Source organism: Acomys minous (genome assembly GCF_964271855.1).
Source record: "Acomys minous genome assembly, chromosome: 5".
In the NCBI taxonomy this organism is placed as follows: Eukaryota; Metazoa; Chordata; class Mammalia; order Rodentia; family Muridae; genus Acomys; species Acomys minous.
In genome coordinates, this window is record NC_140494.1 from 58992685 (window position 1) to 59053632 (window position 60948).

General features: G+C 41.7%; 1 protein-coding gene across 2 annotated transcripts; it reads right to left on the reverse strand.

Moving 5' to 3' along the window:
- Window positions 1–21194: 21194 nt before the first annotated feature.
- Window positions 21195–60420, reverse strand: AGXT2 (alanine--glyoxylate aminotransferase 2). Of its 2 annotated transcripts, none has more exons than XM_084783765.1 (14): window positions 60118–60420; window positions 52596–52681; window positions 50906–51090; window positions 48246–48369; window positions 46939–47033; window positions 45719–45812; window positions 44813–44906; window positions 41499–41599; window positions 40888–40980; window positions 37961–38093; window positions 35830–35921; window positions 27179–27328; window positions 25804–25902; window positions 21195–21889 (listed from the first exon to the last, which is right to left on the reverse strand). In XM_084783765.1, exons 1-14 carry the CDS (start codon window positions 60200–60202, stop codon window positions 21782–21784), a joined length of 1539 nt encoding a protein of 512 aa, XP_084639891.1. In that variant the 5' UTR covers window positions 60203–60420; the 3' UTR covers window positions 21195–21781. The 2 variants fall into 2 exon arrangements, with proteins under 2 accessions (XP_084639891.1, XP_084639890.1); XM_084783764.1 differs by having other exon boundaries at window positions 52596–52684.
- Between the last annotated feature and the right edge of the window lie 528 nt (window positions 60421–60948).

Sequence of the window (60948 nt, forward strand, 5' to 3'; positions counted from 1 at the left end):
TTTCCTCTTTCTTCTCATGAGAGTTGGGTGCAGCCTATTCTGCCAAATCTTCTCTGATTGGTCACCTTTTCTGCCATGCAATTAAGCATCACTTTCAATCATGGGTGCTTCCTTCTACAGTCTAACTTTACCCTCATTGTTTGGGATTAAAGGCATGTAGCACCATACCTGGACCTAAGCTTTTCTTTACCTGAAACTTGCTCTATGCCAGGCTGGCCTTGAACTCAGATCTGATTGCCTCTGTCTCCTGGATTAAAGTCATGTTTATATTCCAGCTGGATCACACTGACTTATAAGGTCTTTGGATCTGATCTCTTGCACAAGCAGCCATGTTCCGAATTAAAATCCCTCTACACTCCATAACCCCTTCCAGACCCACTCTTGCCTCCAGAGCTCTCACCCAACTTCCACCTTAACAAGCAAACAAAACCAAGACAAACCCCTCGGCTCTGGCTTGTGTTGCCCTTATATTCTTATGTGTGAAGGCATCCACTGGCGTGCAGCTGGCGTGCCAGGAGCCACATCCCTAAAGAGAACTGACTCACTCTTGTCTAGAAGCCACGAAGTGTCCAGAGTTCCTTAGTGAAGGGTAAGGTTGAACTTATTTCTAAGTAATAGCATTTTTGATTCATCCTTCTGAATGTTGGAGTTATACTCTTGAAACACCATGCTGAAGGATGTCATTGAATTCTTCATTAAAAATTACCCTAAATTATAAGTGTTATCCATCGCATATAACCAATAATGCAGCAGTAGAGGGCTCTCAGATGGCTCGTTTGGTGGTCTGGTAGCCTGCCATCATGGGCTGAAGTTGACTCTCCCATCAGTATCAGTGTCAGTATATTGGCTCTTCACTGACTTGTCCCATCACAATATTAAAACTGTTGCCTTGGTTATGAGTCAGAAATGAACTATAATTTATTTATTTATTTATTTTTAAAGATTTATTTATTTTATTTATTGCATATGAGTGCTTTATCTGCAGAAGAGGGTATCCAATTACATTATAGATGCTTGAGAGCCACCATGCAGTTGCTGGGAATTGAACTCAGGACCTCTGGAAGAGCAGGCGGTGCTCTTAACCACTGAGCCATCTCTTCAGCCCCTGAACTATAATTTAAAAGGAGACAAATCACCCACACTCACACTGCGTATTCGTTTTTATGTGCTCCTTGACACAAATGTCTGTGTTTCCTTCCCATCCATCGGTTCCCCAATGCTTCGGACAGAGCTGTGTGTCCTCCATTTCAATCACGATAGTGGTTATCAGGAGTTTACACATACCTCACAGGTTAAGAGCACAGTCCCACATGACTGCTTCCTACTAAGACACAAGTTGCAAGTAATCCATCTCCAGGGCACCCACTTTTTTGTTTGATTTAACTGAGGATTGAAAGTTCACACAACTACTTCTTAAAGCTTGACACTTAGCTCTAATGACTGAGTGCTCTCAGAAGGACACTGCATTGGTTTATTGGTTTACTTTTAAAGGCTAGTCTAAGGGGTATGCATTGACAGCCAGAACAAGAGGCACATAAGATTTAGTGTAGAATCCCCTCCCTCCCCAAGCCCAGTAGGTCATCTTCAGGGCAAAACATAAGCTCTTCTAACCTGTCATTTGAGAACTTTTACAGTGGCTTTAGTCACATAAGCAAGACCACTAACTCTGTCTTCAGCTTCTCCTGCCTTTCCTGCAGACAGAAGCCAGGGCCTTTCTGAAAACACCCAAGCCAACCAAGAAATGTTTCATGAGCACTTAAGTATGCTACTTATCACCCAAGTAACCTCAACGAACTGGGGTGCCAGGAACTGGAGAGCAAGGACAAATGTCAGAACACGAGAAGCCACTTAGTGCCCCATCCCTTAGGAAGAAAACTCGATACCAGCCGCTGAGGATGAAGGACATATGTGTCCTATTATAGCACAACACCTTAGTCATTTCTTCTTTAAAAACAGAAACTTCATATGAAGGTGGGTGGAAAATCTTTTCCAGAAGCTTCCCACGCCACCTCCAGCAGTTCTCCCCTTTTTTCTTTTTGGCCAGGGACTTATGAGACTACCACAGAGGCTACGAATTCCCCTCTGAGGCTGGGCAGAAAGTCGCATCGCCTTACAGCAATGGGAGCGGGACCCTCTTTCCACACCTGAATGGAAACGAGAGCCGCAGGAGCACAAGGGTGCTGGTCACTGTCATGGTTTAGTAATAAAATAGCCACAGGCTCACGGAACACAGGTGCTTGCCTCTGAGCTGCTGCTATTACCTTGGGAAGTTCAAGAAGGGAAGAAGCAGATCGCTGTGGATCACTGTGACTTTAAAAATGATGTGTGGTCCCTCCTCTCCTCCACTTTGTTTTCTGTCCCCCATGAGCTAATAAGCCTCCTTTGCCACATGTCCCCACTCCCATAATGCTCTAGCAACCAGGGACTGGACCCTCTGAAACACTGAGCAGAGATAAATCTTTCCTTGGGATAGGTTGTTTTCCCAGGTATTTTGGTCACAGATATGCAAAAGTAAGTAATAAGAGCCAGGCAACCACCAGCATCTGCTACAGTGCTTAACACTGGGATCCGGTGGTGATGCAGAAGGGACCCAAGACAGAGAGTGAAGAGCTGTAAAATAGGAAAAGCAAGAGCATGGAAGCCAGAACAGGGAGAACTAAGAACAAAAATGAAATAAATCGTTGATAAGGGCTATAGAGAAAGACTGATGTGGACCCACTAGACTGGGCAAGTCAAAAGTTCCTAGGTGTGTCTGGGCACTGACACCTGTGAAATGAAGTGGCCAAGCAGAAACTAAATTATAATAGGATGAAGAATAAGCAGCAGGACGGTCCATTATAACAGAATGTGGTGCTGAGATTCCTGACGGTAGACAAGGCAAGGATATCAGGAAAAAGTAAAGCTGCCATGACAAAATGATCAGTGATTGCCAGGCTTGTGGCCGGGGAGACATTGCTTACAAACTGGTTATAAGCACTGTGGGGGCTGGGCATCTGACTGTGATATGAGCATAGTCACATGCAGAATGTGTCAGTTACAGGGTGAATTTAACTGGATACAGCACCACATTTTAATTTAAAAAAAAGAACAAACAGAACATGATCCCCTCGGACCCCCATCAGCAGGGCCTAGGGGACCCTTCTATGGAGGGGTGAGTAAACTGGATGAACACCACCCAGACTAGGTGGTCACTATTGCCACATCCTGCCTAGACCAGCAACCTAGAGACAGACACCCCAGGGTCAGTCCTGAGAACCTGCTCCAGAAACCCCTCAGCAGTGGAGGGCAAGGGGGCAAATGTGAAATAGTGTTTTCAGAATCTCTGGTTGGCTCTCAAGGATCTATTTTTACATAAAAGTTGGCGTTGTTGGATCTAAGTCTCGTCTTGCTTAAAATTAAACTGACCTCAAGTTTAATTCTTCATCTTAATTCTCTTTGTCATGTTATCAGAATAAACAAGTCTTGGGGAAAATGAGGCAATGTTCCACCCTCCTCCTGAAATGATCAACTTTTGAGAATGCTCCTAAAGATAGCCCTGCACATATTTTTCATGAGTCTATTTTGAAATTTTAGAAACTGACTGGTAATGGTGTGTGTGTATGTGTGTGTGTGTGTGTGTGTGTGTGTGTGTGTGTGTGTGTGTGTGTGTGTGTGTTAACTGGTATATGAATACATATGTGTGGGGATAACATATGGGGTATGTGTGTGTATGGTGACTGTGGTATACGTACACATGTGTGTATGGATAACAGCGTGTGTGTGTGTGTGTGTGTGTGTGTGTGTGTGTTATACATATATATGTAGGGGGTAACTAACATGGTGTGTATGTACATATGTGCATGCAGGTAACATAGTGTGTATGTGTGTAGTGAGTGTAGTGTATGTGCACATGCGTGTGCAGATAACACATGCATGTGTGTCCACCTGGTCAGGGCAGAGAAAGATATAAGGCACCTTGCTCTTCATATTATTGTTTCAAGACAGAGTCTTTCACTAAGTCTCGATCTAATCTACTAGTCAACAAGCCCCAGCAATCCTTTTGTCTCTAGACACCACAGATCTGTGGCTACAGTCACATGCATGGCCATGCTGGACTTTTTAATGTGGGCACTAGGACTTAAACCCAGGTCCTCAAATACTTTTGATTACTGAGCCTCCTCTTCAGCCCTGATTGCTGTTGATTTCTACCCATGACTTGGTGGAGAATAAAATTTCACTGTTTCTTTTGAGACAGGGTCTTAGGTAACTCCTGTGGGTCTAGGATGAGCTTGAACACCAGATCCTTGTACCTCCACCTTCTGAGTGCTGGATTACAGGCGTGCATGACTACGCACTGCTTAACATTGCAAGAGTCATTTACAAATACATGGTAGGCTCACCGAGCAAAAACATCCGTTCATCTTAATGATTTACTTTCAGTGCTTGACACATTCCCTGTGAGCCATAAGTGCTTCCTTACAGGATGGAGATTATATAAACTAAGAGAAGACTGCCTGGTAGGGTGGTGAGAGACATGGGAAGACTGTAGCTATTTATTGAAGCTTGCTCTGTGCACATCCTATGCTTGGTGCAATGGAGCATCCAAAAAGTACCAAGCATGAGGACCACTTTTATATTTCCCATGTTGTCAACTGAATTATGGGATCCTCACAGCCTTACTTGGGCCTTGGTACTCAACAAGTCTGCAGTGCCCTGTAGTCTGTGGGTAAGACACACTGGTAACTCAGGCAGTTCAGGGCCTTTCAGGAAATACTGAGGTCCTCTTCCTGCCAAGAGTAGAAATACTAGACTGGGTATAGATCATTGCTTATCTATCTAGTTCAACCTGATCATTTTACAGATGAGAACTTGCTCTAGCAAAAGGCATCTCTACTGGCTCACTGAATAGCAATTACCAACTCAGTGGTGACACACACACACACACACACACACACACACACACACACACACACACACACATGTACGCACACAATAATGCCTTTCTTTGTTCCAAGAAAGATCTAGAACCAAGCATCTGTAGAGAGAATATTCTGTGTATTGGATGGATTCATTGCCTGTCAATTAAATAACCTATGGCCTATAATAAGTGAGTAGAATACAGTAGAATAAAAGGAGGGATATCTGGCAGGTAGAAATGATTCTGGATACAGCCAGATGCTGGAGATTCTTTGGGAAGATATGATGAGGACAGACCTATGGTACCTGAACACAGATAAGCAGCCATGTGGCAGAATGTAGATTATTACAAATGGGTTATTTTAAGTTATGAGGTAGTCAGAGAAGAGCCTAGCTATATGGGCCTAGGTATTTGTAAATATATTTTGAATTTCATGAGTCATTATTCTTGGAGCTTAGAGTTGGGAGGAAAAAAACCACAACAAGCATCTGCTCTGAACACAAAACAACAAAAAACTCCTACATATGAAGGAGATGGATGACTTTCCCTGTGACACTGAACAATTTTTTTTTTTTTTTTGCGCTTAGATATGAAATAGAACCCACTTTACTTAAATCAATTGTTTTTCTCATTCTCCTCATTTACATATCTGGAGCAATGGTTTCCCTCCACTCTTACAGAAAGACATGCTCTTGGGACATATACTTTACAAGCTTTAAAAAATTGTTACAAAATGTTCCATGGTAGTTGCTTTTTAAGGATTGAGTTCATCATGCTAGACAGTTATTGACCACTACTGTCAGCTTTAGAATGTCATCGTTTTCAGCAGAAGCTACTCATTCAACTATGATTTTTTGTGTCCCTCAGCCCATGACAGTAACAGCTGCACATGCTGCCTCATTGTGACTAATCCACTTGTCTCTTGTGAGGGGAACGTATGCTCTGTGCTGAATTATTCATTTGGCATTTTTGTTTTAAGACTTGTCTATGTTATAATGTGTGCCAGAAAGTCTTCCCTTTTAAAAATTGAAAAAAAAACCCAATAATATATCTAATACATTGGATATATTTAATAATAATATATTCATTGTTTATACATGCCACATTTTATTTAACCATTTGTCTGTTGATGGATAGTTGGATTGTTCAACCTCTTAGTTATTGTGAACTGTGATTTTTTAGCAACATGAGTGTATAAACATCTGAGTCTTGGCTTCTAATTCTTTTGGACATATCTTCAGAAGTGTAGTTATTGGGTGAAATAGCAAACTTTACATTTAGCTCTCTGAGGAACCCTAATATTAGTCTTCACATCAAAATGTTATTAGGAGACACACGCAAGTACTCTGAGTTCACATTTCATTTAGCAACTCCTATTTCCTGCTTACAAAAAAACCTTAAAAACTAATGAGTGTGAGGTAGTAGCCCATGCTTACTGTTTTGTTTATCTTTGTGTGTGTATGTGTGTGTGTGTGTGTGTGTGTGTGTGTGTGTGTGTGTGAGAGAGAGAGAGAGAGAGAGAGAGAGAGAGAGAGAGAGAAAGAGAGAGAGAGAGAGAGAGGGAGGGAGGGAGGAGAGGAGAGAGATTCCATAGTGCCCTTGTGGACATCAGAAAACATTGGATTTCAGTCCTTGCCTTTCGTCTCGAGACAGCGTTTCTTCTAGTTTACTGTTGCATCCTCCAGGTTAGCTGGGCCAAGGAAGTTCTCACCTCCTGCTTAACCATGGCAACATTGGGACTACAAGTGATTCTGTTGTGTCCTGTTTTATGCAGGTTCTGATGATCTAAACTTAGGCCATCTTGACTATATGGCAAGAACATTAGCCACCGCGTCATCTCCCTACCCACGTTATTTTGATTTTCATTTTTCTAACACTAAACAGTGCAGAGATTGTTTTCTTGTGCTTATTAGCCATATGCATACTTCCTTTGCCTATTTTTATTATTTCTATTATTTTTTGAGATTATAATATAATTACTTAATTTCCCTGGCTGTTGTGGAACTCGCTCTGTAGTCCAGGCTTGCCTTGAGCTCAGAGTTCCACCTGCCTCTGCCCAGGGTGCACCATAACCGCCCAACTTCCCTCTTACACTACTTTAGAGGCCGCTTTGAATGATTTGAGAAGCTTTTTATATACCCTGGAAATAACCATTATTGAATACCTCACTTGAGTTATTTCTTCTCTTCTGTGTGCTTCTTTCCCCCTCTTTTCTCCCAACATTATCCTGTTTTGCTCACTGCAGACTTTACAGCAGGTTGTGAAATCATGAATACAAGTCTCTGAATTGGGTTCTTTAAAAAATACACTTTTAAAACCAATTGTGCATTCGGAAACCATGCATTTCTGAAAGGTATATCCAAGAAGGCAAGATCTGAATCTTCAAATATTAATACAGAAAAATGTGTTCTTTTCTTTCTTTACTACACTGAAAAAAAACAAAGAAAGAAAGAAATGATGGCACAATCTGCTTCTTTCTTCCAAAAACCTGCCCAGAGGAAGTTATTATGGGTACCAAGATTCTGTTGGGAGAAATATGAGAAAAGGCAGAGAGGAGGGGAAGGTAATGTTACTGGGCCGAAGAGCTGCCTGCTAAGATGGATGGTGGAGTATTGATAGAGGAAAGGACAGAGTTTATTGGACAGGGCTCCCGCAGTCTAGGAGTTGACTCAAGGGACGGTGACAAGGGTAAAGAAGACTGGCCCTTCTGTCTTGTTTTGTACCTGGCACTGAACACCCAAGAAACACAGATCTGGCCCTCTTTGCTGGGTATTCATGGGTGGGGTCCCTCATGGTGGTAGCTAGAACACTCTACAGCTGGGACAGAGATGACTAACAACATCCCTAGTAGGATTAACTTATATTTACCGTCCCTCCACAGGCCATCTTATAAGGAAAAATTCACAAAACACATTTCATTTCTGGCATAATTTCCACTATCCTTCAAGTTCCTTTTTTTTTTTTAATTTTTCTGTTTTTAAATTTTTACTTCAAGTAGCAATCAGTGATGCTGCCAGTCGGAGTTTTCACTGGAACAGGAGAAGAATTAGAGAAAGAACCAGCTGAGCTCTCAGCTCTTGTACCAGATGATGAAGTAATTGCTGGCTGCCAGTCTGGACAGTGTGACAAGGAAGGGAACAAATAGAGCATCAAGTAGAACAAAGAAGGTCCGCAGTGTCCCAAACACCAGCCAAGAACTCCTTAGTCGGTCACAACAGCCATGATGTCTGGGGCAGTTGGACAAAGCAGTTGACCTGTGATCAGCAGGTAAACAGGCAGCAAGCCTGATGGCGAAAAGAGGAGTTAGAATCCGAAGTGTGGCTAAGGCTGACAATGACAAACACACACACACACACACACACACACACACACACACACCCCACACACAGCAAGCAGGCAGTGGAGCAGTTAATGTTTTCCTCAGCCGGGATTGTGTGTGTCCTTCAGGGCGGAGGCAGATAATGCGACAGACAGTGGAAAATACACAAGCAGATGACTGTTGACAATGGGAACACATGAGCGCGAGAGGAGGTTGCCCTGGAGATGTGCTCTGCATTCTCAGCATCTGCATGGGAAAGTTGCCCTGGATAATGGCTGAGTGTTCCGGTTAAGAAACAGGTTAGGGGAAAGTCGAGGTGTACACAAGCAGTAAGAAGCAAATGAAGAAAAAAACCCAACATGTGAGAGGAAAAGACCTTGAGGGGTGGGGGTGGGGGTGGGGAGGGAGGAACAGTTTTCCCCCCTTTATTGATTCTTTTCTCACACAATGCATCCAGACTACAGTTTTTCTTCCCTCTACTCTTCGCAGTTCCTCCTTATCCCTCCTCCCATCCAGATCGCTTTCTGTCTCTCATTAGGAAAGAACAGGCTTCTAAGAGATAATGGAACCTAACAAGACAGACTCTAATAAGATAAAACAAAACCAAATGCATCAAAATTGGACATGACCAACAAACAGAAGGAAAAAAGCACCCAAGAGAAGGCACGAGAATCAGATGTCCACTTGTTCACACACTCAGGAATCCCATAAGAACGGTAGCTAAAGCGAAAGCCATGGTATATGTGCCGAGACATTGGTGCAGACCCGTGCAGGCCCTGTGCGTGCTGTGCGTGCTGTGCGTGCTGTGCGTGCTGTGCGTGCTGTGCGTGCTGCCTCAGCATCTGTGCCCTCAATATGAGCTTTGCTCATGTTGATTTAGAGAGGCTTGTTTTCTTGGTGGCCTCCATCCACTCTGGCTCTTAACACTCTTTCTGCCTCCTCTCATACAGGGTTCCCTGAACCCTGACAGGAGGGAATAGACGGAGACATCCCATTTAAGGTTGAGTGTTCGAAGACTTTTGGGTCTCTATATTCATTCCAATCTGTTGTAAGAGGAAGCTTCTTTGATGATGACTACGCAAGGCAGTGATCTATGAGTATATCAGAATATTATTATTGTGTTTTGTTTGTTTTTTATTTATTTTTATTTTTTCATTTTTTTGGTTTTTCAAGATAGGGTTTCTCTGTGTAATCCCTGCCTGTCCTAGACTCACTTTGTACAACAGGCCTGCCTCTGTCTCCTGAGTGCTTAGATTAAGTGCATGAACCACCACTGTGGCTTATTTGTTGTTGTTGTTTTTTTTAAGACCAGTAGTATTTGGTTTTAACCTAGATTTCTGGGCTATCTAGTATCTGTTCTTGTTCATGCAATGCATGTTGGGTATTGGCTTCATCCTGTGGAGTGGGCCTATCAAATCAGATAGCAGCTGTGGTTACTCCCACAAGCTGTGTGCCACCATTGCCCTAGGGCAGTAGTTCTCAACCTTCCTAATGCCGCTACCCTTTAATACAGTTTCTCATCTTGTGGTGACCCCTAGCCATAGTATTATTTCATTGCTACTCCACAACTGTAATTTTGCTACTGTTAGGAGTCATAATGTATATATCTAATACGTGATCCTCAAATAGTCACAACCCACAGGTTGAGAACTACTGACCTGAGACATCTTACAGTCAGGATACCACTGTTAGATGAAGGGGTTTGTGGCTGGCTTGGTGATTATGTCTCTCTTTGGTAGCGTGCAGAGGACCTTCCTGTACCAAAGATGCTAGAACGTAAGGGTGAAGCTTCTGTGTAGACAGCAGCTCAAGGTTCCCATGTTTAATGAGTTGTGTAGGTGTGGCCTTCAGCAATGGGACCTTGGGAAGATCAACCGATTGTCTTGGCAACAACCTGTGTTGTTTGGGATTCCCATAGGACTCCTTTGGCCAACAGCTCAATTAGATGCAACCCAACCCCAGTACTGGAAGTTTCATTTCCTGACAAGAGATGCTCAGTTGGGGCTCTGTCTCCCTCATTATTTGGCAATTTTATTTAGACTGCCTTCATATATGTATATTTTAGCGATTTTCTACTGTATTAGGTTTCCATAACAACCCTCAAATGTCCCTTATGTTTTAGCTGTATTCCATTCGTCAATTCCGTTTTCTTTCCTCCTCCTCCCCAATTTATCCTCACATTCCAGTCCTTCATCCATCCATAATTATCTATTGTATTTCTGTTTCCTGACAAGATCTATCTATACCCCTGGTCCCTTAATCTATATTTGTCCTTAGTGGTTCTGGAGATTATAACTTGGTTACCTTATCCACATGTAAGTGAGTACATACCATATTTGTCTTTCTGGGTCTGGGTTACCTCATTCAGGATGTTTTTTTCTAGTTCCATCCATTTGCCTGCAAATTTCATGATGCTATTTTTTTTTTAAACCAGCTGAGTATTCTCCATTATGTAAATGTACCACATTTTGTTTACCCATTTTTCTGTTGAGTGACATCTAGGTTTCTTTTCCAGTTTCTGGGTATTGCATTACTGTTTTGAGTGAGGGCAAAGGCGTTTTGTGGTGGGGCACACCTGTAACCCAAGCACAGGAGAGGTCGAGGAAGGAGAAATGCGAAGAACTTGAGGCTAGCCTAGGATATATGGTAAGGTCCATGCCAGCCTGGGCTACAACCTAAAATCTTGTGTCAAAAATAAAAAAGAATAAGAAAGAAAGGAATAAGTGGAGGAAAAGAGAATTTCTAGAAGCCTGTGACCAACAGTCTCAAAGGCCACAGAGATGTTAAATTAGCATAGGGGTGGGGGGCTAAGTTTCTCCTGTTCCTCTAAATTAATGAGAAAAAAGTCTTTGACAACTATACTTCAAATTAGGGTCTAATATGTGGAATAAAGACCAGGAAGAGCTGAACTTTATAAAAACAAAACTGCCAATGAATCACAGAATGACATACAGTTTTTAAATAGATACAAATGGCCAATAAATATTTATTAAGTGTTCGAAACCCTCAGTCATTAGTTCCATGCAAATTAGCATTGCTTTGAGATTGCATCCCAACCCAGTCAGAATGGCCATCATCAAGAAAGAGAATGACAGCCAGGAGTGGTGGCACACGCAACAAGCAGCTCAAAGCACTATGAGTCAAACGCAGTCTGTGAAAAGGCAGGGACTCTGGGCTTGAGCCTTGCAATGCACTCAGATGTAGGATCACTCGAGTGCAGAAAAATAAATACTAGGACCAAAAAAAACAAAACAAAACAAAACAAAAACAAAAACAAAAAAACAAAAAAAAAAAACCAAAGAAACAAACATAAGAGACAGCAAACCCTATGTAGAGTTACCCAGCCACGTATTTTCGTAGTCAACTTCTTTCAGGCTTTCATGGAGTTATAATTTTCATTTTGGGACAGGAGAAAGTTACAGCTAAGAGATGTTAATTTGCTCACATGTCTATGCTGTTTTATCTAATTAAATTGCTTTCGTTTCAGTCTTTGCAGTTCTTGAGATCTCTGTTAGGGCTGCTTTCCATGCTGGATTTTTCCCCCAGTTCATTCAGAGCTACCCAACAATCTGTATCTGCCACCAACCCAGCCTAGAAGCATCTCTTTTATCCTCCTTAAACCCAAAGGGATTATAATCATTAAGCCTTTGTTTTTCTGACTCCTCTCAATTTAATTCAGTGGACCTTCCTTCTGTTAAATCTCATTTGTTTTCAAGTTGTACAAGACACATGTCCTCCTCCTCATTGTTGAACTCTTGTCCGTTGGAGACGAGACACCAGGTAGCAGTAATATTTTCATGTTTTCCCTGGCAACTTGATGACAGAGACAGTAATATCATTATTTATTTATGTGCAGCGCAGAGTTCCTGTTCGCTGAAGTCTCAAGGTTTCAACCAACTTCTTACATGAGCATATTAAAGTGTTTGAACATTTCTATATGTCAGAACCTTAACTGTGAGATTGTGAAAAAGGAATCTTTTTTTAAAAATTGTGTCTCAGGCCCCCTTTTGAGGATTTTCTGCATCCTGCTATGCCATCCAGCATGAAAGACCAAATTGTGGCATGTGAGAGATGCCACTGCTAGCAGAAGGAGATAGCTGCTGGATCTTGGCTTTGCCCCACAGGCAGCCTCACAAGTCCTATCAATCTAAACTTTTGTAAGTTCTATTTCCCAACCCTTGCTGCTAATGGCAACTGGACAAATGGAGCCGTATTTACTGATTGGGCCTTCACTTTAAGTGTATAGCAGTAAACTGTGCAGGACCCAGCTGTCTTTCAATGCTACCTGCAAATGATGCTTGTGATGCTTCTCTGGTAACATGTTGATGACGAAGAGGCAGATGCTTTCTGTCATCTTTTGTTGCTCATTGCAGAAAAGGTGAGCTCTGAGTGTGATTTCAGGATGCCTGAGAAATCGAGCCCTCCTAAAGTTCAGAGATGTCTTCTAAGGGTAATGCGAATTAGAGTCGTCTTTCTGGGTCCTGAGGTTCCTCATTTAAGGATTCAGCCAACTGTTGACTAAACGCATCTGAAAAATTTGTATGTGAAGTGGGCATTGTAGGCTTAGAGAGAGTAACAGGACTCTCTCTAAATGTATTATATATGGTAAATCCCACATATATAATATATGCCATGTATATGGGCATATATGGGATTTAATTAGAATGACTTACAGGAAGTGGTCCAGCTATGAACAGAAGGTCCAAAAACCCAGTTGTTTAGTCCTCAAGGCTGGATGTCTCAGCTGGTGTGTGCTGGACTCCTGAAGAAGTAGGCTCTACTGCTCGCGAGGCCAAGAACAAGCAAGGAAAAGGAGAATCTTCCTTCTTCCATGTTCTTTATATAGGCCATCAGCTGAAGGTGTGGCCCTAACTAGAGGAGGTTCGCCACACCCCCAAAAAATCTGCATTAAAGATGTGTGTGTGTGTGTGTGTGTGTGTGTGTGTTGTGTGTGTGTGTGTATGTTTCAGATTAGAAGTAGATCTTCCCACTTCAAATGATCCAACTAAGCAAAACTCCCTCACAGGTGTGCCCAGCCATTTTTGGGTCTTAGTTAATGCCAGATGGCGTCAAGTTGACAACCAAAATAGCCATCCCAGACATGTACAGATCTGTTTTGTATTTATTCCATACACAGTGATAAGTTTATATTATATTATGTATTATAAATAATATAGTTATGATTTAAGGGGCATGTTTGAAGGCTATATGCAAAATTTCCATCTGCCTATTAAAGGATTCAAACCTCATAATAAACATTTTACTGGTAAGTTGTCATGTTGCTTAGGTGCATCAAAAGCAGACTCTGGCAGCAAGGAGGCCCTCCTTTGTCTCAGACTCACACATGTTTAACCCATGTCTTCTGTAAGCTTTCTGCCCTGGGTCAGGCTTGCCCCTGCTTCTGTAATGTCGAGAGGAAAAAAAAAAGACCAGCCAGCAGCTAAGGTGTTAAAAACACTGTTCTATTGCTGTGCCAGTACTATGCAGTTTTAATTACTATTGCTCTATAGTACAGCTTGAGATTGGGTATGAAGATTCCTCCTGAAGATCTTTTATTGTATAAGATTGTTTTAGGCATTCTGGGGTTTTGTTTTTTCATATGAAGTTGAGAATTGATCTTTCAAGGTCTTTAAAAACTTGTGTAGGTATTTTGATAGGGATTGCATTGAATCTGTAAATTGCTTTTGGTAAGACGGCCATTTTTACTATGTTAATTCTCCTGATCCATGAACAAGGGAGATCCTTCCATCTTCTGATGTCATCTTCAATCTCTTTCTTCAGAGATTTAAGGTTTTTTTCAAACAAATCCTTCACTTGCTTGGAGTTACTCCTAGATATTTTATATTGCTTGTGGCTATCTTGAAGGGTGTAGTTTTCCTAATTTCTTCCTCTGCATTATTGTCATTTGTATATAGGAAGGCCACTGATTTTTTTGAGTTAATTTTGTATCCAACCAATTTGCTGAAGATGTTTATCAGCTGTAGGATTGGGGGTCACTTATGTACACTATCATATCATCTGCAAATATGGATAATTTGACTTCCTCCTTTCCCATTTGGGTCCATCCCTTGATCTCCTTTTGTTGTCTTATTGCTTTGGCTAGAACTTCAAGAACTATATTGAAGAGACATGGGGAAAGTGGGCAGCCTTGTCTGGTCCCTGGTTTTAGAGGAATTTCCTTGAGTATCTCTTCATTTAATTTGATGTTGGCTATTGGCTTGCTGTATATAGCCTTTATTATGTTTAGGTATGTGCCTTGTATTCCCAATCTCTCCAAAACTTTAAACATGAATGGATGTTGGATTTTGTCAAATGCTTTTTCTGCAACTAAGAAGATTATCATGTGTTTTTTTTTCCTTTCAGTTTGTTTATATGGTAGATTACATTGATGGATTTCTATATGTTAAACCATCCCTGCATGCCTGGTATGAAGCCTACCTAGTCATGGTGAATGATATCTTTGATATGTCCTTGTATTCATTTTGCGAGTATTTTATTGAGTATTTTTGCATCAATGTTCATAAGAGAATTTGGTCTGAAATTCTCTTTTTTTTTTTTTTGGGCCTTTGTGGGGTTTAAGTATCAACTTGACTATGGCCTCATAGAATGAATTTGGTAATGTTCAATCCATTTCTATCTTTTGGAGTAGCTTGAAGACTATCGGTATTAGTCTGGTAGAATTCTGCCCTGAAACCATCTGGCCCTGGGCTTTTTTTTGGCTGGGGACTATCAATGATTGCTTCTATTTCTATTGGAGGAGAATGACTATTCAGTTTGTTTATCCCATCTTGATTCAACTTTGGCAAGTGGAATCGATCAAGAAAATTGTCCATTTTCCAGGTTGATCAATTGAATCAAATCAAAGACCCAGAAATGAATCCACACACATATAGTCATTTGATTTTTGACAAAGAAGCCAAATCTATTCAATGGAAAAAGGGTAGCATCTTCAACAAGATGGTTGAAGTGCTGGTCTAATTGGATGTCTACATGTAGAAAAATGCAATTAGACCCATATTTGTCACCATGGACAAAACTCAAGTCCAAGTGGATTAAAGATATCAACATAAAACCAGAGACACTAAAGCTGTTAGAAGAAAAAGTGGGGAAGAACCTGGAACACATTGGCACAGGAAACAACTTCCTGAACAGAACACCAACAGCCCAGGCCTTATGGTCAACAATTAATAAATGGGACCTCATGAGGCTGAGAAGTTTCTGTAAGGCAGGAGACACTATCAAGAGAACAAAGCAACAGCCTACAGACTAAGAAAAGATCTTCACCAACCCTTCATCTGACAAAGGTCTAATATCCAAAATATATGAAGAACTCAAGAAATTAAACATCATAAAACCAGATAACCCAATTGAGAAATGGGCTCAAAATTAAACAGAGAATTCTCAACAGAGGAATATCAAATGGCTGAGAAACATTTAAAGAAGTGCTCAATGTCTTTAGTCATCAGAGAAATGCAAATCAAAACAACTCTGAGATTCCATCTTACACCCATCAGAATGGCTAAGATCAAAAATTCAAGTGACACCACATGCTGGCTAGGATGTGGAGAGAGAGGAACACTCCTTCATTGCTGGTGGGAATGCAAACTAGTACAACCACTTTGGAAATCTACCTGGCGCTATCTCAGAAAACTGGGAATAGAGCTTCCTCAAGACCCAGCTATTCCACTCCTTGGAATATACCCAGAAAAATGCTCCACCACACAACAAGGACATATGCTCAACCATGTTCATAGCAGCCTTATTCATAATAGCCAGAACATGGAAACAGCCTAAATGTCCCTCAGTTGAAAAATGGATAAAGAAACTGTGGTACATTTACACTATGGAATACTGCTCAGCTATTAAAAACAAGGAAATCCAGAAATTTGTGGACAAATGGATGGAGCTAGAAATGATCATACTGAGTTAACCCAGAAGCAGAAAGACTCACATGGCATATACTCACTTATAAGTGGGCACTAGCCCAAAAGGCATGTCCTATGAAAGTCTTCACTTACCAGGAGATTGGGATAGATATGAGGACATCCCACTGGGACTCTAGGTAAGAAAAATATAGAAGATGGGGAAATAGAAGGACTCAGAGGGTCCTAAAAATCTACAAGAAGAACATCATGACAGATGGATCAGGGACCAGGGGTGTCTGCTCAAATTATTGCACTAACCAAGTACAATGCATGTAGTAAACATCAAACCCCTACTCTGATCTAGTCAATGGTCAGGACATTCTCCACAGTTATGTGGAGAGCGGGGACTCACTCTGACATGAACTCTGGTGCCCCATATTTGACCACCTCCTCTGGGTGGGGAGGCCTGAGGGCACTCAAAGAAAGAATAAGCAGGCTACCAAGATGAGACTTGATAGCCTATGGCCATATAGAGCAGGAGGAGGTCCCCCTTGGTCATAGACCTAGGTGAGGGTAATAGGGTGGGAGGGTAGGAGGAACAGAAGAAGACAAGTGATGGGATAACAATTGAGTTATAATCTGAATAAGTTAATGAAATTAAAAATAAGAACATAAATACCTTTAAAAACAGCACTGTGTCCTTAAGATCAGCTAGAAGGTAAATTATTGCCAACACAGGCTACAATTCTTTATCCTATGGGTGTAACAAGTCTTGAGTTGGGAAGAAGAAGTTGGAAGCTCATCCACTGAGAGAAAACTCAGTCAGAACCCTCAGCTGACTGCCCCACCTTCCAGTCAGTTTGGCTCACTGTAAGCCCGTGCTTTGATGCTCTGCTTAAAAGGCTTTCTCTTTGAATTAGGATATTGCACTCATATCTTCTGGATGCTATGGGCATCTAATTTGCTATCTGTTTGCCATTTCTATTTATCTGCTACCTGTTATTAGTTTTTTAATTTTACTTGCTGTACACTTAATAGATCAAGCACCCCCAGGCTGTTGGAAACAATCCCCTAAGAATACCAGTACAAAAGTACTGGAAAGTTAAAACACAAACGGAATCTTAAAGATATAAACAGGAGTGTAGTTTATTATTTTGTCACTTGTTTGTACATGTTGCTTCACAATAATTCAGATCATTAATCTTAACCTAAGCTCTGTGTGATTTTAAGAACTTACTCCTTTTTGAGTGGATTGGTATCCAAAATATTTTAAAACAGTAGCTAACATTTTACCACTGTATTCTAATCACATGGTTAACTATCAATATGTTCCATGTGTGGAAAGAAGTTTGAGTTAAGATTCATTATCTTCACTTGAGGCTATTTTAGCAGGAAAGGGGAAAAAATTGGCAAGAATGCAGACTCCTAGTCTTATGCAAGCTGGCTTATATCCCACCTCCTGTGGGTAGAGCAGAAAATGGAAGGGAGAGAAATGGTGGTGCTAAACTTCTGCCCACGACTCCAAATGGAACAGAGAAGGATGCCTTCCTGTTTGGAAGCCAGGAAGAGGAACGACTGGCCATCCATGTTCTCAGGCACCGTGTCTTTCCTGCTCCAGGACTGTGATGTGTGTTCATCTTCATCTTCTTTCAAGAAAGAGCTACAGCCTCTCCTTGTCATCGGGGAGTTGAGTTAGAGCCACGCACCCTGTAAACCCCGGAGATGGAGCCGAGCACCTGGCTACCTCTTGGATGTGCTTTTGGTCAGGATTGGGCTTTTGTCGAGATTTGAATGTTTTGTCTTCAGTGAGGCAGATGTTGTTGGGTCATGAGAGGGCAACCTACATGAATAGATAACTGCTTTTCTCTTGGGAGTCCATTTTCTTGCCAGGCTGGAATAGTTACTGCCATAGCCATTTGTGATAAAGCAAGTTCACCTCTTCTGTTTTCTCTTCTGTACCCGCCACTTGTCTCTTTGCTCTCTACTGTGATTTGAAAGCATCTTTATCACATATGCTGCCTGACCTTGTGTCCTCCCTCTAGTACCAGGAACTCAAATCAACCTCTTTTTTCTTTACAAAGGAGCCAGTTCCAAGTGCTCTATTCCAACAAAACAAGACAACAAAAGCAGAACAAAACCCAATAAAATGAGGGGTAATATAAGACGACTCCTTGTAAGTGGAGGTGGGAGACTAACAGAGTCTACTGTGAGGTAGATACATGATTCTTTCTGCAGGATTCAGAAAATCACAGGGAATGCATTCCATAATGTTAATAGAACAACTAGATGCCTCAGCTCCCTTCCCAGAAAATAGAAGAGAGAAATATTATGTATATTGTATATTATTGTGCAACCCATAAGGACCACAGCCTGAGTAAAAAGCAGACCTTTGGGTTTTGTTTTTATTCTGGGCCTTAAGTTGAATCTTATTGTTTCATCTTCATATTCTACTAAATATCTAAATGGCCACCATACATTGTATTTGCAATGGTATCCTCTTTTCATTTGGCAAAGCAGTGTCAGGAACAGGAAGGTTTTGAAGAGCCAGTGAGAAGCATGCTTTCTCGTCTGAACTCTCTGACACCACATTTTCCACTGAGAAAAGAAGAGAGGAAGAGCTTTCAAGTGAACACAGACGCCAAGCCCAGGTTCATGGTGCAGTAAGAATGATGGAAATAAAGCAACAAGATAGCTTTGCAAAAAGTGTGTGAAAAGCCATGTAGTAGGAGATTAAACTTTATTCCATGAACAATAGGGAATACTCAAAGCTTCTAGGAACACGAGACTTGGTGAGACTTGGATTATTTATCAAGTGAATGAATGTCTTTGATTTTCGTATGAAGAATGGACAGGAACGGGCTTTGAAGCTTCAGCTCATCTTTCTAGCCCAGAACTTCATCTCAGATGTCACCAATGATGCTCTACAGCATTGAAAGATGAAGGGCATGGACTCTGGCAGCTCCCAGAGGAAGAGCAAGGACTGCAAGTCCACCAAAATCAGGTGTACCAGTTAAGAGGTAAATTAAGTTGTTTAGCAAATATGATTGTCCGAATTAAGGCAGTTTTGATATAAATGGGTCATGTTGAAAAGTTCTACTAAAAAAAAGTATTAATGAAATTTAGATAAATGAAGAGCTAAAGGACAACTTGGAGAGAGAGAGAGAGAGAGAGAGAGAGAGAGAGAGAGAGAGAGAGAGAGAGAGAGAGAGAGAGAGAAGAAAGATTTAGAACTTTAAATGTTCTGTGGCTTCCAAGCAGAAGCATCTGGAAAACTGTAATCCTGGAGATGGAGCTCAGAGAATTCTTGGGATTTAAAGTCATTGGCATAGTTAAAGTAGATCAGTGTTTCAAATGTGGCTATGTTGATTACAGGCAGAGAACGCAGCATGGTGGGAGAGACAACTCAGGATGTAATTAATCATCAAGTTGAGATCTTTCTAGCAAAGTGCCTGAGAAAGAGCCGCCTGCGGTGGAAGAAGCACACTTCAGAAGCCAAGAAAGATACTGTGCAAGAAGTTGCTTAGGATAAACAACCTGCAAAGTAGACACAATTGGCCTAAAAGAAGCCATCTGTGTGATCTTTGGACAAAGCTCTTTCCAAGGAATGAGTGACAGGAAGGAGACCGTGGTGGCTGGGTTTAGCTTGGAGGCAAGGAAGCAGATATGGAACATAGAAACTCTTCCTGGGGGAAATGTTAGTTGTGGAGGAAAGAAAGAAAACATAGTTTGAGAGAGGGAATTTCCATTTACAGGGTTCGTCGATTTTTCAGAGTTTTATATCCACTGACTCACTTGACTCCTGAGACAACTCCAGGAAGTAACAATGGCAAGCTAATACATTTAGGAAGAAACCGGGGCTAAGAAAGGTTAAAAGGCTTGTTTAAGGTCATTTATAGCAAATTAAGTAGAAGAACCAAGCGGAGAAGGCAAGTCCTTTGCTCTCTTAATGCAGTGACCTTTCCATGGTGCCAAACTGAACATTTGTGGTATTTGCTCTTCTTGGATCCTGATGGGCATAGGATTCCATTCTAAGGGAATGTGACATTGTCTGAATGACCCTGGGAAGAAGACGGATCCTAGAGAGTGTGGGGTCCACGCTAAGGGAATGTGACTTTGTCTGAGGGACACTGAGGAGAAGGTGGGAGGCTTTGTACTAGGGAATGCTATGTTTAAGTCAATGCCGGATGGAAACAAAGCTGCTAGCAACATGTAGGATGTGTTAGAAGAGACGTCACAGAAGGCTAAGACAATTGGGAGATGGCTTCAAACTGGGACATCTTTTTAAATATATATCCGAATCACATGCTGATTAAGTTAGCTCTTCAGATGCTTTTGTTTAGGAGAAGGTCTTGGTCAGGTTGCTAGCATAATTTTTAACAGGCTTCTAACATTCTCTTAAAATAGTCCTTAGGCTGAGAACATTGGTGAACTGTATCTCCTTGGAACAGGATCTTAAAATTACTAATTTGGGTGGGTGTGTACAAGTGAGTATGGAGGTTAGAGGTCAAGCTGGGGTGTTGTCATTCCTCAGGGCTAGGCAACTTGTTTTTTTGAGACAGGGCTCTCACTGTTCTGGAACTGTCTGGCTGGAGAATGAGTTCTGGGGATTTTCCTATCTCAGTCTACCCAGTGCTGGAATACAAGTGTCCACTACCATATGTGGGCGATCCAACAGAGGTCCCTGTATTTGTGAGGCAAACACTTTATGGATGTTCCTCAGCCTTGTTTGCTGTTTTCATGGTTACTTCATAAATGGTTATGTTTTCTCATTTGTGGTAATTATATGAAGTTTACTGCTAAATACATTCCAGAGAGTATGTTAAATTTTTTAAAAAAGTATTGCTGGTTCTATAACACAGGTCAGATAACACCCATAGGAAAGAATATTTATGGCTGTATATACTAGTCACTAGAGTTCAGGAGATTATGTGTACATTGACATAAGGCTTTGGATGAATATGAGATGATGGCAGGAATAACAAAGAAGAGAAATGGGCTCTGATAGGTATTTTCAGGGAGTTAAAGGTTAGGAGTACATCTATTTCCCTAAGGTCTTTTCTGCATTGTTTCCCAAGATGCTCTGGGCCACAATAATGAAAAATGTTAAAACTCATAAGTAGCACAATGGATTTATTATTTCATAAATCAAGACACCCTGAGATAGGGTGGACTCATGGACATTACTAATCACTCAGCTTCCAACCACTTTCCAGACATAGCATAGTGACCAGGTTTCATGGCTGCTTCATGACTTCCAGATGCGTGCTGGGAACTGAGAAACCCCATCATGAGATGCCGTGTTTCCAGGGCAACAAGAGACATCTGAGTTGAAGCATGAAGGATGGAGAAATGTTTCCCCAGAGGCGTTAGCATGAAAAGGGTTTCCTTCATGACTCATATGCCATGTGTTCAGTTACAAATCAGTTAATGCAATGGAAAAAACATTAACCAAGGCTAATCTACACAAACTAGTATTTATTCTTTGAGCAAGTCATAGATTCTTTGCTTAAAGGATGGAATTGCAAGGAGAATGGGGGCTCCACTGACGAATATGGCCAGTAGATAGTCAACCATGTCTTTTACAATTACTATGGAGAGCTACAGTTTTTCATCTAATACTGTGCCTTCAACACTCCTCAACAAATTCATCTCTGCACATAGTTGAAAAGTTCTTGAGACTTGTTCTCATCGGTAGAGGTCTTACTTAGCTCTTCTTGCTGTGTGTTGAATTAAGGCAGTGTGAAATACATCAAATGCAAAATCCACTTCCAGCTTAGTGACACACATAGGGGGCGCGATGCGGAAAGTCTGAGGAGCAGAGGAAAACAGAGCTTGAATCATCAGAGAATCAGATGGCACTTCCAGAAAATGGATTAAACCAAGAATCCCAAACCAGGAATATTTTCACCCTATCTGATATTTCTCTCACTAGGTTGAATGCCTCCCCCTCCCTCCTGGGCTCTTTCAGGTCTTTACACGGATCCTTATATCATTTTGTTTTCATTTTTTCTTTGTGACATCTGCTTACCTGCGTGTCCTTCTACCACCTTCCCTGACATCTTACCTCACCACCTCCCTCATGCTCAGTTTTCACCATCACAAAACATCACCTTTTCTACATCTACACATGTTCAAGTTTGATGCCCGAATAAGCCAACTGCTGTTTCCTACTGTGCCCATTATTTTTTGTAAGAACTTTAGGCAGCTCATTCCTTCATTGTCTTCTGATCAGATCCCTCTGCTCAGGTTTCTCCCTTCTGTCGTCTCACAGCTTGGAGAACAAAGCCAAAGGAACAGCTTGCTCTTCTCTCTCTCTCTCTCTCTCTCTCTCTCTCTCTCTCTCTCTCTCTCTTTCTCTCTCTCTCACCCCTTGTTTTGCACACATTTCTAGCCCGGTGTTGCTTCACTCATATGGCCATGCCTCAGTGCCAATTAAAGTAAATGCACGGCTGAGACATATGTGGCAATCACACAGCAGACCCTAGTGACACTACCAGATGTTTGCAGTCTCCAACATTCTGTTGGTTCCTGAGGCTATTCTCTTCCTCTACCAGCTCCCTATCATTTCCTTCTAAACTTTTAGTTTTCTTCTTAGCATCTTTTAACCAACTTCTATGCTTCCCACTTCATTTCATAAGATATCATGGTTCCTATTTCCTTTAAGGAAATCGAGCCTCTCAGACCAAATCTCTCTCTCTCTCTCTCTCTCTCTCTCTCTCTCTCTCTCTCTCTCTCTGATTTTATTTATTTATTACATATACACCCCAGAAGATGGCACCAGATCTCATTATAGATGGTTGTGAGCCACCATGTGATTGCTGGGAATTGAACTCAGGACCTCTGGAAGAACAGACAGTGCTCTTAACCTCTGAGCCATCTCTCCAGCCCCCTCCCCCAAGTCTTTCTTTAAAGCAGTTTGTTCCCACATGTATTCTTTTATCTTTCCCAAAGGCTCAGAGAATGACATGTCTTGACTCTTCAGTTCTAAATGATCCATCTCAGCTCTTGACCCTGGATTATCACTTTCATTCCAGGAAACATCCCCATGTTCTCTCACGTCTTTGACCTTCCTTCAACATCCTCTCAGCCAGTATCAGAAAGATGCTTGAATCTTACATAATCCTGATTCAGACATACCAAGCATAAGTCTGAGGTGACTCTCAGTCCCTCCCAGGTGAAATGCATATTCTTTCTTCTAGTTTTCACTCCATCTTATTTAAAAGACTTGCTGATAGCTGCTGGCTGTTATTCTTCACACCATTGTTCCCCTAGTCATATCCCAACTCACTGAAGCATGGGTTCTGTCTTATTACCTTTCTGATACCACTGCACTAAAGATACCTGCAAGGCTTAAGATCCACTGGGCATTTCCCAGGCCAAGTCCTTCCCTGATTATCTCTGTTTTGCTTCACACTTGGGCAAGCCCCTTTCCCATCTCCCTTGTCTTCTGCTTCCGTAATCCCATAGTCCTCTTAACTCTTGGCACACCATCAATTCCTTCATGTTTCCACCTTCCCCACTTCCCTTGTGTCTACTAAAAGGAGTTCTTCCTTAAGCTCACTTAGCTTCTCAGTGGGATTTCCCTAGTCATCCTCATCTTACCTTTTGCATGCAGATGACCCCTAACTGTAATCTTTACCTCAGTCTTTACCACTTAACCACATATTCAAGTACCAAATCGGGTGCCCATAAATGCCTCAAATGGAGCATGTTCAATGATGGATGGATTCATGCCCAAATTAAGCCAAGTCAGACATGGAAGGTTCATCCCTGACTCTTGCTCATCCTTTAGATTCAAATCTTATGCAGTTCCCTCCAAAACTATCACCAGAATATACTTTCTATTTTTAAAGCCACAGTTGAGGCACAGACAGTGTCCTCAGTCCCCGTCAGACTCCCTAACTCCAGTCTTGTTTTAGAGAACATTCTCAGAGATGCATTTACTAATTAGATGACCTGGGTAATTTACTTTACTTGTAGGTACCTCATCTATTTATCTATACAGTAAGGGTGATAGTAGCACTTTGACTTATTGTGGACATCCAACATATCTAGAAGAGCGACAAGGTGACAGAACTTCTAGCTGCTCTTAGCTATCAACTGAAGCTGATGCTCCAGCCACACTGGTGTGTGGATAGCACTCTGCACTCTGTTGTGCTTTCCCTCAAACTTTGGCTATTTGTATAGTGAGGTACGGCTCTGCTAGGCAGAATGACTGGCCTAGCCGTCTTCTCTCTCTCCTTCCACAGCATCACATTTTAAATCTGCAGAAGAGATTTATGTATTATATGGCAGTTTTGTGTTTGTATGCTTTTTCCATCCTATAAGCTCAATGAAAAAATGGGATCAGAACACATTTATCCTTGTAGTGTTGGTTCCTGGCATACTACCAGCAGCTTAATATGAATTTGAAAGAAAAGCTAAACAAATGGACAATTATATCAGATCTTTATCACTGAGAATTTTATTAATTAAGCCACATTATTTGATATGAACCATTCCTAGTGTTTCCTTGGGGATCTTATATGATAACTGCAATTTCTTCTGACAAGTATAAGGCAAGAAGTGGGCCTTTCAGTATCCATTGTCTCAGCCAGGAAGGGAGCAAGACAATGGGAAGAACAAGAAATCTTTAAACTGGGTAGAAATATTAATTTATAAGAAGCCTGGTGTTCTATTGCTCACTGGAGTGAGTAAAAGTGCAGCAATGCCGTGCATATTTCAAAGTTTGGAAGAAACTGTTTTGAATATTCCTATCACAAAGCAATGGTATGAGAGGAAACAGATAAACATCATCTCTTGAACATTATAACATACACATGTCAAAATATTACATAGTACTTCCTCAATATGTGCAATGATCCTATTTCATAAAAGAAAGCGTTTTGAAATGGGAAAAGAGATTAAAAAATATTTGCAAGGAGCAGAAGTCACTCTCATTCTTGAATCTCTCCCATGGAGCCTATCCTGGTGAGTGACCTGAGGTTTTGGGATTTAGAGGCAGGTCATGTTGGTGGTCGTCGTCCTCCTCCTCCTCCTCCTCCTCCTCCTCCTCCTCATCATCATCATCGTCTCATTCTTGTAACGCAAGGTCAGAAAAGGGTCCTGATAGTAGAGTGGCCATAACTTCCAGGAAGTGGGGAGGGTAAGTCCTGTGTTGGATTATTCCAGATGAGGGCGAAGGACATTGTGAGGGGCTGATGTTGAGTTCTGCATCAGGGACCATGTTTAGGATAGTCTTTCTGGGATTACATATGGATCTTAGATTGCTGTCTGCTGCAAAGGCCACTAAAGCTGAGCAAGTTCACAAAGTCAGACTTTAGGGCTGAGTTAGGAATGCCTATGTTTGTTTTTCCAGGGGTTAGAACTAATTAATATACAATACAATACAATACAATACAATACAATACAATACATATGTATGTAATATGTATATGTTTCATGAGTATTATGCTTCTATTATCACCCATGCTGTGACTTATCTGGTTAGTTTGCATGGCCTTTCTATGCCTCTCTTTAGCCTACAAAAAAAAAAAAAAAAAAAAAAATGGATAACGGAATCACTTTACCACATCACCCTCTAGTGGCCAGAAGCTGTCTCTTGTCCATTTCTTCTAACTACACCCAAGCATTATCATAATGTGGAGGAAGTACAACTGGGCACCAGTTACCAGAGTGTAACACCAGGGAGACCCTACCTGACTGGCAAGCCATTCTCTTACCTGAGAGAAAATGCCACCTCTGCCCACTAGGAGACCCATGTCTTTGCAGTCCTCATGGATTTGATTGACTTCTGTTTTAGGAAGAGGTTGGCGGCTCATCTGTGAATACATTAAAAAACATAACAAAACAACAACAACAACAACAACAAAACAACAACAAAACATTTTTTATTTGGCGTTTGAACGGTTAGAAGATGTATTTTCCAAGGCAGAGGGCCCAGGGGAAAACTCCAACAAAAGGAAACTCAAGTAGTCAGTGCCTCCCTAATTAAACAAAGCTGTTAAATGTTTGCTGACTCAGAGTTTATTGGGGGTGGGGTGGGGCACATTAAAAGTATTTGCTTATTTGCTTTTATTCTACTTCATGCAAAAATCCCCAAAGACAAAGTGAAATTCCATGCACTGGCAAGTGAATCCTGGCTCTGCTAATGGCTATCTGCAGAGGGGTTGGGAGGGTTGACCCTTTAAAAGCTGAATTTGGGATCTGCTCTGTTGGTGTTGGAATCATCTTCAACTCTTTACAATGCTCAGCTGAGCCAGATTTCATTCCAAAGTCCAGAAAGTGGCTCAGAAGCTGCACAAGGGCACATGCAACTAAACAGCACGACCATGGATCTGGTATGGAGCCATTCATCTTCCATGTTTGTGGAATTTGCTCTTCCCTCAAGACTCCACCCTTCAGAGTCAGGAAAAGAAAGTGATTAGGAGCCAAGGGGCTGTGTCAGATCCCTAGGCACTGAGTTTGGTGGTCCCTTACTTGGGGCTCAGGCATGCTACTTCAACTTTAGTGACATTGGGCTGGAGCTTGCATCATTTGTGTATGTCCCCTCATTCTCAGCCTATGAACATAAATATTTCCTTCTAGTGTATTCTTTTCATTCCTGAATGTACATACATTACCTGGGTCCCTTCACACTACAAAAACATGGGCCTTATAGTAGGACAAATTAGTCTTTTTTTTTTTTTTTTTTTTTTTTTTTTTTTTTTGGAAAAGGCTTAGCATCTGTAGTTGTAAAATGATATATAGGCAACTGTCTTGGGAACACTTCCAGTCTTCCTTAACAGCAAGTCTTAGGTGCCTTTACTCCCCCTGGTCTCCCCAATTTCCTTCACAGAGCAGTCATATGGAGCAGCATCACCAGGTCTGGCTTCCTAGATTCAGATCCCGCTCGTGAATCAGTCTCAGGGGTAGATACGGGCTCTTTTCAGTGCACTGAGGGCTTCCTACCTTTCCTGTAGACCTCGGTAATATATTATGTACAATAACTAATAACTATTCATGGTTTGAATAATCTGTCTGCATCCCACCCTGTTAGTTTCCTACATTACCCACTATTGGCCCCAGGCAGCCACCCAGCCAGCTGCACATCGTTACCTTGTCTTGAACCATCTCTATCCCCACCATAAGGCCTTTGCCACGGACATCCCCAACGATGTCAAATTCATCCCGCAGCTTAGCAAACTTCAGTAGCATGTAGGTTCCAACTTCTTGACTGTTTTTCTGTAGGTTTTCTTCTTTGATCACCTGTTGAGAGACATCCCTAAATAATCTTACACAGCAAAAGTTGGAGGTTTGATCGAGAAGCACAGAGAGATAAATGCCCAGGATCCTCTTTCCAGGAACTTAGCTAGATAAAAGAGATCTAGAACAAAGCCTGGTGTCAACATACCATGGACCTCATGGAAATCTGCTGTGAGGAATAAAAGGATCCTGGTAAAGGGAATTCCCTGAACCTGCCCACCTGTAGAGGCAAGCAAGACTTTAAGAAATGTACGAACATATATTCCATTATGTGGAAGTTCAGTTTTCAGGTTTTGCTGAGAACTGGCATAGGTGATGAAAACAAATAAATGAACCAAGAAAGCAATCTCACTGGTACTTTTCCCATAGGAGACAGTGACCTCCCTGGGCCATACTTTGGCCAGTGTGGAGCCCTGCTCCTTTTAGCTGAGCCTCATGTGCAGTCACAGCTAGGGAACCTGAGATTGTCACCTAGCTTACAATGGACACCTGTGATTGGTTTAAACATTTTTTAAAATTAGCATTTTGTTTGTTCTGTGCTCATGTGTTGGGGTGTATGTGGAGGACAGAGGATGGCGTTTGGGAGTCAGTTTTCTCCCTCAGAGTGTGGATGCTAGAGATTCAACTGAGACGCTGAGGGTTCACAGCAGATGCCTGGACCCGGAGAACCATCTCATCCACCATAGGCATTTATGTTTCTTGACAAGACACACGAGCATTAATCTATATTTAGCTAATAATAATTGTGTGATTTCAGGCTGATCTTGATAATTTGAAGAGGAATCCATTCACCCAAACCCTCTTTCTCATCTGAATTTGTTGGAATGACCTAATGCTGGAAAAAAAAAAAAAAGATGGACTCAGGCAGGACAAGCAGGTTGAGTAAATACAGATCTTCAGCTCCTTCTCCTACAAATCCAACCCCCCTGGCTCATCCCCAGCTCTGTAGAAGACCATTTGCTGTAGCACTCCCCTCCCATCCTCAGTGGATCACACAGATCTTCCCATCCAAGCTTTCCTACCTCCAACTCATTGCTTTTTCCCAGCCCCCAGCTCCAGCAGGCACTCTCTGGGGACCCTATAGCCAAGCCTGCCAGAGACATAAGCAGGCCAATGACAATGAAGCAGATAGACTAGCTACTGATCTTCGCTCTCCCTCCTCTCCTCCAAACCCAGCCCTCCAGGCTCATCTCCAGCTCGGTAGCAGACTACCTGTTGTGGCCCCTCCTCACTCTGGCCCCGTTCCCAGTGGACTAAGAAGATTCTGCTAGGACCCCCTGCTTCTCTCCCTCCTGTGGACCCCCATTCCCTCTCTTAGTGCATCCCTACTCCTAAGGAGGTTAACCACACCAAAGAAAGCACAAGGAATAAATAATCCCAGACTGGCTAATCAAAAGAGGACACACCACCACCACCACCACCACCACCACCACCACCACCACCATCACCACCATCACTACCACCACCACCACTACCACCACCACCATCACCATCACCACCATCACTACCACTACCACCATCACCACCACCACCATCACCATCACCACCACCACCAGCAACAACAACAACAACAACAACAACAACAACATAACAGGAGTCAGCACACAATGCTCATTGATATCTCTCAACATCAATCAATGGTCTCAACCCTGTCCCCCAAAGACAAACTAAAAGAATGGGAAAAAAACCCCAGTATCTTTTCTTCTACTCTATCAAGAAACACATCTTAACATTAAAGGATAGATATCACCTCAGGGTAAAAGAGTGGAAAAAGATATTCCAAGTAAATGGACATAAAGATCAAGCTGGTATAGACATTTTAATATCTGATAAAATAGACTTCAAGCCAGAACTAACCAGAAGTGATAGGGAAGGACATTACATATCCATCAAAAGAAAAATCCACCAAGAGGATTTTTGTTCTTAGTATCTATGCACCAAACACAAAGTACCCTCATTAATAAAAGAGCCACTACTACAGCTTAAATCACACATTGACCCTCCTACACTGATAGTGGATGTTATCATTAAAAATGAGATGGCATACAACAGATATGAATGTGGAGAGATTTATCTGGGGAGAACGGAAGGGGAGAAGATTTAGGGCCCGAAAGAGCCTTAAGGGTAGAGAAACAGACAGATGGGGGCACCCTTAGAGAAAGTGCAAGAGAGAAGTGCAAGAGAGAGAGAGACGGTGGTAGGTTGGCCCCTTTTATATCCTGGACCTCTGGCACACCTAGTAACCAGCAGGTGATGACGTCATAGAGTGCTCGGCAGACTGGAGGCAGGTTTGTGATGCTGCTTATATGCTAACAGTTGGATACTTCAATAACCAAATCTTACCAATAGACAGGTCATTGAGACAAAAACTAAATAGAAACTTTGAAGTTAACAGACATTGTAAACCAAATGGACCTAAGAGATTCATAGAACATTCCACTTGAACACAAAGGAATATACTTCTCAGCACCTCATGGGACTTTTTCCAAAATTGACCATGTACTCAGACACAAAGCAAGTCTCACAGATACAGGAAATTTGAAATAATCTCCTGCATCATATCTGACCACCACTAAGGAAAGGTGGCTATTAACAACAACAGAAATAACAAAAAGCTTACACACTCATGGGAATTGTACAACTCATTACTGAATGAAAAAAATGGGTCAAGAAAGAAATTAAAGACTTCCTAGAATTCAATGAAAATGAATCCACAAAATACCCAAACTTATGGGGCACAATGAATGTTCACAGAACTGAATCAACATAAAAATATTGAGGAGACCTCATACTAGTAACTTAACAGCAGGCCTGAAAGCTCTAGAACAAAAGGAACAAATTGCACCCAAAAGGGTAGAGAGCAACAAATAATCAAGCTCAAACTAAACCAAACCAAACCAACCAACCAAACAAACAAAGAATCAATGAAACAAAGAGTAAGATCAACAAACCCTTATCCAAATTAACTAAAAGGCAGAGAGAATAAGATACAAATTAGAGATGAAAAGGGAGGCAAAACTACAGACACTGAGGAAATCCAGACAAGTATTTAAGAATATACTCTAAAAACTGGTATTCAACCAAATTGGAAAAATCTAAGAGAAACATATAATTTTCTCAATACATACCACTTACCAAAGTTAAATCAAGATCATATAAGCAATTTGAACAGACCAATAACCCCCAATGACATCGAAGCAGTCATTAAAAGCCTCCCAACCAAAATAAGCGCAAGTCCAAATGGCTTTAGTGCAGAATTTTAATAGACTTTCAAGAAGTTAACACTAATAGTGCCTAAATTATCCCATAAAATAGAAACAGAAGGAACATTGCCCAAACTGTTTTATGAGGCCACATTACTCTGATACTCAAACCACATAAAGATTCAACAAGAAAAAAGAATTACAAACCAATTTACTTTATGAACATAGATGTAAAAATTCTCAGTGAAATATTTGCACACTAAATCAAAGAACACATCTTAAGCATCATTCACCTGACCACGTAGGTATTATCTCAGAGATGCAGGGATAATTCAATATATAAAAAATTGATTGATACAATCAAGTATATAAGCAATCAGAAAGAAAAAAAAACCACATGATCATCTAATAAATGTAGAAAAAGCATTTGACAAAATCTAACACCCCTTCATGATGAAAGTCCTGGAGAGATTAGAGATACAAGGGACATAACATAATAAAGGCAATTTATAGCAAGCCTATAGCCAACATCAATTTAAATGGAGAAAACTCAAAGCAATTCCAAGACAAGGTTGTCCATTTTCTCCATACTTATTTAACACAGTATTTTTCCTAGCTAGAGCAATAAGACTACTGAAGGAGATCAAGAGGTTACAGATTCAAAAGGAAGAGGTAAAAGTATCTTTATTTGCAGACAATACAATAGTATATATAAGTGATCCTAAAAATTCTACTAGGAAACTTCTACAGTTGATAAACACTTTCAGCAAATTAATTGGATACAACATTAACTGATAAAAATCAGTAGCCCTCCTATATATAAATGACAAAGGGACTGAGGAAGAAATCAGGCAAACAACATCTTTCACCATGGCCTCAAATAATACAAAATATCTTGGGAGTAACTCTAACTAAGCAAGTAAAACTTTGTATGATTAAAAACTTCAAATCTTTAAAGAAAGAAATTGAAGATGTTAGGAGCTGGAAAAACCTCTCATGCTCATGTCTCAATAGGATAAGCATAGTAAACACAGCCATCCTACCAAAAGCAATCTACAGATTCAGTGCAATTCCTATCAAAATTCCAACAAAAGTCTTTGCAGATTTTGAAAGGACAATTATCAATTTTATATGGATAATAAAAAAAACCCAGCTAAAACAATCCTGAACAATAAAAGAGCTCCTGGAGGTATCACCAGTCCTGATTTCAGGAGGTATAGTAATAAAAAAAGAACCACATGGTATTTGCATAGAAACAAACAGATTGATCAATGGAATTGAATAGAAGATCTAGACATAAATTCAACACATACTGAAACCTGATTTTTGATAATGAAGCCAGAAATACACACTGGGTAAAAGAAAGCATCTTCAACAAATGCTGATGGTCTATAGATGTCTACATGTAAAATACAAATAGATCCATGTTTATCACACTGTACAAATTTCAAATCCAAGGGATCAAAGACGTCAACATAAAACCAGATATATTGAACTTGATAAAAGAGAAAAGTGGGGAATAGTCTTGAATGCATTGGCACAGGAGGTGACATTCTGAACAGAACACCAATAATAGATGCACTAAGTTTGACAATAAATAGAACCTCACAAAGGTGAAAAGCTTCTGTAAGTCAAAGGACATGTCAACAAGACAAAGAAGCAGCCTACAGAATGGGAAAATGATCTTTACCAACTGTGCATCTGATAGAGAACTGATATATAAAATATATAAAGAACTCAAGAAACCAGATATCAAAAAACAAAATAGTTCAAATAATCCACTACAGACCTATACAGAAAATTCTCAATAGAGAAAACTCAAATGGATGAAAAACACTTTAAGAAATGTTCAACATCCTTAGCCATCAGGGAAATGCATGTGAACACTTTGATATTCCATTTTACTCCCATCATAATGTCTAAGTGCAAAAACCCAAGTGATAGCTCGTGTTGGCTATGGAGCAAGGGGAATACTCCTCCATTGCTGGTGGAAGTGCAAACGTGTACAGCCACTATAGAAATCAGATGGGAACCAATCTACCCCATGATCTAGCTATATCATTCTTGGACATACACCCAAAGGATGTTCTATTCTTCCACAGAGACACTTGTGCAACCGTGTTCATTGCACTTCTATTCACTATAGCTAAAATTGGAAACAACCTAGATGTTTTTCAGGAGATGAATGGATAAAGAAAACGTGGTACATTTATATAGTGGAGTATTACTCAGTGGTTAAAACAATGACATCATGAAATTTGCAGGCAAATGAATGGAACTAGAAAAATATCCTGAGTGAGGTAACCCAGACCCAGAAAGACATGTGTGGTATGTATTCACCTATATGTGGATAATAGCTGTTAAGCCAATGATAACCCAACTACGTAATACCACAGAGGGTAGGTATATAGTAAGGGATTGGGAAGGGGGAGCAGAAAGATCTCCCTAGGAAAGGGGAATAGAATAGATAGCTCTAGATGGGGGGGTGGACTGGGATGGGAGGATGAAGTAAGAGGAGAATGAAGAAGAGGATGAAAGAGAGAATATGGGAGAGACAGCTAAAATTAAGGGCCATTTGTGGGGCAATATGGAAACCTAATAAGTAAAAGGTTCTTTCTCTCTCTCTCTCTCTCTCTCTCTCTCTCTCTCTCTCTCTCTCTCTCTCTCTGTCTCACACACACACACACACACAATTTGAATCAATCTTAATGAAATTGCCAAAATAATGTGGAGATAGCCCCAACTGGACATCTCTTGTCACCAAATATTGCTTCCAGTACTAGGATTAGCTTCCATCTAATTGCGTTATTGGCCAAAGGGATCACACGGAAGTCCCCCAAACAACCCAGGCTGTTGCTAATACAATAGGCTGCTCTGCATAAACTGACAGAAGGCCCCCATTGCTGAAGATAACACTACACAACTCAACAAACACGGAGAACTTGAGCTGGGGCCTACCTAGAGCTTTCACCCCTAGGTTCTAGAGTCTTCGGTACAGAAAGGTACTCTGTATGCTACCAATGGAATCCGTACTGACACTGCTTTGGTAATCAAGAGCCTGAGACTTGCCCAGGGATCTAGAATAAAACTATAGTGTGTGTGTGTGTGTGTGTGTGTGTGTGTGTGTGTGTGCAGCACGTATGTATGTAAGTAAGTCAGGATGGGTGTATATACACTGTGTAGCTACAAAGTGTCTTCTAATCAGAGAAGCTTCCTCCTACAGCAGATGGGAACAAATACAGAGACCCACAGACAGATAATATGCAGAAAGTAAAAGACCTAAACAGGATGTCTCCATCAAATTCCTCCTCCCAGGGCTCAGGGAACCCTTCGGAAGTGAAGGTGGAAAATACATATTCTCTATAAATGCAAATGAATAGGTCTCTGTGTTTGTACAAGGAATATGTCTATTCCTTGTGCCTTTTCTTGGGCTCTTTCCTTTCTGTTCATTTTTTGCTATCCCCATGTGCAAATTTTTGTTTTAGCTTATTCCATTTTATTTTATTATTATCCCTTATACGCCTTTCTGTTTTCTAATGAGAGACAACAAAAGGGAGGAAGCAGATGGGAAGGAATTGGGAATAAGAAAGGGAAGTGAAACCAGAACCAGGATGCTGTTATGTGAGGGAAAAAAAAACCCTATTTTCAATAAATGGGAAAAATGTTGCCAGTATCAACAAGAACAAAAAATAATTGTCACATTTCTTCTCACTCGTTCATATCTCATGACTTAATCATATATTAAAATAAGTATCCAATCAGAAATAATCACTTTAACTTCTTTATTTCTATCTAAAATACTTTTAAATTTCTTGAGCAGGTGAGTCACATTCCTAGTACAAATTACGAAGCCCAAACGTGTGAACAGTAGAATGATTTGTGCTGACCTCTGACCCTAGCCAAGCTTCTCTTCATATATATACGGAACTTTAAAAAACCCTTTGGATGTTCTTTCAGAAACATGCTGTACTTATCTAAGCAAAAGACATTATACATTTTGGTAAGGACATCTTATGAAAAAATTTTTTAACAGAATAAAAGCCTAACAAAGACAAGGATGTGGGATGCTTTATTACTAAGTCAATTTAGCACAATAATAGTAATTGGTTCTCCCTGAGGGTCTGAGAGGGACATCTCCTAACCCCAATCAAAGAAGCTTCTTTTTTGTTGTAAATGGCAATTAACACCCACAATTGGTCCAGCGCTCAATTCTAAATGGGACATCTGTATCACATCTTTTCCCTGGAAGATTCAGGGATCATTGTGGAACAGGGGGTGAAAAGGCTAGATGAGCCAGGGGGAGCAAATGTCTGCAGTGAAACAGACTTTGCTGGCCTCGACAGTGTCATTGCACTCACTCTGGCTGAGTCTGCATGTGCAAGACCTGCATGTGATGAAGCCAGTAAAAATCCCGAAGTACATGGAGGAGAAGGTCAAGAAGTCTTACTCCTATTTAAGGCACTATTGGCAACTGATGGGTGCTTGGGGGAGAGAGGGAGAGTCAGTTTTCTTCAGAAAAGTGGGCTCTGAGAGGCTACCCATGGACCAGTACCTGGTCCCACAACCATGCGCATACAGGCATCACTCAATAGACTCAGTGTATTAAAAATTTAGCACTAAAGTTGGGAGGAAAAAGCAATGGGAGGTTGTAGGGAGATAATTAAAAGGGAAGAATGAAATCAAACAATAAAATTATTCTAAACTTGGCTAGTATTAATCTAAGTGTGTGTGATAGGGCTGAGTAGTTTTTAAGAGTAGCTGGATTTCCCAGATACAATCAGCTAAAACCCAGCTAATCTATAGTTCTTTCATTTACGACAACAAAAGGAAGAAAAACATCCATATTATGTGGCAGAAATTAAAAGGGCGAATAGCTGTTAAGCCGATACATCAAATACTATCTTGAAAACAAGAGAAATTCAGTGTTCTCACCATGTAACCTCTCATTCAGAGCTTCAAGAACTCAAAGTAGTCTTCAAAAAGTGGGGACAGAGACTATTAACTGGAGACAAAATTTATTATTTTTTTATTTACCCTTTACAATTTTTTATTTTTAACTTTACACATGGATTACAGCCCCCACCCTCGCCTCCAGCCGGTCTCCACCCTCCCTCCCTCATACTCCCTTCCCCCTCCCCTAGTCCTCAGAAAGGGAGAGCCCTCTCCCTCTCCCATCCGACCTGAATTCCTGATTACATTTCTACTTAACCATTGCAATGGGATGGGGTACTGATAAAGGGCGTGGTTTAGAAATAGTTACTTAGCACACTCAGAGAAGTTAGTGTGAAGAGCAGAACAAACCTCAAGCACAGCAGATCCAATGGCGCAGGCCAGGGGGCTTCCTCCAAACGTGCTGAAGTGATGTAAGTGTTTAGCCAAAGATTTGGCAATTTCTAAGGTTGGAAAAGAAAGGTGGTTAAAATGACACGTTCTTACCCATTTCGTCTCATCGTTGCATTCACTTTCATTTTGTAAATGACATTCATTATTTTATTTTATTTTATTTTTCACTCATCTAAAAGGGATGGACTGAATAGAGTACCCTTAAAAAAATCTATGTTTCCTGGTAAGTGAAGGCTTTCGTGGGACATGCCCGTTGGGCTAATATGCAGATATAAGTGAGTATATACCATTTGAGTCTTTCTGCTTCTGGGTTAACTCACTCATTATGATCATTTCTAGCTCAATCCATTTATCCACAAATTTTGGGAATTTCTTGTTTTTAATAGCTGAATAGTATTCCATAGTGTATATGTACCACAGTTTCTTTATCCATTCTTCTAGGAAGGACAGCAGGTTACCAAGAAGAGACTTGATACCCTATGATCATATAGAGGGAGAGGTAATCCCCCTCAGGAACTGTCATAGGGGAGGGGAATAAGGGGAAAATGGGAGGGAGGGAAGAATGGGAGGATACAAGGGATGGGATAACCAATGAGATGTAACAAGAATAAATTAATAAAAAAAAATCTATGTTTAAATGCTAGGACCAAGACCGACTATGTTTGGAGGCTGAGTCTTTAAGCTGGTCACTACAATGAAGTTAATCACAAGCTGGGGCACGAATCCCACAGGACATTGTCACAATGAGAGATTCTAGAGTGCTGTCCATCTCTTTCCTGTGGGCAGACATAAGGAAGGTTCATTTAGGGAAACTGTGAGAAGGTGGCCATCTGCAAGGCCAGAAGGGAATCCTAGGCGGAACTCAGCGCTGCGAGCATGGGGATCTCGACAGCATTCTCATCTGTAGGCTTCTGCCACTTGGTCCACGGCATCTTCCTCTGTCATTCTGAGCTGACTAACACAGTGGAGATAGAAGATGGCTTATTTACTTAATGAAAAAGTGACAACACGGTCTTTAATGTGTCACGTGAATTAGAAAGAATCTTAAAACAAGGACTTGATATAAACTCCTCAATCTTTTATTTCTACTCTTGAGACCAGGAAGGGAGCACTGAGAACACCTCTATGACTGATTCAGCAGTGTAATTCTGGACTCTGCCAAGGATAGTTCTTTACACTTTACTTTCTACAATCACACGGTTTTGGTTTTAAATTAATTTAATGATTATACAAAGTAATGAATTCCATTATTGCATTTCCATGTGTAACTATGTTTCTTGTACATTTGCTTATTGAATGCAAACAGATATCAGAAGGAATTTAATTATTTAATGGCTCAGAAATGTGGCTGATTATTGGGGGGAAATATAAGTAAAATAATTTGCAATAATCAATGGTTTATTAGAAATAATACCTGTCAGAGCCTCATTACAATAGAAAAATTAAATTTTAACCTTTATTTCATAGATAAGTGGTTTTCAATCCTCCTAATATTGTGACCCTTTAATAAAGTTTCTCAATGTGTGGTGACCACCAACCATAAGATTATTTCTTCACTGCTTCATAACTGTAAGTTTGCTACTGTTATAAATTGTAATGTATATATCTGATATGTACCTCCCAAAGGAGTCAAGCCCACAGGTTGAGAATCACTGTCACAGAGTGTTCTGGATACCTGAGATTTTATTTTGGTTAACTGTTTGGCTGATGGGACACTTCCAGAGAAATCTAGACATTGTATGTTCACGTGAAGACCAAGTGACCACGGAAGAGTCTCTTTTAAGAAAAGATTCTTTTGGAAGTCTCAGGGTTTCATTCTCAAACTCATTTTCTTAACCCTCCTCAGTATGGTAGAGCCCTGACTTTAACTACTGTGATAAGAGAGGTGGTCTTCTCTATAGGAAGATAGGAATGCTGCCTCTCTTACATCTGCCCCATAGCCTGGCAGATAAACCTTTTCTTTCATTCTCTTCAACAATATATCATGAGGTTCTTGTCACTGCCTCTTGCCTACACACGTTGAAACCAGTGCCTTATGCCATTGCCCATGCACGAGGCCCAGGAGCATGGGCATGGTAGACATCCCTACCTGAAGTAGTTACAACTGCTGCCATGGGGAAACCGTTCCCAATCCCCTTAGCCATGGTGACAATGTCGGGCAGTACATCGTGCGTTTGGAAGCCCCAGAAGTGAGAGCCCAGCCTTCCAAATCCTGTCTGCACCTGGAAATAAAGTAAACACCATTGGAAGCCTTTCAGTCTCCGTTCTATTCTTTCTTTTGCCTCCCTCTCGCCTCTCCTCACCCCTTCCCTGAGCCAGTGACTTGCACTCTCTCAATCTATGTCTGAGGTTGGAGGTACCAAAAGCTATTTCCTAGCTTTGTGAGACGTTGGAACTGTTCTTTTTTTTTCTTTTGAGTCTCTGTTAATTAACCTGTCAATGAGAAATAATCCTATCAGCGTAGCTCAGCACAAGGCTGCTGGAGAGTTTATAAATAACACATGCACAAGGCATCAGGATGATTAACCCTCCTTATTACGTCTCTCCTGTGCACAAGACAGCCAGAGAGAAAAGTGGAGAAACTAGCTCAGGCCCACCCTGGAGGAAGCAAGAGTAACTGCCTGTCCAATAGGGCTGGATGCTTACCATACAATGGGAGAATGGTGTCATTGAGGAGGGCCTGGCTGAGGCCAGTGACTCCAGAACCAGCCGTACATTGAAAGGTGGCCATAGTTTTTGTTCATGCTGCCCCTACACTCACTGACTTAACTTTCAAATTTACCTTCATCACCCTAAATGCCTGTAGGCTCTATTCAAAGCACTCTTGGCATGTGGCCACCAGAGGGTCTCAATAGATTATTACCAATGTACAAATCTAAAGGCAGGGACCCCCTTTCATCACACCCTTACCTGAGCTAGGTTCTTAGTGTTTGTAGAAGGAAAGAAATCATGCCAGAAAGATGTCAGGAACATCTCCAGACCAGAGCCTTTCTTGATCTCTGTCTCTATATTGTCCTGTCTCTCTCTGCACATACATACTTGGCAAGCTAGGATGGACACCTGAAGACCAGTCTTAGATGCATCAAAGGCCAAGTTTCATTCAAAGACTTCCTTCTTGTTTAGTCTTATTCCATGTTGCTGCAACTGGGTTCCTGGTTGTTCTTAGGTGACAGTGACCAGTGTAGGAGAGAGGATCATTCCGGGAACTATTTTTAGATGACAGAGATCTGAGATGTGGGAGTCTGTCTGACAGGCCTAGCCTAGAACCTCAAGCCTTTACTTCTTAGCCATGGGCCACTGGACAAGCTGATTTAACTGGCCCAAATTAAATAATGCAGAACTTCCGTGTAGCTTTTGTTGTAGCCTGTATTGTTTCTCCTCTCCATCTCTCTAAGTGGCATAAAAAGTGGCACAAATAATGAAACAGAAGGTTTCCCAGACAATACACAAAATTGTGCAGAAAAAAAAGCATAGTCACTTGAGAACTGTGAGTTTCATAAGGTTGGATGCATAGCAGGACAGATGGATCCCTCTGCTGTGTGTAATCCCAGTGTCCCCTACATGGCAGGGGACAGCCGAGGCTGCGGCAGTGAAGGGCTGGGACATTGGAGGCCTGCTCTTTGTCTGTTACGATCTGGCTGCTAGTTATCAGCTTCATCCCTCTTAAATGTGCCTTACGTTATGTTCTTGAAAGCCATACATTGGAGGCGGTGGGAGAAAAACAAGAGAAGGTGGTCATGAAACCACGTCTCTTGGAAAATTCTAAAGTATTGATTTTCTTTGAATTCAGCCTGCCTTCCTTCTAATCAATCTAATTGTGAAAGCTTTGCTGTGTGTGGATTCTAAGGCGAAGGTTCATCCTCTTTCTTAAGGCAGCTAATTTCTAACTGATTGACTGTGCTCTTCTTCTTCTTTTTTCTTTTCTTTTGGTTAATTGCAGGTTACCACCCTTCTTTTGGGACCTTGATGAGTTTGTGAGTGTGAGGAGGAACGGAGCAGAGCAGGAAGAACTCGCTCAAGCTGGAACTACACAGCCCTTGCATCGGTACACTCTGAGCCTGATGGCTCAGCCAGTAGTGCTGGAAATGTGAGACTTCTGCCAACAGGGCAGGCCAGCATGAACTGCGAGGACATTGCCATTGAGGAAAACAGTTAATAAATGCAAGAGAGACTGGAACACATGTGAGACACACAGCTTTCTCATTTGTCCTGAGTGGATTAATCCACCTGTTTGTGTGATGAGGAAGGGCCGAGGTGAGGTGGGAGGATTTCTGTGGCTTGGGTACCACCCTCTGTCCTGGTTAGTTTTTTTTTTTAATCTCTAGTGCTATTCTAATGAGATAAAAATGTCACTTTATCTGATATACTGCAATCCAGGGTATAATTGTAAATATACCATCTGGAGCACACAATGCTGGCGAGTGTTAGTTCCTTCAGAATTGTCCCCTTGCGGCTCCAGTGTGCTTATTTCAGCTGGGCTGCCTCCACTCTGGTACTTTACAAGCTTGTGCTAAGTCTGAGTGTCTGCAGTGATGGCGATCTTCTACCTTAGAGGCCGGATTTTATTTATTCTTTAAAAACAATCTACCTGACATAAGTCTGGCAAAAAAAAAATTAAGATGAACACTAGCCTTTGTGGTTAAATTTCTTCTATGGATTGATGGGGGCCTGGGAACAACTCTGAGAACAAAGAATGATGATGATGATGATGATGACGATGATGATGATGACTATGACAATGACAAGAATAAAAGTATGCTGGGTATGAAGAACATCACCTGCACGTGCTAGCAACTTTTAAAAATGGAAACCAGTTAGGATGCTTAAGTTCTGTTATATTTGTTAATCTAACTAACTTTTGTAACAAACCAGCAGAGGGGTCTTTAGTTTGTGGTCACACTCCAGACTTCATGCACTTGCTGTCTGCCTGAAACACCAACCAGGGCTTGAAGAGGTCTACTTCTGCACCTGGCCTCCTCCCACTGCACTCAGTTACTCACTGGCGTCGCCACTCACTTCGTCTGCAATGCACACACCTCCCCTTTCTCGAACCAACGCAAAGGCTTCCTTCAGAAACCCCTTCGGGTACTGGACAACACCGTTCACACCCTACAAAAGACCAGACCAGGAAGACGTCAGTGCCAGCAAGGGGCCCTGGCTCAGCACTAGCACAAATAGGTCTTTATCTTCATCACCATGACGTCAGTGCTATCAGCCGAATGAAAGACATGTTGAACTGTTCCAACCTGGGCTTTTGTACCACGCCTCCAGAGGGAAGAGATGTGACTCTAGTCTTTCCTGAGGTTAGAAACAAGGAGGCTTGATAGTTAAAGATAGGCTCCCCTAGATGGCGTGTGTTAAACAGTTACAGATTAAAGGCTTTCTTTTCCTGAGGACTTTAGGAATTCAGTGGCTTCATCTACGTATCTGTTCTTCTGTTCAGTGCGGGAATGAAGGCAAAGTAGTTTTGAAGGTCAATGGGTAACCATTTTTGTTTTGTTTTTAAAAGGGGGGACCAAGAGAATGGATTGAATTTGGATAGGAACACAGAAATGGGCACTTAATTAACTTGGAGTAAAAACTGTGATAATGGAACATTCAGAGAGATACTCAGTTTGAATACCCACTTGAATTGGCTCTGCAAAGAATCCAGCAATCGACTTGGCCACAGAAGTGTTCAGTGTGTCTTTGAATTGTTCGATATATTGTTCTTTAGCTTGGCAGCAGTCTGCAGCAAACACATACACACATACACAAGTCATGGGATTTGGTGTGAGAATGGCTTCCAGAAGAAGCAGTGAAAACACAGAGAATGGAGAACAGTCAACTCTCTGAAAGTCCTCAGACTAGGATGAGCTGTGATCCAGAGATAGTTACCTCTAAAAGAGAGGACATTATGCAGGAAGGACTTTATAAGGACAGTCATAAAGGCATAAACAAATCACTTCAATAATTCCATTTGTGGAGGGAACACATCAAAGTGTCATCAAGCCTAGTATAGACAGCCATTTCATCTCAGGGCCATCCTCTTAAATGGGTAGATCTGACTCAGGTGTTATTGGGGTGACTGAAGATATTTAAATATAACTCTACTGTTTATTGCCACTTAGTCCGACACACACTTTCAAATTGCAAAGTGCTTTTGCATTCAGTCAGTAAACATGCTTATGTAACAATCAGAACCCATTCTAAGACAGGATGAGTTAGAGCCAGGTAAGGGCTCTCCACGGTAGCTCTTCACTCTTGCTTCTGTGTCTCTTATTTAGAGGCCTTTCTTCCTTAACTGAGGGCACATTCATTTTTTTTAGAATCTATGACTATGCGACGTGTCTGGTACACTGTAGAGGTTCTCAGCAAGTTCCTAAAGAATTAGAGGGAAATAAATGGTAGAAATTCTGACAGGTCTGTGATATGTTAAGCAATTTTATTTGACATTCTTCTCTGGACAGGGAATCAATTGCTGTTCAGGGAATGACTTTAATATGTTAACTCCCTCTTTGGCTGGGTTGAATTGGTGATAAACTTAGCCTCTGATTTTTAAATGTCAATGACACTTTATTACTAGAAGACATGCTTGTTTTTTTTTTAAAAACCTGCTTTGTTGTTTTGTAGTTTCTTAAGTACTGCATTTGTATTTGCTATTTAAATTTATATTTACTATTTCTTTAAGTTAATGAACATAGAAATTCCATTGTCTGACAATCTATTACACGAACTTTTCATGGCCCTTTTCTAGAATGTAGGGTTTGTTTCCTCGTATATTAGTTTTGACTATCGATGGCGTATTTACTTGGTATTTGTGAGTATTCTTTGAAGCCTAGAATGAGGTAGGTTCATCAGAGCACATCTCTGTTTGCAACTCCCAGGAGTACAGGGCATCCTGGCCTTTAAATCAGACTGTGGTAGTAGAGTTCAGAACGCAGCGCCACATGATGGGCAGCCTGCAGTCTAGGTTTTCAGCTGTGTTTCCTTCCTAGTCTCCTCTGCGTCCCTTCAGTGGGAGAACCCTCGCGCTGCTTCTCCTTTATTTCTAGCGGAGCCATGGAGGGGAGTGTGGCCTCTCGGGACATCAGGGGAGGTTTTCATGTCATATCCTATTTTGTGGACGAGCCCCAGAACTTGTTATTTCTCCCCTGCCCTCTGTGGAACCTTAAAACTAAAGCTCGGGGTCCCCTATTTGCCAGGTACCCTCAGGGCAAATCTGACTACAGTGCTGTCTATGTGTTCTGGGCTTCTTTTGTTGCCAGGCTGCATAGCATCTCTAAATCTATGCCCACAGAAGGGATGGGGAGGAAGCTGTGGATGGGCTGTGATGTGAAAGTATATCAGGTGTCTGCATATGGAGACAGCAACTACCATACCATCATTTGCTGGAGGCATGCATGCAGCCTGTGTACTGGAGATTAGAGACGGCAAATCCTCAGCAACTATAAAAGAAAACTATGCACAAGTATATTTATATTCCAGCTCTACTAAAGAGTAAGGAGAACGTCATGTTCTGCAGGTGCATGAGACAATTAGGAAAGCTTTATTGACATAGATACCTGATATCTTTGCAGCCAAATTCTCTATTTTTGTTAGGAAAGGATGAGACAGAGCCTTGGATAAACTCTAAAAGAGATATAAACCACGAATAAAAGCCTGATTTATAGGTTCAACAAGCTCTTTTGTAAATGTCTCTCTGTGTAGCCTTGGCTGTCCTAGACTCAATTTGTAGACCAGGCTGGCCTCGAACTCAAAGAGATGCACCTGCCTCTGCCTCCCGAGTGCTGGGACTAAAAGTGTGCGCCACAATGCCCGGCCCTGTTGTTAGTTTTACAAATGAGAAAGCCACTGAAGGCCAAGATGGAGTGGAGTCTAGATCTCTCGATTCTACTCATGTCCTCAAACATGGAAAAGAAGAAGGAAATACATTATTTTCTGCTTGGATTCACCTTTCTGGCACACTAGTGTGAATGAGGGTGGGCACAGAGCTTGAAAGCACTGGATTTGGGGTCTGAAGACTTGAGGACAAATGCTAGTTTTGTTGCTTCCTGAATGTGGACCTTGGCTTGTCTTTTTTCAAAACAGAAAGTTTGGCTTGCAGCTAAAATCTTCAGTGCGTTTTTAAGTTTTGTGACCGTGACATTTTGTCCCGTTCCAATGCTCAGTCTTTCATTCTGTGTTTCGTTATTATCCAGCATGCATTTTAAGGTGGTTGGGGATTTTTTTTTAGGCTATCCAAAGCTGAGTTTTTCAGGCTCCCATCTTTCATTCTTCCTCTCAACCTAGTGACTCACCCTGGTCTATTAGCTATCTTTCGGCTGGAGTGCTTGTTCTTTCCGCTAGAACTGCCGAGGAGCAGCTGTTCAAAAGGTTCTGTACCCTGATGACAAATCGGACTAGAAAAGAGCCGACGGCGTTTCCATTGCCCTTCTCTTTCATGTTACGAGTTCAAATAAAAATCTGACTGATAAATACAACTTCCCCTGGCGAGACCGTCTAAAACTTGCGCAACAGACAGCAGCAGCGGTGGCATTCACAAACAGCACCATGTCGGACCGATGCTGTACGGCCGGCGTTTGGGGTCCCTGGAGAATTTCTTGACTGGCGTTTTGAGATTTTCAGATATGTCCTTTTCCTTCTTCCCCTATCCTATTGGGAATGGGTGAATTATAGCACCCATTTCATAGACCTACTTACTTATCAGGTGATGTGCTGCTTATAGGCGTACATCAGAGAGTGAGAAGCTTTTTCCCACTTTGCCAGATGTCATCTGGCACGGTTCATCAGGAGTGGGTATGACAAATGCTGAGTCAATAAGGGGCCACTTAACATTTTCTAGCTTGTTTCTTTTGGCCTTTCCCTTTCCCAGTCTCCCAAATGGGATTGTTTTACCCTCCTCCAAATCCCTCACCCCACCCAACCTTCAACCCTACCCTCCCTCCGTGCCCATTTGGACCTGGAGCACAGCTGCATTTCCTAACTGTTTGCACTGGAGAATCTCGACAGTAGCTTCCTCCCCAAGGGCCACGGAAAACATCTGGGCATATCGTCTGCAAAGAACACAAAGAAGGATTTTTGGCAAAACACTAATATAAGATAGCCAATATGGGGACACATGTGTTTGCAATTAAGGCAAGTGAGCTTCTTAATTTGATATTGAGGCTCCTTCTTCATTCCTTTCTCCTTAACAATAAAACTGTAATCTTCTTTAAAGAGGTATTTTTTTTTCTTAGAAATTACTTATATGGCCACTCTTCAGAGAAAACTAATTTTGGTGCTGCCCAGAAGCAAGTTTCTCAAGTGTTTAGTGGATAAGAACATCATAAAGAATAGACTTAATTAGGTATCTGGTTCTGGTGCTGAAGAAGGTGGGATGGCATGTGAGAACACAAAGCGATGGCAGACATTACTTGATAGAAACTTTGTTTATTCAAGCTCCTAAGAGCCTTGGGTCTTCTAGATTGTACTTATGAACAAAATAAAATTTAACACGCTGTTACTAACTGTAACTCAGACTCTAAGGGTGTTTCTCCCCATCCTCTCCAGGTTTTTCGAGACAGAGTTTCTTTGTGTAGCTTTGGTTGTCCTAGACTTACTTTGTAGACCAGGCTGGCCTCGAACTCACAAAGATCTACCTGCCTCTGCTGGGATCACAGGAGTGCACCGCCATGCCTGGCTGACTCTAAGGGCATTTCTAAGAAACATTTTCTTCAACTGGACTTTGGTTTTCTAAGTCCAATTGAGGTGCTGGTTAATGGCAGGCTTTATATTAGTTTCTTATGCTAGTATCAGAAAAATCCAATCAATCATTCTATAATTCAAGCAGTCCTCAGCGAAACAAGATGAAAGCCTCAGGACTTACTGGCTGACAGCCTATCCCACCGGGGAGTCCCGTCTTGTAGATCCCTACATTTGTCAGGCCAAGTGTATAGGGACTGCATCCATGATAGGCTCCCCTGAAGAGAAAAACAAAACAAGGCAAAAGATGAGAGGATTAGGGTGCATTTATTTCTGTTTGGTAGTTCACTTGTTTCAAAAGAAAAAAAAAGTATGAAAGGCATAGGATGGACCAAAACAACACAAACATTTAAATCTGCCACATTTTTAAGAATTCATCTAAATCTACGGCATACAAATGTATTCATCGATATTTTCCACTGGTCTCATAATTGTGAAAAATAACTTTGAAGATCAGTTTGCCAAGGACTCCTAAGTTTGACCCTTAATTTTGCTACTCTAAAATAATAAGACTGATTTTTTTTTAAAGTGGCACTGCAGTGACCACATGGTCAACAAGTGCTATTCTTCAAAGTGGTTACCGTAGGAAGACAAATATTTGTTCCTGTGATGAAACTGTGGCTCAGACTCACTGGGGAGTGCTGTCCTCTTCTTGGTACTCACGTGACCTTATTTAGTGTATGAGAAACAGTTTTGATTTCCTTTGAACCTTGGACAGTCATTCTTACTATATATCATCATAATCGATTCAGAAAATCAAAATCATCCTTTAGTGGGTCCCCAATTTTACTTGTAAGATGTGAAAAACACATCAAGTTCTGGTCAACAGTAAGCGACTGCCTCAGATAGACCAATACTTATCTGGAGGTCTGTGTTCAGGAAGGCTATTTTGATAAGATAAAATCACAATGTGTTAGTTTCATATTTATTTGACAGCAAATGTTTCTTTAGGCTTATGAAAAAAATAAATGCATGCTTTATATGTAGTCTGTAGTGTTGGGTCTTTGAATTTAGACAGAAATCATCCTGAGATGGGTTTCACACAGGGCTAATGTCTTTGTTCCATCATTATTTTGGTTTACTGTGTTACTCGTGTCTTTTATATATAAATCTTGTATAAGACTCTGCAAATGTGCTAAGGCTACAAACTAGGAACACACTTTTCTGTTATTTTAAATGCTAATATATTCATCAAGAGTTTTAAAGGCCAATTGGGAAGGAATTATCTAGTCATCAAGTTAACTGGGTTGGACATGCTCCTTTTCTGTTCTACAATTTAAAGGTGCACATTTCGTGTTGGGATAAGTCAGTGCTGCTAAGCTGAATGTTATAAAGCACGGTTACCTGAAAGAAATGATGTCTGTGTGAGTCGAGTGTGCTCTGGCCATCAGCATGGCCAGGTCATTGGCTTCTGATCCACTGTTCACCAAGAAAATCACCTCACGGGGAAAGGAAGACACAGGACATGGTAATTTTAGTTCCCTGTTGCTCATTTCAGGTGACATTGCTTTTGCTAGCTTCTGCTAAAGTGGGTTCCCTTCAGGTCACCTCCTGTTTCCGGTCACTCCCCCCTTTAACTACTGCGTAAATGCTACAGCCCTTTCTTGAACAACTGTTAAGTGCTAAAAAAAAAAAGTGGCTAAGAGGTTGATCATTTGTGAAAATGGGAGCTTTCGTTAGTTTAAATGATGAGCTGCCAAGTGGGAAGATGGGAAGACTTCCTGCGAGGCTCATGGTGGTTGGCAGCAGAGAACAGCCTCTGGCTCCTGAACCTAACCCATCCTACTTACAGAGGCGGGCATGGACTGAGGCAGCCCCCCAACTGGAAGCCTCGAGGTGTTATGCTAGTTTGATGTTGCTGTGTGACTATAGAAGCAAAATGCAGCTCAGTCTGAACAAAACAGTGGGGAGAACCGAAGAGGTCCAGCTCCTCCAGACAGGCACAAGGAGGCAAGCCCTTGCGGCTCTTCTGCTAGCCTGACTACTCTGCCATGAAACCTGGATCTGAACACACGTGATGGCCATAACAAATTTCTTTTTTCTATTCTGGATAACATAGTAAATGAAGTATTGAGATGATAGAGTAAAGTAATTAAAACCATGTGATGAGCACTAATTTAGGTCTTCTACACACACACACACACACGCACGCACGCACGCACGCACGCAGGCACACATTTAATGCCTGCATTTAAATCTTGGCAAACATCTTTACATGTCAGTTCAGTGTCGACTTATTTATTTCAGATGCAGAAAATATCTCATTCAGTTAAAAGGCCTAGGTGCATTTTAGGCTAATGATCTTTATAAGGGATGGTCTCAGTTTTTAATAAAAGAAGAAATGAAGATAAACTTGCAGAAATAATGTGGAGTAGGAAAAAGGAGATGTCTTGACAACACTGAGGAGCCTCTGGAGGACTGAAATTCCCAAGAAGAGATTTCTGGAAAGATGTAAGGAGGTGACTAAGGAGAGGGGGTGGGGGCTCAGAGGGGACAGGAGTAAATGCTGGCTCGTTTGAACAGTAGCTCATAGAGCCCTTTCTTCAGCTTGAGTGCTTTTAGGTAGGGCTATCTCCTTACCATGGCAGACTTTTACCAAATCCCATGGGCTCACAGGAAACCACTCTTGTGAGCTGGGAGCACCGTCATACCTTAAGAGGCTCAGGGAGAAGTGCCGAAAGCTTCTCTGCATACTCATGCATTTGAGGGTGGAAGAAGACGGAACTGGTGTGCCACAGGCGGTCCAACTGCTTTTGTGCCACTGCAGTTACCTTCCTGGAGAAGCATAGAACCAGTCAAGCACTCAACACCAGCAGGCATGTCCTCTCCCCTGGGCCATTGAGCCAAGACCCTTGGCTACTTTGTCAAGAGTGTCAGGAGGCAGATTTCACACGTGGACTCCACTACTCTTGTTGAATCTGTGATGGGTGGCAACAACTATTTTATAATGCCGAACTCTTGTTCTTTAACCATACAGATCAGAAAGCTCAGAATGAGGGCAAATAGCAACTAAAGGCAGAGAAGGGTGCAGAGCCCAATCAGGAAGGCCTTGGGAAGGCGGCAAAAGGTGTTTGAAGTTGACCTAAAGGGTGGCTGTGCCTAGTGTTTGACTCACACTGATTCTCTGCTATTAACATCTGACACACCTAAAAATTAACTCAGTGACTGAAGAGTCTTGGGGCATACCAGGCTAAACAAATTCCTCTGCTGTGGCTTGCTAGTGCCTTTGCTTGGTATAGTGCTACTCCTAAGAAGGAGGGAGCGGAAGTTCTTAGTGTGTCCTATGCTTATCTGTCCCTGGAACAACTGATCTTTTCCAAGGGTCAATTCCTGTGATTGATAGTCTACAAACCACATTTAAGAAAATCATAAAGTGTTAGTAAATTTTTGAAAGAGATGAGACCCTTGGCAACAGCATTGCTAATGGAAATAAATCTAAGAGCCACGTGACATATAGAATGGATGGGCATGGATTACTGGTAATAAGGTGGCCAGCTACATGGGCAAGGTGGCCTCCCACTGGAGAGCAGAAGGGCTCTGAAAACCCTTGTATTAATGAGAATTGTGGGAAGAGGAAGCCTGTGGATGAGGGAGTGCCCAGCAGAGGCCTCAGGTCTGTGGCATCAGCTTGGCTGTAGGAAGTGAAAAGGAGGAAAACGCAAAGACAACTCTGACTTTCTTGCCTACAACACTGGGCAAGTTCCAGGGATGGCTGAGGGATACAGATGCCTCTCTAGCAGATGTTTCACATGTGTTTCTTGAATAAGTGGCCCTGTGAATAAAATCAGTTTTGTAGAGGATGGATTTAGTCTTAGAATATATCGGGTGGGAGATGCAGTATTGAGGAACGCAGGCATCCTGATGCCCTCTCTGAGTGTGTTCAACATATTATTTTCTTCTGGTAGGGGCCCAAGTCTGAAGGTATCATGTTGGATAGAGCAGTTAAAAATGTAGCTAACTAAACAGGGCAGGAGGGTGGCAGTGACGGGGATGGGGTACAATGGTGTGGTAAAAGGAGTAAAGAGAGAAGGAGAGACACAAAGATAAAGACAGAACCAGGATGGCCAGAGTCAGGGTCAGGTAGAGGTTAGAAGCAGTTCAAAGCCATGAGAGTGAGTGAGAACTGTCCACTGCCGGGGACACTGTCAGCATTCAGAGGACCTGGCTTACGCTGTTCTTTGCCCTCTGAAATTCAGCCTGTATGCTCATTGGCACTTGCACCTTCTGAAAACAGAACGAGGGAAGAGTAGGAAGCAAAGGAGGAGAAGGCTGAGTGTGGAGGTCTAATGACTGTGTTAACATGGACGGGGGACAAGTTCACTGGGTCCCTTCCCTAGAAGAAGAGCTATAGGTGGCCATTGACTCCTGGGAGAAGGAGAACTATCCCCTCCCAGGGATGAGGCCCCTTACTCGTTGTCCAGTGCAGAGTGGTCGGCTCTGAACTTGGAAACATATGAACAACAAAACCAAACTCAGCCGGTTGTATTCATATAGATTTGTACATGTACAAATCTACGTTACAAATATAGTAAAAAGAGGCTATTAACTTGAGAGTGGGTAGAGTGTAAGAAGGGTTTGAGGAAAGGTTGGTGGGAGAAGCTGGGGTGGAAAGGGAGAGGGAAAGTTATGAGGTTCTCTTGCAGTTAAAAATACTTTAAAAAGCATCATCATAACTGTAATACAATAGCATATTATATAAAATTATAAAAGAATGGAATGGCCACATAGAAACCCAGGTGATCAGGGAGGAGTGTGCCAAAAGTGTGGTGTGTGTGTGTGTGTGTGTGTGTGTGTGTGTGTGTGTGTGTGTGTGTGTGGTGTGTAGAGTTGGCTATGGCTTCAGACCATCTCAACTTCATTTCACACATTTCTAAGTACATTTCCATCTAGGTTGAATCTCTGGTATAATTTCCTTCCTCACCGGTCTCTCCGAGTTCACAGAGATGATCCACTGTGGACCTAGCAGATAATTCTCATGGTTATTACTTCATGCCAGTCACCTGTCTCTGTGTTTACCTGCCAGCCACCTGCCATGTGTCCTTTCCCTCAGTGTGTCCCTGCCTTTGGAAACCTTTCCCCATCACGAAACACACAGAGACAGTGACTCTCATGCTGTATGTGCCATAGGAATGACCACAGCATCCCTTAGCAAGAGAAAGAGTACAGAATCAAGTGTGTTTGTTTCCTTACACAGGAGAGCACGTCAGTACAGATTGTAACATATAACTTAAAGCCGGGTTATACAAATCAAGGGTTCAGAGTTAAATGAATGACTGTTTTCTGGGTTTTTCTGGGTTTTAAGGATACTCACGGGTGGCAGTGACCAACACTAACGGTTACGATCCCAGAGAAGAAGTCCAGGTATCTGTTTCCCTCAGAATCAAACAGCCACTCCATGTGGCCTTGGTGCAGCAGCAAAGGCTTCTGGAAATATGCTGTTTCCACAGGAGAGAGGTGCTGCTTATGAATCTCCAGGACACGGCTGTGGGCAAGGGACTGTGGGTAGACAAATTAGGATTTGTTTTTTTTTCATCTTGGGTCCTACAAGATCAAAAGCAGGTCAGTTCCAGGGCCTCGTCCTCTTTGAGACCTGAGGCCATGACTGATTCCTAGATGGGCTCACTAATGGGCACATTACCCAACATGTTCTGAGAAAACTAAAATCTTTCAAAGTAACCTGTTTAGCAGCTGACATTTCTCATTGTGTGCCTTTTTAAATGTATGATTCCTTCCTAGGGTGTACAGGAAGAAGGGAGCTGGAATTCTCACCTCTCAGTGGAAGTCATTGATTTCAAGTTGATTTTATCATGAAAATAAAAAAGGTTAGAAAGAAGTGCTCAAATTAATGTCATTTTTTGCTGCTATGTTTTTGAAAAGTGAAAAATAAAACAAAACCAAATAAATGGTTGGCCATGGTGGTATACACCTTTGATTCTAGAACTTGGGAGGCAGAGGTATGTGGATCTCTGTGAGTTCCAGGACAGCTAAGGTGACATACAAAGACCCTACCTCAAACAAAAACAAACAAACAAGCAAATAAAAAACCCTAAATCAATAAAGTGGTGTGATATTGGGCCTTGTGCATGCTAGGGCAGTGCTTTACCACTTAGTTTCAGACTAAACTTTTTTTCTCTCTCTCTGAATACATTTTGTGTGTGTGTGTGTGTGTGTGTGTGTGTGTGTGTGTGTGTGTGTGCGCGCGCGCGCGCACACGTGCACTCACACATGCATGTGTATACATAGGCAGGTGTAGTGTGTGCACAAGTAATGTGTGCGTGTGGCGGGCAGTAGTCAATATTGATAATCTTCTTCAGTTGTTCCTCACAGTGTTTTTTGGGGACAGGAGCTCTCACTGAACCCGGAACTCACTGATTCTGCCTGCACGGCTAGATAGAAGGCCCCAGTCTCTGTTCTTCCAGTGCCACTGGGGTGCCCATTTGTGTTGCCAGGCCCAGTGTTTTATGTGGTAGCTGGGGATCTGAACTCAGGTCTTTATACTTCCTAGCCAACATTCTCTCCCTGAGCTGACTCCCTAACCCAACATGTTATAATTGCTCCCAACACCTTAGAGGTTTTATTTTATCATTATAGTGACAGAGAAATCTTTATTAATCTGACAACAGGAGGATATACTTTTTGGTAGGAGAAAAGTAAGCAGATCATGTGCTGTATTGCTGTGCATAAACTAAGATAACAATATTGTAAAAAAAAAAAAGTGATTTCACACTGACATGAGTGTATTCCTGGGGTGTGTGTGTGTGTGTGTGTGGTTTTGTAATAGTACTTTCTGTCTCTCAGTCTTACATATGCTCATTAGCTCATATACAGCTAATAAATAGTGTAAGAAGGCTTAATTCTGTAAGACCTAAAGGATAGGCCATCATAAGACTGCTAACTGACACAGCAGGGCAGTGTGTGTTTCTTCTTGGGGAACAACTGTGGAGTTCTTGAGCTCTCCCAAGGGGGACCTCTTTTTTCTTTTCTGAACCTGTGGGTCTTACCTGGTATCGCTCAGGGGAGAAGTCACATGGTGGCATGTTGTGCTTTGTACGAAGAGTGAGCTTGGGTATAGATCGCCAGGAAGCACCTACTGAAACGAAGGGAGTTAGGGTCTTCAAGCAAGCATGCTGCGTACTTACGGTAACCACCTATCATTACCTGAGCCAATTAGGCAAATTTGTCTCTCATGTTAATAAAAGTCACTTTAGTTTTGACTTTAATACGTATATATCTGATTTTAATATATATATCTTAATATTGTATTTTCCCATGGAAACATGATTGAATCTAGTACAAAAAGATAAGAAAGATAAGGAAGTAGCGATCCTTTTCCACATAGCCCCCTCACCAGCTTAGAGAACTCAGCTCAAGCAATCCCATTGGTTGCTTTTTTTAACTTTATGATCAGGTAGCAGAGCAATGTGCCCTGGATACACATCCACTTTGTTATTGTATGTGTTTTCTAAGCTGCAGGTTGCTTGGTGCCTGAACTCTATTGTAGAGTTCCCTGCCTGATACCTGGTTGGCTCTCCATACATGACACTGCTGTTGGCTCTTCTGATATGGAGCAAGGAGAAATGGGTGTTAGGTGACAGGCTGTCTCAGTACCTGCAAGCAGGTCTAGAAGACACCATCCTCTCCTTAGGAAAGGGCCACCAACCTAACACTGTTGGAAAGGAAGAAAAGTTGAAAAGGAAGGAATCATTAAATGCTTAGAGCTGGGACTGACACTTAGATAGGGGAAAGGATTGCAATTCTTATTTATGTACAAGCTAAATCTGTTGTGTTAATGTGCTCAAGTACACCATGATAGTTAGAAGGAACAAGAAAGAAAGTAAAAGGCATGCACTCCAAGCCCGGGGTTCTTTTGCTCACTTTTTCTTGACCCTGACTTCTCATATAACTGGGAAGGTACAATGCAGTTAGACTGTCAGAGCAGATTTCTAGAGCCTTTATAAGCAGTCTCAGAAGAGAATGGTCCTAATTTAGAAGATTTGAGTTCAAATTTCAAGTAATTTCCGAGGTAGAAAGAGCCGAGGAAAACATAGATGTGTCTTGTGTGGCATGGAGCTGTCAATGTGTGGAGGAAATGCTGGCGGCATGTGTCTGTGAAGTCACAGTCTTGAGAAACTCAATGGACAATGTGTTTCTAAATGAAACAGGGATGTAATAATGGTGGGTGTATTTTTTTTCAAAATCCCATTCGTTTTTCTGCCCCCAAATAATTACTAAAATCACAAATTTGCTCTTACTTTAAAAGTAAGCGGCTTCTGGTTATCCATGCATAAGAATGACTGGAAAAAGGCAGCTAAAGTTTTCTGAGAATTTCACCTTCTGAAAGCCTTTTATTGTGTGCCTCTGTGCTAGCCACTCTCCTGAAATGGAGAAAAAGGAGTGTTTCTGAGAATTCAAAAGCCCTTTATTCCACCATTCTTATGCCCCATCTGTAAGGTTGGAGTTGCCCAATAAAGAGGCTGTAAGCTCATTGACTACAAATCTGTAAGAATTAATGAGAGAAACACCAGAAAGGGAAGAGAACTGATGAAAGAGACACAATAAAGAAAAGCTGAGGTTTGAAATATTCAAGGCAGACTCACTCACTCACTCACTCACTCACTCACTCTCTCACTCACTCACTCACTCTCTCACTCACTCTCTCACTCTCTCTCTCACTCACTCACTCACTCTCTCTCTCACTTTCACTCACTCACTCACTCACTCACTCATTCAACAAAGGGATAAGCAAATGGTAGAGCAAAGGCTCTAAGTGAAATCCATAAATCCATTAAAGGAAAAGTGACAAGAGGAAGATAAGAAGGAAAGAAGGAAAGAAGATATTCAAGTAAACAAAAAGAAAAAAATTATTTAAATAAGTGCAGCTACATAATACCCAGAAAATCTTTGTCATATTATCTCTGTCAATAAACAAAATTCACAAAGCATAATAAAAATCAATGGGAGACATCCAAGATGGTGGTGCTGATCACATACTGTGTCTGATAGGTGGAACAGCAATGACTGCACAGACACCAAAGGACAAAACTGAGAGCTCCAAATCACAGAGCTGGTGTTTCCCAGAAAGAAGGAAATCCTGTCATGTGGATCCACAAGATCCAGTCCCCACAGAAGTGGGAGGCCATTCAGGCTTTAACAGCCAGCAACAAACTGGTGAACTGAACAGGAGCAGGAAAGCTGGCCCTGAGGACAGGGGAGCAGGAAAGCTGGCCTTGAGGACATGGGAGCAGGTGAGCCAGCCCAGAGGACACACATGGGAGCAGGTGAGCTGGCCCTGCCCCTGACGACACAGGAGCAGGAGAGCTGACACTGGGGACATGGGAACAGGAACACTGTCCCTGAAGACACAAAACAGGTGAGCCAGACTTGAGGACATGGGAGCAGGACAGCTGGCCTGGAGGACACAGAAGCAGAAGAGCCGGAAGGCTAACTAACACAGCGATTTCCAAGCCCTGATCCAGGCCTCTGAGTTGGCCTCACCCCAACATCTATTCCATGTACGATCTGCTGGAACACGTGAAGGGGCTGGTCCTGCAGATCCAAAGCTTAAGAATCTCCATGACACATGGCAACAACAGTATGTCCGAGAACAGTCCCAGTGAGGATCCATTATTGATGGTGTAAGCCTCAAACTAGACCCATGACTCATTGCAATGAACATTTGAAAGTAAACATGTGTGGACAAAAGGCTATACTGTGTGATACGCTACAGCTTCTGTGACAAGATTTTTGTTTGTTTGTTTTATTTTACTGGGCGAAGTTTGCAAGGGCAGAGGACAGATATGAGGGGATGAGGAGATGAGTTGGGATTGTGGCATATGATGTGTAAATCATAGACAATCAATAAAAGTTAAAAGAAAGAAACAGAAAAAAATTCAATGGATAAAAATACATTGAATTTCAGAAAAATGAAAATCAATAAATCTTTGGAAATAATTGCTTGCGTTTCTTGTGTAAAACATCCTATGTTTTGCAAGGGCTGTAAGAGTGGGGCACTGATAAAGCGTTTCTTTGGTTCTCTCTCTCTCTCTCTCTCTGTGTGTCTCTGTCTCTGTGTCTCTGTCTCTGTCTCTGTCTCTCTGTCTCTCTGTCTCTCTCTCTCTCTCTGTGTCTCTGTCTCTGTCTCTGTCTCTCTCTGTCTCTCTCTGTCTCTGTCTCTGTCTCTCTCTCTGTCTCTGTCTCGGTCTCTCTCTGTCTCTGTCTCTGTCTCTCTCCCTCTCTCTTTGCTCTGCCACTGGAGTTGCTAGTTGTCAGACTAGAGGTGGTTTCCTTGTCTTTTTTCACTGTTCTATAGTGGGAAGACCCTGTTGTTGTTTGCTCTGTATGAGGACCACAGCAGTCCTGTCTCTCTGCCCCATTCTGTATGCTGAGTGAGAGGACAACTAATGCTGGATGTGCTCCAGTCACCAGCAGGCCCATTATGCGAAGATTTCTTCCAGGATTCATGACTGCTGCTGGCCCACCTTCCTTGCCTTCTCTTCATGCCCAATTCTGTTATGGCCCAGGGATCATTTTAGACCCGCTTTTTCCTCTAGGGCCTGCTAAGCTAGCTTTTGGTTGAAGTAAACCAGAAGCGATTGATGTTGATTGTTCACATGCAGAACCTCTGCCTGATTTGGGGGCTGTGGGTGTTTCTTAGAGTCCCTTCTCTGAGGGGAACCTTCTCTGAGATCAGCCTAGGGTGCAAGTTAGGGGCCTGCCACTCAGGCCAACTTTATTTATTTATTTACTTCTTTGAGAAGTCTTGCCAGGAGCTGAGTGTTGGGAGAGTTTCTCAGTGGGTAGTGGACACTATTTACCATCCATGTACTCTCCTGTGTACCTGTCCTTTGTGTGAGAGAAAATGTGTCAAAAATAGCCCATCGGAGCACAATCTCCATCTACCTGAAAATAATATGAAGTTTAAACTTTAGCTAATAGAAAAGATGAATGTGTGAAGAGTATACTACATGTGTGTTTGGATGAAGAATCACAAACAGACACATATCGTAGAAAGAAGATCTTGTGTATTGTATGGATGTAGCATCTGCTAATAATAAATCTGGTGGCCTGTAGTTTAGGCAGGAATTTGGAGGTGGGACATCCAGTAGACAAAGAGGATTCTAGGATAGAAACAGGCCTGGGAGAGTCATCCAGCAAGATGTGAGGAGGGTGAACATGTGATATCTGAGCAGAGGTAACCAATCACATGACAGAATGTAAATTAGTATAATGGTTTAAGTTATGAACTAGTCAAAGAAGAGCCTAGCTATATGGCCTAGGTATTTGTAATCATATTTTGGGTCTTATGAGTCATTATTCCAGGAGCTGAGGCCAGGAGGAAAACCACCTACAACAACATACATGGTAAGCAAGTAGACATAGAGGCTTCAAGAGTGTTTGGAAGGTTAGGGGAAGAGTAGGGATTAAAAGCTACGTGGCGTGAGTCCATAAGATTACTTTCCTATGGGTTTTTTTTTGATAGAATTCAATGTAGGGGTTCCAATGAATTGATTAAGATCTCCAAGCAGCAACTGGAGATGACTATAAGGTTTCATGTTTCTTCAGTCAGAATGGCTAGTATCAAAAAGAACAAGAAAAAGGAAACTCCATATGCTTGCTCGTTGTGGCACTATTTACTATAGAAAAGACATAGAATCAGCAAGGGTGCCTCTCCTGATGAAGAAATAGAAAGACTGAGCAGAGACAATGTGGTGAATATGCATAATAACATATTACTCAGAATCAAATCCTGTCATTTGTAGAAAAATGATTGGAACTTGGGAACTTTATGCTAAGCAACATGTGTTAGTCAAAGAAAGAGAAAGACCTCAAATTCTTCATATATTAAAAACTAAAATGGCTTATAGGACAGAAGAAGAGTGCAGAACAGTGATTCCTGGAGTCTGGAATGATATAAGGAAAGATAACTAAGTAAGTCACACAACAGTGACTGATTTTAGTGTTCTGTGGCACAATAGGATTACCAGAGTTTACAGTAACCTGTTGTATGTGTCCCAAAGAACTAGAAGAGAGAAAGTGCCTTAGTTACTATTCTATTGATGTGCAGAGACACCATGACCAAGGAAACTCTTTTTTAAAAAAGCACTTAATGGGGGCTTGTTCTTAGTTTAAGAGGGCTAGTCCATAATCAGTCATGGGGGGAAAAAGCAGACAGGCAAGGTTCTGGGGAAGCAGCTTAGAGCTACATATTCTGATCCACAGGCGGCAGGAGAAAGAGTGACACTAGGCCCTGGAATGGGTGTTTGAAACTCTAAAGCTCACTTCCAGTGACATACCTCCTCCAAAGAGGTCACCTCAGCATCCTTCCCAAACAGTTCCACTCTCTGGTGACTAAAAATATCCAGATATGAGAGCCAGTGGGGGTCATTCTCCTCTAAAACACCCCAGAGGTCACAGGCTCCGAACACAAACACTGATAAGGAGTTGGACACTAATGCTCCTGACTTGATCATGACACGCTATTCAGTGTCTCACATTACCACACTGTATAATTACTGTGCCAAATAAAAAGAAAAAAAAAAGGCAAGAAACATAACAAAAGCAATGTAGGCACCATGCCTCACATGTTGTCACCATTAAGGTAGCCCCATCATTCTGGAGTCTTTGGTTGGAGGAAAAGGGACTCCAAAGCATTTTCTCTCACTTTGTCAGTATCTAGTAATTTCAGTGTAGTTTCCTCTGCCTGAGTTCATGCATAACTTATCTGAGACAATGGAATTAAAAGGACTGGAAAGGCCAGTGAACAGGCTGTGGTAATGACCTCTGAGTTTGGAGTCAGACAGGTTTGGCTTTAAATCTAGTTGGTATTTACATATTTCTGCTTTTTGATCATGTTTCTTTTTATATTATTTCAATTTTTAGGTTTACTTATTTTTTTTTCGTGTGTTTTCCCTGCATGTTTGTATGTGCCCCAAGTGCACGCCTGTCAGGAGAAAGGATTGGAAATCCTGGAACTTGAGTTAAAGGATAGTTGTGAGTAGCCACATTGACAGTGGGAACTAAACCCTGGCCCAATGCAAAAACAAGCAAGAAGTGCTCCTAATTACTGAGCCATATATCTTAATTTTTGTCAGGTGTATCATCATGAATGGGACAATAGGATTCAATTGCAGATTTAACTGAGGATGAAAGAAAATAATACGTGAAGCATTGGGCACATGTTGGGCTGGGGAGACAGTGTAGTTACTAAGTTGCTTACCAAGCAAGCATGAGGACTGGTGTTTAACCCTCAGAACTATGTAAAACAGTCGGGTCTTATGGCACACACTTGTCCCAGTGCTGGAGAGGCATAGACGGAGTCATGAGGCTTGTTGGCTAGGCAGCCTTAGCCTACTCAGTGAGTTCTTGACCAATAAGAATCCCTGTCTTCAAAAGCAAAACAAAACAAAAACTCCTGGGAAAAAAAAACAACCTAAAAATAAGCAAGCAAACAAACAAATCTATGTTGGACATCATCTGAAGTACAACACCCAAGGTTGGTTTCTGACCTCACATATATGCATGCAGATGTGCACATACACCTATAAACAAATGTTCGCCTCCACAGATACATAAACATACACATTAAACAAGCATTGGGCAGACATTGTTTTACAAAATTGTGAGGTGAGGAGGGAGAGGGTACAGGAGAGGAGGGCAGAGGAAATAGAAAGATATGGAAAAGACAGAATTGATTATGATGAGGGATGGAAAAGGATCTTCTATATCATTTATATTACTTGGGAATAAGTTTCCAGCATGGCCCATAAATACGCAGCCAGTTGTTCAAGCTTGTGTGTTTAGAAAGGAAATCAATGGGTATGTTGTGAGGTTAGAGTGAACAAATCTATGTGAAAAGCATTGGTGTATGGAGATAATTTATGAAGACTCCTATATCAGCTGCCCCAGATCTTTTCTAAATTCTTGTTCCTGATGCAAAGGGAGGAGAATTGGAGCAGAAGGTGACAGTCAGGTTAGTTTAGTCCTGGCATGGATGACCATGAGGAAAATATTTTGTGTACGTGTATGCATGTATGTGTGTGCTTGCATATGTGTGTGTATGTGTGTGTGCGTGCATGTGTGTGTACAGATATGTGTGCATGTGTGTGTGTTTGGGAATCTTACCACATATATATGTAGTGGATATGCATGAGAATACCTATGCCTTTTAAAATAAGAATCCTAGAAATCTATGTATTGAATTTAATATCTTATTTTGACTTATTTTCCTTTGCTTCTTCATATCAACGTAGTGATAGCTGGCTTTCTTTTTCGGTTGTGTATTATCAGGTCTTAATATCCATTAATTTCATTTCAGAACAAATTGGGGCCACTATAAAGTACTGACTGAAATGGAAGCAGTGGGCTAGAAAGGCTCAGAACCTTTGGTGCTTACAAGTGTATCTTTAAAATCCCAAGTCCTCACGAAGCTCTACTCGTCTCAAACCCTAGGCAACCAGCTCCAGAGTTTAGCCTTTCCCATTCTGTTGCCCCTCCGCTGACCCATGGCCCATGGTGTTCACTCACAGCTCAGGGATGGACACATCTGGAGGATTCGGAGAGAGGTCTCCAAGCAGAAGGCTTTCTGTAGGTTTCTCCAGGCCAGAGACATGTCTTTCCAGGCAGGAAGCAGGTCAGTGGGAGACTGAGCAGCTGGACTTTGATATTAGGAGGGGGAGGAGACTTTAGACAGGGAGTTGTAGACTGGTGACTGTAAATAGAATTAGGTAAAGCCCAGAGCCTGACATTGTTAGGGATGGGGCCTTAAATAGTGAGGAAAATGGAGGAGAGAAGAGAAGTAGGAAGGATACAAAGAGAGAGAGAGACAGGGTAGCAAAGGATGCTGGGAAAAAAGGGAAGGGAAAAGAGGGTAAGGGAGGGAATTGAAAAAAAAAAAAGAAGGACAAAACAAAGTCCACCCTGGGCTCATTTTTAAGCCTTGTATTCCATCCCAGGCTCCCAGAGTGAATTGCTCTGAAAAAGGGCAGTGGCAGAGTTAGTTTGGATATAAATATTTATATCCCAAACTGGGTCAGATATAAAATGTTCCTCACATGTTCATGTGTTTGAATACTTGGCCGCTGGCTGGTGGCGCTGCTCTAGGAGGTTTTGGGACCTCTTGGACATGGAAGCTAGTTAGCAGACAAAGGACCATTGGAACAGAGCTCGTGAGTGTGTGGCTGACTCTGCTTGCATCCTAAGATGTGTTCTTCCCGCTGAGTGTCATGTCACAAACACTTCTGTCTGTTGTGTCACTGCCATGGACCGATCTGGTTCAGCCTCTATGCCATCCCGATCCCCACCATGATACACTGAACTCTCTCAAACTCTCAGTCAAAACAAGTTCTTTCTCCTTTG

What these genes read in the sequence shown, in the direction of transcription:
- AGXT2 (XM_084783764.1), bottom strand. Translation starts at nt 60,202, where the DNA reads ATGTCTCTGGCCTGGAGAAACCTACAGAAAGCCTTCTGCTTGGAGACC. An exon ending in TTCTCCCTGAGCCTCTTAAG is followed by an intron (nt 47,034 to 48,245) that starts GTATGACGGTGC and finishes TTTCCCCGTGAG; the next exon opens with GTGATTTTCTTGGTGAACAG. An exon ending in ACAGACATCATTTCTTTCAG is followed by an intron (nt 45,813 to 46,938) that starts GTAACCGTGCTT and finishes TTTTCTCTTCAG; the next exon opens with GGGAGCCTATCATGGATGCA.